At 51.2% G+C, this 70,643-nt stretch overlaps 2 protein-coding genes across 13 annotated transcripts; both read right to left on the bottom strand.

Moving 5' to 3' along the window:
- Window positions 1–41,503: 41,503 nt before the first annotated feature.
- Window positions 41,504–50,636, bottom strand: LOC128828365 (uncharacterized). 12 transcript variants are annotated; one of them, XM_054013000.1, is made up of 3 exons: window positions 46,584–50,636; window positions 44,703–45,090; window positions 41,504–44,084 (listed from the first exon to the last, which is right to left on the bottom strand). In XM_054013000.1, exon 1 carries the CDS (start codon window positions 50,043–50,045, stop codon window positions 48,561–48,563), a length of 1,485 nt encoding a protein of 494 aa, XP_053868975.1. In that variant the 5' UTR covers window positions 50,046–50,636; the 3' UTR covers window positions 41,504–44,084; window positions 44,703–45,090; window positions 46,584–48,560. The 12 variants fall into 12 exon arrangements, with proteins under 12 accessions (XP_053868975.1, XP_053868982.1, XP_053868977.1 ...); XM_054013007.1 differs by having other exon boundaries at window positions 41,504–43,850; XM_054013002.1 differs by having other exon boundaries at window positions 44,928–45,090.
- A 646-nt stretch (window positions 50,637–51,282) lies between these two features.
- On the bottom strand, window positions 51,283–63,921 carry LOC128828371 (cAMP-dependent protein kinase catalytic subunit alpha-like). The gene is made up of 7 exons (XM_054013016.1): window positions 63,898–63,921; window positions 61,042–61,124; window positions 60,164–60,290; window positions 59,825–59,920; window positions 59,585–59,707; window positions 55,282–55,446; window positions 51,283–52,897 (listed from the first exon to the last, which is right to left on the bottom strand). The coding sequence occupies exons 1-7, from the start codon at window positions 63,919–63,921 to the stop codon at window positions 52,838–52,840; spliced, it is 678 nt and encodes a 225-aa protein (XP_053868991.1). The 3' UTR covers window positions 51,283–52,837.
- Between the last annotated feature and the right edge of the window lie 6,722 nt (window positions 63,922–70,643).

Here is a 70,643-nt window from a genome sequence, read left to right as displayed (position 1 = left end):
CCAATCTGGACTGAACAATCAAGGTGGGAACTGTTTGTAGGGCAGAGACAGGAAAGGGAAATGGGAGTCACAGAAACAGGCCTGGATGGCATTCTAGAGCCATGAGCCCATTTACAGTGGTGGTCTAGAGCAGGGGTGAGCAAACTATGGCCCGGGGGCTGCATCTGGCCCTCCAGGCATTTTAATCTGGCCCTTGAGCTCCCAGCAGGCAGCGGGATCCAGGGCTTGCCCTGCTCCGTGCGGCTCCCGGAAGCAGCGGCATGTCCCCCCTCTGGCTTCTGCACATAGGGGCAGCCAGGAGGCTCCACGTGCTGCGCCCGGCCCCCGCAGCTCCCATTGGCCAGGAACCATGGCCAATGGAAGCTGCAGGGGTGGCGCCTGTGGATGGAGCAGTGTGCAGAGCCGCCTGGCTGCACCTCCGTGTAGGAGCCGCAGGGGGGAACATGCCGCTGCTTCTGGGAGTTGCTTGAGGTAAGCACCGCCCGGAGCCTGCATCACACACCCCTGCGCCTCACCTCCCGTCACAACCCTGACCCCCCTCCTGCCCTCCAAACCCCTCGGTCCCAGCCCAGAGCACCCTCCTGCACCCCCAACCCCTCATCCCTAGCTCCACCTCAGAGCCTGCACCCCCAGCTGGAGCCTTCCCCCCTTCTGCACCCCAACCCCCAATTTCATGAGCATTCATGGCTTGCCATACAGTTTCCATACCCAGATGTGCCCCTCAGGGCCAAAAAGTGTGCCCATCCCTGCTCTGAGGGTTCACAAAATGTTATAGGGGGTTCTCGGGAAAAAGTTCCCTAATGGTGGCCAGAGCTGTCCCTAGGGACCCCGAGCAGCCTGGGGCCAGCAGCCCGGAGCCCCTGGACTTCCAAGAGCTAAGCAGATCAAAGAAAGCATATCTATCACATTGAGGAGATTTAAACTTCAAAACTTCTTATAAGAAATGGAAAGAGAGGTGGAAAGTTTTTGCTGTTTTTAAAATTAAATAGGCAGCTAGTATTGTTTTTAAAATTATTATGAAGAACATGTTTAAGCTTTGTCATAACGTGTGTTGTTTGCATGGACTGCTCAAGACCTGACTACTTGTGTAGGAGGAATTCTTTGAGTTGGCTTCTTAAATACCTTCATGCTGTTTCACATCTGATACTCCTTGATGAAACATAGGCGCCTTGATACAAGCTATGAAAGTGAGATCTGGGAAGTGTGTTGCCATTTTCATAATGTAATACAAATATTGTAATGATAAATAATAAATAGTGTGTAATAAGCATGTCATCAAAACAAATTTTATATTTCCACGATCATTGTTTTTATAATTTATACTCAGGTAAAGGAGAAAATCTCTGGAAATATTCCTTTTTAGGAGGGGGTTCGCGAGACTTGACATTTTAGTGAAAGGGGTTCACAGGTTGTTAAAGTTCGGGAACCACTGCTCTAGAGCCACGGGGCGCGATGCTGCTGTGCTATGCTCTGATGGGCTCACATACTGCAGAGTTCTTGTAACGGGCCCCCATGTGCTCTGGCATTCTAGAGGCAGGGCTTCAAACAATGGAGTGTTCTACAGCCGCAACCAAAAAGCACTGCTGTGTTCTGGAAGCCTGGTCCAAACCCGGCAATATTCTACAGTCGTGGTCCAAGGCATGGAGGCATTCCAGAATAATCATCCCAAGTGCTGTGAAATTCTAGAGTTGTGTCCAGAAACACAGGGCTGGTCCAGAGCAGTCGCACCAAGCACTACGGTATTCTAGATACAATAATGTGATGGGTCTGGTGATGCCAGTCTCGCTCTGTGTTCTTGGGGAATCAGGGTACAGTATCTAGCCTGACTCATGAAAGACACCCCCACCCCCAGCCTCTGCTTAAACCAAAACCCATCAGAGGAAAAAACTTGCAGAGAGCAGTGAAGGGCATTGGGAAACACACCTAGACCCCTCCTGAAAAGGGTGACAAGATTAAGACATCTCCATTAGCATACCGAATGGAGAACAGAGAATTGCACTGAACTCTGGGACCAGAAAACGGGTGCACTGCATCCTGGGAATTTCTGCTCCAGATGTTATGCCTGCATACCCAGCTCAGGAGTTATCAGACCAATTCTAGTAAGGAATCCTTGATTGATATCCAAAATACTGAAGCAGCCTAGTTACATTGTGAGCTCCCTGGAAGAAAACACCACCTATAGCCAAGAGTGATCAGCTCCTATTGTCTAGTCTAAAGAAAACTCTTGAGTCATCAATTTACCTATAAACAAATCTAGTGTTCTCCCTTGAACCATTGTATTTTCTCTACAAAAATCCCTACTCACCCTCCAGTCAGGGTTCTGATGCTTAGATCAAACGATGCATCAGTTCCACGGGGACTCCATCTTCTCCTGACTGATCGTGCTGGGGGCTCTGCCTGTCTCCAGCACTCAGGACCCTGAGCTACCACCATCACCTGGAAACCCCGACCAGTTCAAGCTTCATGGAGTGGGTGAGATCTCCCTCTTTCTCTCTCTCTCTGTTTTCCTTTCAACCTTAGGTATTAACCTTTAATAATGTATGTTATGTTGGTTTAGCCCTCCTTGTGTAGTTATCACTATTATTCAATAAATAACTTTTATGGTTAAGTTGGTTGCTTCTCTCTCTCTCTTGCTGAACTTTACTCTTTTGTGTTTTTAGCTTCCCCCATACACTCTAGAGCAACGCTTCTTTTACCTAAGCTAAAGATCCCTTCAGCGCCCAAAATACTGTGGGGTTTGCTCATCAAGTAGGTTAGTGCCAGTACAGTTGTGATGTGAGAGTGGGGATAGAGACTTGCTGAATCTGGGATGCATAAGGGTAACAGCTTGAAAGTGCTGCTTGACCCAGTCCAGTGAGTCCAGAGACATATAAGGGGTCAGCTTGACAGTGCTGATTGACCTGGTCCTCTCAGACTTGTTCTGTTAATGTATGTATGGGTGTGGGTGTGTTCATCCAGTTCTGGGGCTGGAGAAACCCAGCCCTAGGGAAACTAGGTCCTGCAGCATAGCTCCATTGGGAGGGGACTTGCAGAAGGGAGAAGTAGAGCTCTATATGAAAACACAAGTGACACAAGCAGTACATTGATAGAATTACAGAACCCCCTCCTTTTCCCCCAGAAGAGTAACCTGAATAAATGAGCATACCCCAAAGTAACGGGCAAATCTGGTAACAAATTTGTGAAGAATGTGGGCAGCACGTGAACTAATCATGTGGTAATTGTTGAGTAGTCGCTGTGGAGTAGGGAAACTGAGGCACAGACCTGAGTAAGCTTTCTTTCTTTTCCTTTTTCAAACCAAACGTCTTTAGCAAGGTCTCTCTCTCTCATAGACTATTTGGTAACCTTCTGTTAAGAATCGTCCTTAGAATACCTGTAGAACTGTGCAATAAGGAGTTAAGAGTTCTGCCTTAAAAATAAAGGTTGTAGAAAGCGCTATTGGTTGGGATCATTAGTGAAATAAGGAAATAGAGATGGCTGAAAATGACCTTTTTGCTGCTCGCTTGAGATAGGAGAAAACTAACAGGTTAGAGAGATGGGTAATGAAGAAGGGGAAATGCCCCTGGGAAAGGTGTTTTAAGGGGGAGAATCCCCTGACTGAAGCTAGTCTGAGCTTTGAACAATATTGCACAACCTTTAAGCCACGTGGTGGTGCAAAGGATGCATCTGTTGCATGGGCATTATTTTATGCATGTCCGGACATGGTTGAAATGGTAAAGAGAGGGCGGGAACTAGAGCTTGAGAACAAGCAGTTACAACAGCGTTTAAATAAATGTGAGACAGATGGGTGTAAATTGATAGCAGAAAAGCTCAGAATGGTGACTGTACTTAGAGATATACAAGAGGAGAGGGACAAGGCATGCAGGAATACAGAACAGTATAGAAAAGAGTTTACACACACAAAAGTTCTGTTAGAAGAAGCAAGAGCAGCAACTCGCTTCTTGACAGAAGAGAACAGGGCAGCAAAGGCAGCAGCAGACCATCAGCAGTGTGAGGCAAAAATTAGTAAATTGCGTGCCCAACTTAGTGCCCATAAAGGTACGGTAGCAGCCGTAAGGTTAAGAGGGGATTGTGATTTTGGAGCCCCCTGGGAAAATAAAGATGCCCCTGATGCTGACCGCAAAAACCCATTTAACCCCGATTGGCCACACGTGCATAATGTTGCCCCTGTTTCCTCAAGGGAGGTTAAACACATAGTTGCAGGAGCCGATCTTCCCACAACAGAGCTGGTTACAGACCTAGTAAGGTGGTCTCCTAGTCAAGCCAAGGCTATTGCTGAGAGACTGGGGCCACTGAGCCGTGACACAGCCGTTGCATGGCTGGCCTGTGTTTGGCAAATGTAGTCCTCTGCTGATGGCATGGACTTAACACAATTGGCTCAGTTATGCGCCTCTCCTTGTGATGCAGATGCTCTAGACATAGGCATAGGTTCTTGGGAGCGGACTGCCACTGGACCCCAGGAATGGATGATAAGTGCTCTTAAAATATTAAATTTGTTAGTCTCTAAGGTGCCACAAGTACTCCTGTTCTTTTTCTTAAAATATTACTGCCTGCGTCTTCCCTTAAGAAACTGTATATAATGGAAGAGCAGAAACCAGGTGAGGCCCCAGAAGCTTACCTAATTTTAAAGAAAATGCTGGCAGCTCTCTCTGATTCATTACCCCAGACAGAAGAGAATGGGATTATCACCTTCCAGTATCAGGAACACGAATTATTACAGAGCACTTATGCTCAGACAAAATTGACCATGGGGACTGAGGATTTAGAACACCTAACCTAGAGTGAACTAGTTGCAAAAATCAAACAGGCAGGAGATTTGCTGCGAGAAACAGGTGTCTTAAAAAGACTACCTCAGAGCCCGTGCATGCTATCACATTTACAAAAAACGGTCCTCACTCTGCTAGGCACCCTCCCAATCTTAATTCCCCTATCTCCCACAACCCTGGGTAGCTCCGACCTAAGGAGACCCTTAGGAACATGATTTGGAAGGAGCTGGTGAATTTAAGGGAGGATATGGGAAAATATGATCGCCAGCCCCTCAACATCCTGATTAATGCTTTGTCTCCAGTCATGCGGAAAATGGAGTTAATACAGGGAGCTCCCCCACAACCCACTGCCCCAGTACAGAGTGCATCCCCCACGCCCACTCCCTGTCAAAGCCAGATCTCTGCCCCCTCTTCTGAGTGGAGGCTCTGGGAGTCTGACGATCAGTAGGGGTGCCCGGTTCCCCACGGGCCTCCCCAGCTGATCGCAAGACAGTGCGACGTATGAAGGAGACCCACTGTGGGGGCTACAGTGGGGAACTCAGGGATATTAGCCCAATTGCTAGCGGATAGGATCTCCAAAGGGAGATCCACCACTAAACAGGTTCAGCTCAACAGGTATGAGGGAGAAACTGTCTCCCATGGTTTGTCTCTTGGGAGTGCCGATTTGCCTGTTAAGGAAGCCATCCCAATCTCCCAGTGTTTGTCTGTGAACAGTCATGTGGTCTGTGACAAGGGGGAGGGAAGTTCAAACTGTTTGTCTAGTCAGAAAAGCAGTTTATCTGCTGAGGGAGAAAACGTCTCCAGTGTTCTGTCTGTGGAGCAGGCAGAAAGTACCTCTCAGTTTATGCTAAGGATTTGTCAGTTGTGCCAGATGTGGTTCTGGACTCAACTAAAACCAAGGAAGGAAGTGTTCCTAAGCCTGTGTCTGTTGGGGGTAATGACTTGCCCATGGAGGGAGCTACCCCAATCTCCAAAAGTTTGTCTGGGAACGAAGGGGAGGAAATTCCAAACCTTGTGAATGTTAAGAATGGCAGTTTATCTGTTGGGGGAGAGTTTGTCTCCAATCTTCTGTCTGAGGAGCAGACAGAATGTGCCTCTCAGCTTATGCTGATTGAGGATATGTCAGTTGTCTCAGAAGTCATTCTGGACTCAGCTGAAACCCAGAAAGATGCTCAGGAAGATGTTTCTGTAGCGCAACCCCTAGCTGAAAAGGGAAAGGACAAAATTTCTGGGGAAAATGGATTGTTGCCTAAAAGTGCTCCCGAAGGAATAAAACCTCATGCTAGCTTTTGCAAGCAGTTTGCTGCAACTGAAGGGTGTGGAAGTGGGTTGATTGAGTTAGCTCAGAATGAATCATTGCCTGTAGCAAGCAACAGTTTAGGTGCTGAGGAATTTGGTTCAGTTTCTAGCTGCCAAAGTTTCTCAGCTGTGTATGAATCCACTGACTTTGTTTTAGAAGGATCCAGGGTGGAAGCCATCCCTACTAAAACCAACACTGCCTCTGTCACTGCTAAGCAGCTCTTTACATGCACGTGGGATGGCTACAGCTCTATTGTGAATCGGGCCAGCCCCAGTGTGTGTCAGGTAGAAATCCTGAATGGGAAAAATGGGAAACCCTGGCGGAAATGTTTTCATTCTTCACAGCTCAAAGAATGGAGGGATAAACTACCTGACTCTCAAGACTGTCTTCTCCATCCTGTCGGCCACCCTTCTTGGCCAGCAAGAAGGAACGGCTTTGAGCCGTTGGAAAATATGCATCGAGTGGGCTGGTCAGTGCCTACCCTGATGTTGAGACAGGAAAAGGCCAGAAAAGTCCTTGACTTATTACGGCCACCCTCATGTAGGTCACTGCTTCATGCTCACCCTGTAATATTGGTCCCAGTCTCTTCCAGTATATATGGGTGGCGTGTGGGAAGTTTTTCTCTCTTCTCTGCCCCCTCACAGGTCCCGTACATGAGCCATGACATCTCACCGGTGCACCAGCACCCTGCTGTTCATAAGTGTCTGGAGTCTGATGCTGTCCAGGCTCTATGCTGAACCTGTGATTCCTCTGAACCTCTGGAGGTACTGGCCAGCTGGAGCCCAGGAAGTAAAATTGCTGTGCCATATACATGGATTCTATAGGAATGGGAGCAACCCCTGGCCCTGCAGTGTTGCTACCAGTTCTATGCTGTTGGCAACTCCTCGGGTTGCCCCTGGGAAAGCTTTGCCAATTGCACGCAGAGTGCCACCGGAGAGTCACTCAAATTTTGTTATGAAACTAAGACCACCCCAGACTCCATCCCATTCTTCAGTAAGCCGTTGTCTCAAACGGGACGTACACCATCAAACACACCCAGTGACAGCCTCCAGGGAGGCGGAAGGTGCATGGTAGCCCTGGTTTCCTCTGCTGTTCGGGGAACAACCATGCCCCTATGTGCCACAGGACCCTCTGTTGCTTTTTACATGCCCCTACGTGTCATCATTGTCACTGGAACTCAGACACCTCCGTTACCCGGAGATGAACTGCAGCTGTCTCTGATCACACCAGCAGACAAGAATATCACACAATTCTTCATGAACTGGGAACCACTGAACTGGCCTTTAGCTGGACATGACCTGACTCAGCAAGGTCCCCCAGACTGGGTAGTTCCATTAAAGGGCACACTTTGTGACAAGCAATTTGGTTTAAATTCTATGGCCATATTGCCATTCAGAGGCATTTCATGAGCCTGGTTGGTTCAGAGTGGAATTGGGCCAACAACAACAATTTTAAATTTCAACCCTCTGATCACAAACCTTGCTCCCCTCTGACATTTAAGAGCCCCAATTTCAGGACCACATGTGTTGAAATTGGATCAACAAGAACATTTGCTTCTTCAGACTTCTCTGAAGGAGGTTCAAATCCACTTAGGGCTTAAATATCTCTCACATTGCATCTGCATGTGCTCCCTTGATTGGAACTAGCCTTAAGGGTTGGGATGAATGGGTAACCTGGGAATAAGTCTCAATGTTCCTTCGATGTTATCCAGGAAGAGGGGTCTGTTTTTGTCTATGTTGATAAAGCATGTGTGTGTGGGGGGAGGGATAGCTCAGTGGTTTGAGCATTGGCCTGCTAAACCCAGGGTTGTGAGTTCAATCCTTGAGGCGGCCACTTAGGGATCTGGGGCAAAATCAGTACTTGGTCCTGCTAGTGAAGGCAGGGGGCTGGACTCGATGACCTTTCAAGGTCCCTTCCAGTCCTAGAATCTATGAAATCTATGTGTGTAAAGACAAGATGTACTATTGTATTAATGGACATTGGGTCCAACCCATGGGGCCTTATGTTAATCGCTGTTTCTATAATGTAACCACCATTGTAAGTTGTGATATTAAGTTTACTGTGCCTATATGGACTGTACAACATTTAAATGCCGATCCTGAGCTCTACAAGGAGGTTTCCCTCATTTCACAGTGAATGGGTCTCATTGCCACTAAGGTAAAAACACAGGCCATCACTCTTGGTGGGAGTCTTTGCTTGGGTGGAGCACCGAGCAACAGGTCCTTTAAATATCATGCTTCACCCCATTGTGGTGATCGTTGGTTTCCAAATTATACTAGCAATTGGTCTGGTTCTGCTAGTTTATTGGATACAATGACTGATGCGGTGGCTGCAATGGATGGAAGATCAGAGCCGGTACCACGGAGTCAAAATGTGATGGAGATACTCGCTCAGCGCAAGCACCCCATCAACGGGGGGACTTGATACCAGTCATCTCTGTGTTCTTGGGGAACCAGGGTGCAGTATCCAGCCTGACTCATGAAAGACCCCCCCCCCCCCCCCCCCGCAGCCTCTGCTTAAACCAAAACCCATCAGAGGAGAAAACTTGCAGAGAGCAGTGAAGGGCATTGGGAGACACACTTAGACCCTTCCTGACAAAGGTGACAAGATTAAGACATCTTCATTAGCATACAGAATGAAGAACAGAGACAACTCCCCTAGCCTCATCTGCATGAAAGATGGGACAGGGAGACTTCTCAATTTGCATACAGAATGGAGAACAGAGAACCGCATTGAACTCTGGGACCAGAAAAGCAGGGATGCACTGCATCATGGGAATCCCTGCTCCAGATGTTAATGAACCTATGCCTGCACACACACCCAGCTCAGCAGTTATCAGACCAATTCTAGTAAGGAATCCTTGATTGATATCGAAAACACTGAAGCAGCCTAGTTGCATTGTGAGCTCCCTGGAAGAAAACATCACCCATAGCCAAGAGTGATCAGCTCCTATTGTCTAGTCTAAAGAAAACCCTTGAGTCATCAGTTTACCCTTAAACAAATCTAGTGTTCTCCCTTGAACCATTGTATTTTCGCTACAAAAATCCCTACTCACCCTTCAGTCAGGGTTCTGATGCTTAGATCAAACGATGCATCAGTTCCACTGGGACTCCATCTTCTCCTAACTGATCGTGCTGGGGGTTCTGCCTGTCTCCAGCACTCAGGACCCTGAGCTACCACCATCACCTGGGAACCCCGACCAGTTCAAGCCTTGAGGAGTGGGTGAGATCCCCCTCTTACTTTCTCTCTGTTTTCCTTTCTACCTTAGGTATTAACCTTTAATAATGTATGTTATGTTGGTTTAGCCCTCCTTGTGTAGTTATCACTATTATTCAATAAATAACTTTTATGGTTAAGTTGGTTGCTTCTCTCTCTCTCTTGCTGAACTTTACTCTTTTGTGTTTTTAGCTTCCCCATTCACTCTACAGCAACGCTTCTTTTACCTAAGCTAAAGATCCCTGCAGCGCCCAAAATACTGTGGGGTTTGCTCATCAAGTAGGTTAGTGCCAGTACAGTTGTGATGTGAGAGTGGGGATAGGGACGTGCTGAATCTGGGATGCATAAAAGTAACAGCTTGAAAGTGCTGATTGACCCAGTCCATGGAGCCCAGGGGCATATAAGGAGAGGCAGCTTGAAAGTGCTGATTGACCCGATCCGCTCAGACTTGCTCTGTTAATGTATGTGTGGATGTGGGTGTGTTCATCCAGTTCTGGGGCTGGAGTAACCCAGCCTTAGGGAACCTAGGTCCTGCAGGATAGCTTCACTGGGAGGGGACTTGCAGAAGGGAGAAGTAGAGCTCCATATGAAAACACAAGTGACACAAGCAACACATTGATAGAATTACAGAAACCTCCCCATCCTCCGAAGAGTAACCCGAATAAATGCTGCTGGATTCTAGAGTCGCAGCCCACGGTAATGTGGCTTTCTAGAGCAATGATACAAAACAACATGCTTTTTCTAGACACTAGTATTCTTGAAAAAAGAAGAACAGGAGTACTTGTGGCACCTTAGAGACTAACAAATTTATTAGAGCATAAGCTTTCGTGGACTACAGCCCACTTCTTCGGATGCAAGAAGTGGGCTGTAGTCCACGAAAGCTTATGCTCTAATAAATTTGTTAGTCTCTAAGGTGCCACAAGTACTCCTGTTCTTCTTTTTGCGGATACAGACTAACACGGCTGTTACTCTGAAACTAGTATTCTTGAGTATTTGCCCCCACATCCTGCAGTGTTCTAGATTAGCTGCCTGAAACATTACAGTACACTTAGGCTGCCTGGCCCAATTGTCTCGTCGGAGCTCTGTATTGATGTACCTGGAATACAGGGGCCCAAAGGCGTTAACATAACCCAGTCCCTCTGCCACATTAAACAAGGTTTGGGCGCTGGTATCCAGAGACCTCACCCTGCTCAGTCCCTTCGCAAACACCCACTAAAAATCCTTCAAACCTCTTTGTAAAGATAAAGAAGAGAAGGGAAACCAGTGACTGTGTTTGCCATGTGAAGTATTAAGCTGGGTTTTTGTTTCCACACTAGCCCTGGTCCGTTTCCGTGGAGAGACGGTTTAGATGGAAACCCCCTTGTTTGACAGTCTCTGAAATGGTAATAACTGGGCTAAGGAGCGGTACCTATTCAGCCCAGGGCTCTGATAGACCCAGGACTAGAACCATTGGCTTCTGAGTCACAGGACAGAGTGCTGGCCCCTGGGCTGCATTGCCCCTGCTGCTTTCTAGAGCTAACCTCCAAAATGCTACGGCCGTCATCTCTGGTGTCATTTTATTGCATGTATGTATGGTGCCGGGTGATCCCTGACCACACCCCAGTGTAAACACGAACAACAAAATGCTGCTGTGTTCTAGACTCGGGCTCCAGAATGGTGCGGCATGTTCTAGATTGACACTAAAATGATGTGGGCTAGAACAATGCCAAAATATTGTTGTGATCTAGGTTCTAGAGGGCCGTTGCACCAGTAGCCTAGATCAGGGTAGGCAAACTTTTTGGCCTGAGGGCCACATCGGGGAATAGAATTTGTATGGTGGGCCATGAATGCTCACAAAATTGGGGTTGGGGTGCGGGGGGGGGGGAGGAGGAGGAGGGCTCTGGTTGGGGGTGCGGGCTCTGGGGTGGGGCTGGGGATGAGAGGTTTGGGGTGCAGGAGGGTGCTCTGGGCTGGGATTGAGGGGTTTGGAGAAGGGGAAGGGGATCAGGGCTGGGGCAGAGGGTTGGGGTGTGGGGAGAGGCTCAGGGGTGCAGGCTCCGGGCGGCGCTTACCTCAAGCGGCTCGCGGAAGCAGCAGCATGCTCCTTCTCCGGCTCCTATGAGGAGGCACGGCCAGGTGGCTCTGTGCGCTGCCCCATCTGCAGGCACCGCCCCTGTAGCTCCCATTGGAGTGCTTAGGAGCCGAAGTGGAGCCATTTGCAGCTTCCGGGAGCCGCGTGGTGCAGCCCAGACCCTGTGCCCCAGCTGGAGTGCTGGAGCGGGGCAAGCCCCAGACCCCGCTCCCCAGTGGGAGCTCGCAGACCGGCTTAAAATGGCTCGTAGGCCGGATCCAGCCCCCAGGCCATAGTTTGCCCACCCCTGGCCTAGATCAATGAGCCACGCGGTCTCCGGTGCTAGAACATGAGTCCAAAAGGTCACTGGGTTCTTAAGTAAGTGCCCCAAATGCTGCCAGGTCTGGATCACTGGTCCAAAAAGTGGAGGTGTCCTATAGCAAGGGTCCAGCACTGGCGCCCCCTAGCGACGGAGGGAGCTGCTTTAACCACAGGCAGGGTTAAAAGACAGACCCAGGCACCAACTCTCCAGGGAGATTCGGATTCTTTCTTTCCTTCATTTTTCATTCTTTTTCTTTGCCTCTTTCTTTCCCATTTCCAAGGCAAGGCACCTCCAGGGCTCCGGTCTCTGTTACACTTGGGTCAGCCCCCAGCCCTAACCTCACCCCAACCCTCCCCACTTTGCTCGAAACATCCAGGGAAATGACCAAGGATTTAAAAGCTTCCCACGCGAACAAACTCCAAGCTGATCAATGCCAGACACGCTGGCTCCTTCCCTATCTGGCAGTCCTGCAGTTGCTTCCCGCACTCTGAGCTGGGGCAGCTGGGACTGCCAGGGGTGGCCTTGGGGGGCCGGCAGGGAAGCGGAGGGGATGTCAGAGGGATCTCAGCCCCTGGGGCCCAGAGCTGATGGGAGGGGGGCTCATTCTCAGCACAGAGGGGTTTCGCTTAGCATGACTGTCCTGGGGGATCATGGGAGTTCTTGAGAGCGAGGCTGTGCGGGGGGCAGCACCATCCCCCCTTATGGTTCTATAGATTCCCCACCTGCACCCACAGATCACTGGGGGCCCCTCAGCGCTGGTATAAGGCTCAGGGCCCCAGGCTCAGGACTGAGTGAGAACCAGCTGCCCCCAGAGGCTGCTGAACATGGGCTGGGCTGGGGTTCAACCCCCCCAGGACGTCCCCCCTCAGTCACAGCCTCCGATGTCAGGCCACAGCCACGATCCAGGCCTGACCGGACCCCGAGCCATTTTCCTTTGGACCTTTATGTGCTGGTGTCACGTTATTGATTTGAACTGGGACCATATAGAACATGGTTGCAACCAAAGTCCTGTAGTGGCACCAAAAGTTGCATAAAGGGGGTCAAATGAGGTGTCTTAGACAAGGTTATGGTTTGCCGGTTATGATTATGCTGTCTATATGCGTGTAACAATTTCGTAGTTGAAGTTAGGAATATTGGTTCTATACTGTCTGTATTTCAAACTTATGCTATGCTTCTGGGAAACATCCCAGACAAGTTGGTGTTAGCTCTGCCTAGCCTGCTTGATGGCCCATTAAGGATCATCAGCTATACAACTGACCCATTGAGAGAAGGCAGATATGCCGTGCAACTCAGCAAAGTATGCAGGGACTGGCCCATGTGACTCCAGACTCCATTTTGCTGTAATTTTCCACAGTTAGGACAAAGAGATGTTCTTACACCTGGAAAAGACTATAAAAGGCTGATGCCTCGTCTCCATCTGGTCTTCAGTCCTGCTTCTTACCTCTGGAGGGACTTTGCTACGAATGGAAGCTCTACGCAAAGGACTGATGACCCATCCCAGCTGTGGATGTACTCTAGTGACTGGATTTAAACCTGCAGTTTATTTCATCATTGCTACAAGCCTGAACCAAGAACTTTGCCATTACTGTATGTAATTGAATCCATTTAACCAATTCTAGCTCTCATCTATACCTTTATCCTTTTCTGAATAAACCTTTAGATTTTAGATTCTAAAGGATTGGCAACAGCGTGATTTGTGGGTAAGATCTAATTTGTATATTGACCTGGGTCTGGGGCTTGATCCTTTGGGATCAGGAGAACCTTTTTTCTTTTAATGGGGTATTGGTTTTCGTAACCATTTGTTCCCATAACGAGTGGCACTGGTGGTGATACTGGGAAACTGGAATGTCTAAGGGAATTGCTTGTGTGACTTGTGGTTAGCCAGTGGGGTGAGCCAAAGTCCTCTTTGTCTGGCTGGTTTGGTTTGTCTTAGAGGTGGAAAAACCCCAGCCTAGGGCTGTAACTGCCCTGTTCTAAGCGATTTGTCCTGAATTGGCACTCTCAGTTGGGTCCCGCCAGAACCGCACCGTCACCAGTTAGATCGTTCGAACTTGGGCTTAGTGGCAAGAGCCTTTAACTTCCATCCCAGTGCCCCTGGCATGGGGCTGTGTTATAGGGAGCTCCTGGGGGTATAAAGGGGACACGCCCCCCCCCCAAAGGTCTTCAAGGGGTCCCAAATTCTCGTCCGAAAAGCCAGACTAGGAACCAGGTTCTGCGGTGTCAAGCAGCAGAAGTGCTGCAGCTGGTAGAGATTTTCTCCTTCACGCCAACTAGACATCACATCACAGGAGCCAGACTGGACCCTAAACCCCAAGATTTCCCAGGGGTCTGACTCGCCCCCTCCGGGGAGGTTGGGGACTTTTGAAATAGTGACCTGCCAGGGCCCCAAAAGATCAGTGTCACCCCCGTCACTTCCCCCCCGATCCCCCCAGGTCTGGGACCCAAGGCCCAGCCTCGAAAGGAGACCCACGGTCATTTGGGTTTTTGGCATCTCATTGTCCAGCTCTAAGCAACCCCCCTGGTTGCCCCCCAGCCGGAGAAAGGGAAAGTGGGGCCGACCTGGCCAGGAGGGGGTGCAGAGGGGTGGCCCCCTCCCTCGATGATGGGGGTGCAGCCAGGTGGTGGAGGTGGGCGTACAGCCCAAGTGGCCAGAAATACGTGGCTAGAACCAAATCCACCCCACAATCCCGTGTTGTTGCACAGAACAGAGGCCGGAATGAGGCTGCCCGGAATTGGGCATGGCCTGGGAAGAGGGGGCATGTGCTAGGCAGCTCCGGGGACAGCACAGAGAGAAGGACAAACAGACACGAGAGAGAGACGCAGCCTGGGATGGACAGAGGGGGGTGTCCTGGGAAGGATGAATGGACAGAAGGGGGTGGGGATGAGGCTGGACAGAGCAAGGGATGCAGTGGGGGCCGTGGATGGGACGTCTCACAGCGACGGAGCAGATGGGATCTCCCAGCCCTGAGTCCCAGGCAGGGGAACAAATCGCGAGGGGCAGGGGAGCCCCAGGTGTGCACCTGCTGACGCACAATGGGGTGGGGGGTGAGCAGGTCGGGATTGAGGGGCACTGACAGAGCTGGGGGTGTGTGGGCAGGGCTGGGCTAGCAGGGGGCTGCAGGTCAGAATTGAGGGGCACTGGTAGAACTCGGGGTGGGGGACTCCGGAAATTACCCCTGTAAAAAGCAACAGAGAGTCCTGTGGCACCTTTAAGACTAACAGATATATTGGAGCATAAGCTTTCGTGGGTGAATGCCCACTTCGTCGGATGCATGTAATGGAAATTTCCAGGGGCAGGTATAAATATGCTGGCAAGAATCAGTCTGGAGCTAACGAAGTTAGTTCAATCAGGGAGGGTGAGGTCCTCTGCTAGCAGCTGAAGTGTGAACACCAAGGGAAGAGAAATTGTTTCTGTAGTTGGCTAGCCATTCACAGTCTTTGTTTAATCCTGATCTGATGGTGTCAAATTTGCAAATGAACTGGAGCTCAGCAGTTTCTCTTTGGAGTCTGGTCCTGAAATTTTTTTGCTGTAAGATGGCTACCTTTACATCTGCTATTGTGTGGCCAGGGAGGTTGAAGTGTTCTCCTACAGGTTTTTGTATATTGCCATTCCTGATATCTGACTTGTGTCCATTTATCCTTTTACCCAGTGACTGTCCAGTCTGGCCAATGTACATAGCAGAGGGGCATTGCTGGCACATGATGGCATATATAACATATATAACATTGGTGGACGTGCAGGTGAATGAAACTGTGGCAGGTTTGTAGAAATTTTGGTGGTGCCCAGAACCCGCCCCCCACCTGCCTAAAGCTCTGGGAGGGGGGTTGGATGGGGGGAGGAGGTCTGGGGTGCAGGTCCTGGGCTGGGGATTAGGGTGCAGGAGGGGTGCAGGGTGCAGGGTCTGGGATAGAGTTTGGGTGCTGGGTGCAGGCTCCGGGCTGGGGCAGGGGGTGGTTTTGCAGGAAGGGGTGAGGGGTGCAGGCTCTGGGATGGAGTTTGTGGGTGGGAGTCGGTGCAAAGGGAGGGTGTGCAGGCTTTGGGAGGGAGTTTGAGGGCAGGAGGGGGTGTGTGGGGAGGGGAGGGAGTTTGGGAGGGAGTTTGGGGATAGGAGGGGGTGCAGAGGTGAGGTTGTGGGTCTGAGGATGGGGGTTCATGATGCAGGACGGGGCTCAGGGCTGGGGCAGAGGATTAGGGTGGTATGTTCAGCAGGGGGGTAGAGGCACAAGTGCCCCCCCTTTTGTAGGCGCTGGGGGCTGCATTAGCCCTCCCTGACAGTGCTGTTCAGTGTGTCCAGTGGCAGGCCCGGGGGTGGGGGTGTTGCGGGAACGCCTCCACATGGACCTCTCTCTAGCTAATCCCCAGCTGAGCCACCCTTTGTAGCCAATCAGGCACCGCCATTCCGCTCATACGCTTAAAATCCCTGCCCCCTTTGTGACTGCATGCCTCTTCGCTGAGTGGGGGGGGGGGGAGGAGAGCTGAAAGGGGAGGTCTGTCCACCAGACTGGGTGCCCCACCCCTCCTGACTCCTCACGCTGCTCCCTTTCTGTTTCCCTTACAATGGAGGAGTTCCTAGCCAAAGCCAAAGGAGACTTCCTCAAGAAATGGGAGAACCCCTCCCAGGTACTGTACCCCAACCCAGATCACTCCACCCCCCCCCCAATCAAGGTCTCTGTAGCCCCAGGCTGATTACTCTGCAATCACCCCCTGGATCTCTTTCCCCATCACTGAGCCACCTTGCCACACAGCCTTCGCTGAGGGTCTGGGGTTATTTTTGCTCCTGGGGGGCGGGGCTGAGTGCTCTTCTTCCCCCCCTGCCCTAATCCCCAATTTGCCCTTTGGTAACTGAAGTGCCAAGAACTCTGTAGGTTCAACTCCACTCTGCTGGGGGAGGGGGACACTAACCATGTGGGACTCAACCTGATCCAGCCTGTCTCCCCGTCCCCCATCCTCCTCCCAAGGCCCCAGCGTGGTCGTCCAGCCGAGCCCCAGATTGGCTCCCAGGGGGGTTGTGCTAACAGGGACCCTGTTCAAAGGGCCTCCATTTGCTGCCTGCGCTTGAGCGCAGTGACCCAGTTTGTCAGTGCCGGAAAAGCTTTTGGGGTCAGCCCTGGGTCTGTCCCCACTGGAAATCCCGCCCAGGGTGGTTCTGCAGCACTGTCACTTTGCTAGTCCTCCCACATACCCTGTGTCATTAACGCCATGACACAGATGGGGAAACTGAGGCCCAGAAGGGGAAAGGGACTTGGTCAAGGGTATAGGAAGTTGGTGGCGATCTTTTGACTCCTATTCTCCTGCCCTCTGACCACTACACTTCACTACACTTCACGCCCTCTCCTCACAGACCGAGGGCTAGAACCCAGGAGTCCTGACTCCCAGCCGCTCCCCCGCCTCTAACGCACCAACCCCCACTGAATGGAGCTGGGTGGGTCGCCTGTCTGGAACTGGATTTTGGTTCTGCCCAAGGAGCAGGGAATGCCTTGTCTGTGTATCATTGAAAATGTACAGTTTCAGAGTAACAGCCGTGTTAGTCTGTATCCGCAAAAAGAAGAACAGGAGTACTTGTGGCACCTTAGAGACTAACAAATTTATTAGAGCATAAGCTTTCATGGACTACAGCATATGCATATGCATCCGAAGAAGTGGGCTGTAGTCCATGAAAGCTTATGCTCTAATAAATTTGTTAGTCTCTAAGGTGCCACAAGTACTCCTGTTCTTCTTTTTATTGAAAATGTAGCAATTTCCTTTGGCGCCCTCTGGTGGTGAAATTTGACATCTACTTCTTCAAATTAATGTTCTCAAGAACAATCCGAGTGCGTTGCTAGGGGGTGCTGCGCTGCAGGCAGTTGGGGGGCTCAGTAAGGGGCGCTCTCTTGTCACAGTCAGTGCTGACCCTGGAGGGGCTGCATTTCTGGTGAGCTATTAAAACCGAAGCTCTGACCCCCTTTTGGTCATTAAAGACCCCTCCAGTCTTGCAGTGCAAATCCCACTGTCCTGGGTAGGTTCCTTCCTGATGCCCCCAGAACCAGTCTGGCCCCCCATCAGGTTTGTTTTCCCCCTTCCAGAACACAGCCAGTTTGGATCAGTTTGATCGAATCAAGACCCTGGGCACAGGCTCATTTGGGAGGGTGATGCTGGTGAAACACAAAAAGACCGGGAATCACTATGCCATGAATCATAGAATCATAGAATATCAGAGTTGGAAGGGACCTCAAGAGGTCATCCAGTCCAACCCCCTGCTCAAAGCAGGACCAATTCCCAGCTAAATCATCCCAGCCAGGGCTTTGTCAAGCCGGGCCTTAAAAACCTCCAAGGAAGGAGACTCCACCACCTCCCTAGGTAACGCATTCCAGTGTTTCACCACCCTCCTAGTGAAATAGTTTTTCCTGATATCCAACCTGGACCTCCCCCACTGCAGCTTGAGACCATTGCTCCTTGTTCTGTCATCTGCCACCACTGAGAACAGCCGAGCTCCATCCTCTTTGGAACCCCCCTTCAGGTAGTTGAAGGCTGCTATCAAATCCCCCCTCATTCTTCTCTTCTGGAGACTAAACAATCCCAGTTCTCTCAGCCTCTCCTCATAAGTCATGTGCTCCAGACCCCTAATCATTTTTGTTGCCCTCCGCTGGACTCTTTCCAATTTTTCCACATCCTTCTTGTAGTGTGGGGACCAAAACTGGACACAGTATTCCAGATGAGGCCTCACCAATGTCGAATAAAGGGGAACGATCACGTTCCTCGATCTGCTGGCAATGCCCCTACTTATACAGCCCAAAATGCCGTTAGCCTTCTTGGCAACAAGAGCACACTGTTGACTCATATCCAGCAGGCTTGCTCTGGATCCCCCGGGGCCTCCCCTCCCAGAGGGAATAATGCAACCCTGTTCTCTAGACCAGAGCGACTCTCGGCCAGTGTAAAACAGGAGGTTTATTGAGCGTCTGAACACAGCATAGGAAACTCTCAGGGCCCTCAGGTCTGGCCTCCCTCAGCACAACACATCCACATCTCGCCTGCATCCAGGTGGGCTCTGCCTGCTCTCTCTCTCCAGTCCCAAGCCCCCCTGCTTCCCACCTGGGCATCTGATATCACCTCTCCCAAGTCCCCTATGTCCTTTGTCTTCTGTCCTGGTAAACAGGGTCCCCTTCTCTCCTCTCAGCCGTCCTCTGGCCCCCTGTGGCTGGAACCGCCTGGTCAGGTGATGGGGTCGTCTCCTCACAGCCCATTGTCTTCCCACTGGCCGGAACCAGCTGTGACTCCCGAGCTGGGCCTCCTGGTCACCAGGTCACCAGTTGCTGGGGTATCCATTCTCCAGGCCATAGGCTGGGGTCCCAAGTTCTGTCGTTTGTCCACTGTAACAACAAACTCCCTCTCCCATCACCTCGTTAAAGCAGTAACACCCAGGGAAACTGAGTCCCACCTGCTCTACATGCAAACCATTGGAAAAAACCAAGGAAAAACCAAGAAACCCCCCACTTTGTCACAGTTACCAGAACAGAATACACACACTACTCATACAATGCCCATCACTCCCAATAAGGCTGATGAACTTTCCCTGCTGGCCAGTCAGGATCAGGTTGTCCTGGGACTCCAGCTTCTGTCCGGTGTCATTGGCAATGTGTTGAGGTCTCGCAGCTCTGGTCTTGGGCTGTGTCCTGGAGCTGGTTCCCAAGATCTTCCTTTTAGACCCAGTTCATATAGTGAAACTTGAGTCCTGCTTAGCTCTACTTTAACCAATCATTTTACTGAAGTATTACAAAATAATTCTCTGACCAATCCGAACATAGTGTGAAACAATTCTTTACCCAGTCGTACACCACCACTTTAGCTGATGTACACCTGGCAAAATTAGTTATGTAACAGAAACAATCAAAGAAGCAGACAGATAAACAATAGAGAAGTGGGGACCAGCAATGGAAAACAGTCAAGAAGTAGAGATTTCACACCCACACTGCTGCTAAGTGATTCCTTTGAGCATCCTAAGATCTGTTTCTTTGCCTGGTGATGCTGGGCACTATTAGGACAGGAGCCTTTTTACCAGCCCGGTATTACATTGTTCTGAAATAATTTAGATGGAATGTGAGGATGTGACATTCTGCTTCTTGGCTCCTGCTCTCCTAATCTGGCTGCAGAAAAAGGCCTCTGACCGTACAGCATGGGGTGCTCAGCCCATGCCCCGCCCGGACCCTCTCTCCAGGGCTAGCTGGAAATTGACCCTGGGCTCGAGGGCACGTGCACGGGTGCTTAGTGCTCATGTTCTCACCACCGAGCCAGGTAGGGTCTCACTAGTGGAATGGCTTTGTTGGGCTCAACGGACTTACTTCGGAGGCTGCTCTTTGACTTTGCAGCCGTGGGGAAGGATGAAGCCAGCCTAGTCAATTTCACACTCTGCTTTTGAGAAGTTTCACTTCCTGCTTCTGCTCCTTTGGGGTGTCCGACTTGGCGGCAGGTTGGGTTTCCCCTTTGATCGTAGACGTCACAGCTGGGAAATCCCTCTTGGGCCTGCCCGTCCCTGCCCCTAGACCAGAGGTATGGCGAGCGGTTGGATTTTCTAGGGCTCTAGCACTAAATACTCCAAGCAAATAAAGCTCGCGCCCTCTCATTAGTGAGTCTGTTCCCCAGCCGCGTCTGTGCAGCAACTCTCACTGCAGGTGTGTGCCTGGGACCTTCGGCACCACAGCGCAGCCCCTCTGGCCCTTGAGCTAAAGGAATAACAGCAGCAGCTGGCCGCAGTAGTAGGCTGTTATCTCCCAGACAGAGGGTGTACTGCATTGTATGCTATGTGGAAGCCAGACCAGTGCATCAGGCTCCCTTGAGGCATGTGGCGTTAGCGCCGGAAAGGGATGGGGCTAATAAAGGAGCAGGGGTGTGGTGAGCAGTTTCATCCTGGTGTCGCAGGTGCTGACGGGGGGTCAGAGTGGCTCTGTCCTTTGCACTCCGTGGCTGCTGCATTTCCTTCTAGGATAACTCCAATCTGTACATGGTGATGGAATACATCCCGGGTGGGGAGATGTTCTCCCACCTACGGCGGATCGGGAGGTTCAGGTGAGCATTGCCACAGGAGCCGATGTTGGGGACAGTGTCGCTACTGGTTAGAGCTGGGTGGCAGATTGACTCCTAGGTTGTCTCCCTTGCTCAGGGATCTAGCACTTAGAGCAGAGGGACTAGGACTCGGGACTCCTGTATTCTATTCCTGCCTCTGCCATTCACTCCTTGTGGGAAGAGGGGAGAATCACTCTGTGCCTCTGTTTCCACAACTGTAAATTTGGGATTTAGTTCAGTAGAGAACTAGACCTTTTATCCACTAGCAGCATCTGCAGCGATGCTGGCTTTGATCCTCATGCTGCAGGGTGTGACCTGTTCCCCAGCTGGGTTGGTCAAGAAGGGATTCCCCATGGGGAGGGCTGCTGAGGTCTTCTGCCAGCACTAGCCACAGTCAGTGGCCAGGGATGCCAGGGCTAGATGGAGTCAGGCTGGAAGGAGCTGGGAGTCCATGGGTGTGTGTGTTGAGGCTAGGGGGGAGATGCTGGTCTGGGAGGGGCTTGCCCCGGGTTGCCAGGCTGGATGGAGTCAGGGGTCTAGCAATGATGGGTGGGACGTGTGTGCTAGGGCTAGTGGTCTGGCTAGGGCAGATGGGGCCACCAGGCCTAGAAGTGTTGGGGCATCTTGCCTGGGGTTGCCAGGGTAGATGGAGTCTGGGATCTATAAGGAAGGTGAAGGTGAAGGGCGGCAGGGGGCCGAGGGTGCAGGGCTGGCTGAGAGGGGGCAGATCTGACCCAGGATGCCCACGTTCTCCTCCCACCTCATTGCAGTGAACCTCACACCAGTTTCTACGCTGCTCAGATCGTCCTGACCTTTGAGTATCTGCACGCGCTGGATCTCATCTACCGAGACCTGAAGCCAGAGAATCTCCTGATAGACCAGCAGTGCTACATCAAGGTGATGCTGTTGCCCCTCTCCCACTCCTTTCCTTCCCTATCCCAGTGCTAGCTCCTGGCTCCCTGCAGTGATCTTCTCCCTACCCAAGTCTCTCTCTGCTGCCATCCCCTTCCGAAAGCAAAGACACCCCCAGAAATGTAACACGGCCAGAATACATCAATCATCTGCTCCCTCCCCTTCCCCTCCTGCTGTCACAGCCTCCGGGCTGATCCAGCTTCTCCCCTCTCTGTGTTTCAGCTCCAGGTGACAGATTTTGGTTTTGCCAAGCAGGTGAAAGACTGAACCTGGACTCTGTGTGGGACCCCAGAATACCTGGCCCCAAATAAATATTGGCTATCGGGGTGAATGGGAATAGAAAAGAAAGCTGAACAAAGATAAACATGGATTATAACACTGAATCACTGTCTGGAGTTCTTCTCTAAATTTTTCTGGCTCCTCCCTCATATTAGGGAATTCCTTGACCAGATTTCTAAGATCGCCCGGTGTCCAAGGGGCATGCACTGTTACCAAATTATTCCCATTCCCAGGCAGTTGTCTTAAGGGAGCCTGGACTACTGATGACTGGCTCTAGTGACTCTGGTTAGAGATGGGGGACAAGGTGGTAGTGCTGGTGGAATCGGGAACAGCCCCTGACCCTTGAGGAAGATAGGATAGTGGTCGGGTTTCCTCTCCAGAAGGAATGTTCTCTGCCGCAGACACATTTCCTGAGGATGATCTCGGCCTTTACCTACAAGGGACGCCAATATACCTGGACTCGGTTACCTCAAGGGTATACAGAATCACCCTCCCTGTTTTCTCAGATCCTGAAAAAGGATCTGAATGATGTGGTCTTTCCAGGAAAATCTGTTCTGCGGTGATCTGGAAGCCTACTTTTGTTGTCTCCGACTCAAGGAATATTTTCAATGCACCACTGAACAGTGCACTGACCCACAGGAACCCTCCTACCAACACTACAAGAAGAAGGACTCTGCGTGGACTCCTCCTGACAGTCGAAATGACAGACTGGACCTCTACATAGAGTGGTTCCGCAGACGTGCACAGGGTGAAATTGTGGACAAACAACATCACTTGTCCCATAACCTCAGCTGTACAGAACGCAATGCCATCCACAGCCTCAGAAACAACTCTGACATTATCATCAAAGGGGCTAACAAAGAAGGTGCTGTAGTCATAATGAAAAGGTCGGATTATGATCAGGAGGCTGCCAGGCAACTCTCCAAGACCACATTCTACAGGCCACTATCCTCTGATCCCACTGAGGAATACCAAAATAAACTACACCATCTGCTCAAGAAATTCCCAGCTACAGTACGGGAACAAATCTACATGGACACACCCCCAGAACCCCGACCAGGAGTATTCTATCTGCTACCCAAGATCCATAAACCCGGAAACCCTGGACGCCCCATCATCTCAGGCATTGGCACTCTTACAGCAGGATTATCTGGCTATTTGGACTCTCTCCTCAGACCCTACGCTACTAGCACTCCCAGCTATCTTTGGGACACCACCAACTTCCTGAGGAAACTACAATGTATTGGTGTTCTTCCTGAAAACACCATCCTGGCCACCATGGATGTAGAAGCACTTTACACCAATATTCCACATGAGGATGGACTACAAGCTGTCAGGTATCAGGGGGTAGCCGTGTTAGTCTGTATCTACAAAAACAACAAAGAGTCTGGTGGCACCTTAAAGACTAACAGATTTATTTGGGCATAAGCTTTCGTGAGTAAAAACCTCACTTCTTCGGTTGCATCCGAAGAAGTGAGGTTTTTACTCACGAAAGCTTATGCCCAAATAAATCTGTTAGTCTTTAAGGTGCCACCAGACTCTTTGTTGTTTTTACAAGCTGTCAGGAACAGTATCCCTGATGAGGCTACAGCACGCCTGGTGGCTGAGCTTTGTGACTTTATCCTCACCCACAACCACTTCAGATTTGGGGACAACTTATACCTTCAAGTCAGTGGCACTGCTATAGGTACCCGCATGGCCCCACAGTATGCCAACATTTTTATGGCTGACTTAGAACAATGCTTCCTCAGCTCTTGTCCCCTAGTGCCCCTCCTCTACTTGCGCTACATTGATGACATCTTCATCATATGGACCCACGGAAAGGAGGCCCTTGAAGAATTCCACCTGGACTTCAACAATTTCCACCCCACCATCAACCTCAGCCTGGACCAGTCCACACAAGAGATCCACTTCCTGGACACTACAGTGCAAATAAGTGATGGTCACATAAACACCACCCTATACCGGAAACCTACTGACCGCTATACGTACCTACATGCCTCCAGCTTTCATCCAAGACACATCACACGATCCATTGTCTACAGCCAAGCCCTAAGATACAACCGAATTTGCTCCAACCCCTCAGATAGAGACAAACACCTACAAGATCTTTATCAAGCATTCTTAAAACTACAATACCCACCTGGGGAAGTGAGGAAACAGATTGACAGAGCAAGATGGGTACCCAGAAATCACCTACTACAGGACAAGCCCAACAAGGACAATAACAGAACACCACTGGCCATCACATACAGCCCCCAGCTAAAACCTCTCCAGCGCATTATCCACGATCTACAACCTATCCTGGAAAATGATCCCTCACTCTCACAGACCTTGGGAGGCAGGCCAGTCCTCGCTTACAGACAACCCCCCAACCTGAAGCAAATACTCACCAGCAACAACACACCACACCACAGAAACACCAACCCAGGAACCAATCCCTGTAGCAAACCTCGTTGCCTACTCTGTCCCCATAACTACTCTGGCGACACCATCAGAGGACCCAACCACATCAGCCACACCATCAAGGGCTCATTCACCTGCACATCTACTAATGTTATATATGCCATCATGTGCCAGCAATGCCCCTCTGCTATGTACATTAGCCAAACTGGACAGTCCCTCCGCAAAAGAATAAATGGACACAAATCGGACATCAGGAATGGTAACATACAAAAGCCAGTAAGTGAACACTTCAATCTCCCTGGTCATTTTATTACAGATTTAAAAGTCACTATCATTGAACAAAAAAACTTCAGAAACAGACTTCAAAGAGAAACAGCAGAACTAAAATTCATTTGCAAATTTAACACCATTAATCTGGGCTTGAATAGGGACTGGGATTGGCTGGCTCATTACAGAAGCAGCTTTTCCTCTCCTGGAATTGACACCTCCTCATCTATTATTGGGAGTGGACTACATCCACCCTGATTGAATTGGCCCTGTCAACACTGGTTCTCCACTTGCGAAGTAACTCCCTTCTCTCCATGTGTCAGTATATAATGCCTGCATCTGTAACTTTCACTCTATGCATTTGAAGAAGTGAGGTTTTTACCCACGAAAGCTTATGCCCAAATAAATCTGTTAGTCTTTAAGGTGCCACCAGACTTCTTGTTGTTTTTGTAGATACAGACTAACATGGCTACCCCCTGATACTTGTTCTCATACAATATGTGGATGATCTTTTGCTTGCGTCTCCTTCCTTTGAATCTTGTAAAACTGATACTGTGGTTCTTTTAACTGCTCTTGCTTTAAAAGGCCTCCTGGGAAAAGCTTCAGTTGTGCCAACCTAGAGTACATTACCTAGGTCATGATATTTCATCTGGCTCTCGTCATTTGTCAGATTCTCGTATTACAGTTATTCTAAAATGCCTAGGCTTGTTACTATCTCTCAAATGCGAACCTTCCTTGGCATGACTGGATATTGCAGGCAGTGGATTTTGGGTTATGCAATAATCATCAAACCACTTCAGGATTTAACTAAAACAGACACCCCTGAGCCACTCTTGTGGTCCCAGGAGGCAGAACAAGCCTTTGTAACTATTAAACAAGCTCTTGGACTCTCTGATTATGCTAAACCATTTATTCTTTTCTGTCATGAGTGCAATGGATTTGCTTTGGCTGTGTTAACACAAAAACCTGGGGATAAACACCGTCCACTTGCTTATTATAGCTCTGCGCTGGATCCAGTGGCAACTAGCTTTCCACCCTGCCTTCATGCAGTTGCTGCAACTGCCTTAGCTGTACAATTATCTGAATCCATTGTTTTGGGCTCATCCTTAACAGTCTCGGTGCCTCATGCTGTAGCAGCTCTTTTGCTCAAATCTAAGAGGCAACATTTGCCTACTTCTCGACTTACCAAGTATGAGCTTATTCTGCTATCTTTGTTTCATATTACCTTGGCCCGTTGCCCCATTCTGAACCCTGCTTCCCTGTTACCGGTGCCTCAGGATGGAGAGCCTCATGATTGTGTGTCTGTTACTTCTCTTCTTACCTGCCCAAGGGAAGATCTAACTGATGTGCCTTTGCAGACTCCTGCCCTTATTTATTTTGTGGATGGTTCCTGTTTGCAAAATTCTGAGGGAAAATTGGTTGCTGGTTATGCTGTCTGTTCTTTATATTCTGTTGTTAAAAGTGCCTTCCTTCCCTCGGTCTTTTCAGCTCAGGTGGCTGAGCTTATAGCCTTGACATGGACATGTATTTTGGCACAGGATCAAACTGTTAATATTTATACTGACTCTCTCTATGCTTTTGGAGTGGCTCATGATTATGGTATACTTTGGAAATACAGAGGGTTTCTCACATCCTCTGGTTCCCCTATTAAGAATAGTCAGTATGTATCTGCTCTTTTGGATTCCTTTTTGTTGCCAAAAGCTGTTGCTATTGTCAAATGCCTTGCTCATTGAACCCCTCATGATGAAGTTACTCGTGGAAATGCTTTGGCTGATTCACGGGCCAAGGATGCGGCCCTTTCTACCCCTCAGGCTGAGTGTGCTTTTGCTTTAATTGAGCAACCTTCACTGGCTTCCCTTGCTAGGATCCAGGAGATGGCGCCAGAGACCGAAAAGTCTTGGAGTGTTGCTGGGTGCACTTTACACCCTGATTACCTTTGGCGTTTCCGGGACGGCCACCCTGTTGCGCCGAGAGTGCTTCTGCCCTATCTTGCTCATGTGCAACATAGGGTGGTGCATGTGAGCAAAGGGGGGATGCTTACTGCAGTTGGAGGCGATTGGTATGCACCGGGTTTTCCTTCTGTGGCCCAGCACTACTGCCAACAATGTACAATCTGCCAGCAACACAATGTTGGTAAAGCTGTTAAAACCACACAAGCAGCCCATCCCCCTCCGTGGGGGCCTTTTGTAAATATTCAGATGTTGTAATTATGAATATGTATTAGTATTAGTTGATGTTTTTTTCAAGCTGGGTTAAGGCCTTCCCCTGCAGGAGGGCAGATGCTAAGTCTGTTGTGAAAATTTTTCTCAAAGACTTTGTACCAAGGTTTGGTATACCTGTGTGTATCAACAGTGACTGTGGCACTCATTTTACTGGACAGATTGTGTTGAATCTGCAAGGCTGCACATAATTCTTTTACAATCTCCACTGCCCTCGCCATCCACAATCTGCTGGGACAGTGGAATGTCACAATGGGATTCTGAAAAACAAACTGGCTAAGATTTGTGCAGAGACAAACCTCAAATGGCAGATGCCTTGCTGTTAGCCTTGATGAGCATGAGGGCCACTCCCAACCGAAAGACTGGATTTAGCCCACAGGAGATTTTGACAGGGTGCCCGATGCGATTTTAGTGGCGCCCCCACTGGCCCTTGCTCAGATGGACATTCATTTGATGGATGATATAATGCTTAATTACTGTCAGGCACTAATGAAATGTGTTAAGTCTCTTTAGTTGCAGGTGAGAGAAGCATTACTCAAGAACCCTGAGCAGCCCTGTCACTCCTTAGAATTAGGAGATTGGGTCTACATACAGATCCACCAGTGAAAGACTGCTTTGGCTCCATGCTGGAAAGGCCCTTCCCAGGTCCGGCTGACCACCAACACCGCTGTGAAGTGCCAAGGACTGACTGCTTGGATCCATGCTTCTCACTGCAAAAAGACCCCCCCGCCTCAAAATGATTCTACACCAATTGCTGATCAGCCTGTTTCTCCTTCTGGTACTTCTTTTCCTCCTCCTGAACGGCGGGAGAAAAGGACAAGGTGAAGTGCTAGTAACCTTTCCCTTGTCCACCGATGAAATCATCATGTCTTCAGCATTTGCTAAAGAAACCAGAGCTCTGCAGGGTGATGTGCTGGTAACCTCTCCCCGTATGATTCTGAACTACGACGGTTCCAGGAAAGAAGAAAAAGAAACGCTCGCTCCGCTGAACCTGCCAAGGCCCAGGAGTTCCTGACTACAAAGGACATTAAGAAGTGGCCCTGGTGGAAAAGATGGAGTATTAGACACTGGCAAGGAGGAAGTTGTGGACTTTTTGCTTGGGAATGTGGTACTACTTGGTATTCGGGGTTTCTTCCGGGGGCTGCACAGTGCGCTGTTGGACAAGTACCCTGGGAATGTACTGCTCTCCCTAATTGGCTTTCAGATGAAGAATATCAAAAGCGCCTTATTGCCACAACCACTACCCCTGCCATTACCTCCATTCCCACTACCACTCCTGTAACATACCCAGATACAGACAATACTATCTATTCTGATGAAACCCAATGGCCAAGGCCTTCACATGTTAGTGTGGCCTTCACAATATCTAAGTATTGTTCGGAAAATTTATTTTTTAAGGTTCAGGACATGTCATATGAGCGAACAATTGAATGGAGAACAAATGGATCAGTAGAAATAGAAGTATATAACATTACCACAATTGAGCCTAGGGAATCTGAACTTAAGATGGATGGGTTTTATGAAGGGCTTGATATGATGGCCATTCCAGGGGGTTGTAGTGTATTAGGAGAAAGGGGCCCTTATTCTTATTTAGTTACCCAATTAGTAAATATTGAGACTCCTCCTCAGAGAGTGTGTTCTGCCACCGGAAACTTTATTTAGAATCATAGAATATCAGGGTTGGAAGGGACCTCAGGAGGTCAACTAGTCCAACCCCCTGCTCAAAGCAGGACCAATTCCCAACTAAATCATCTCAGCCAGGGCGTTGTCAAGCCGGGCCTTAAAAACCTCCAAGGAAGGAGATTCCACCACCTCCCTCCTAGTGAAATAGTGTTTCCTAATATCCAACCTAGACCTCCCCCACTGCAACTTGAGATCATTGCTCCTTGTTCTGTCATCTGCCACCACTGAGAACAGCCGAGCTCCATCCTCTTTGGAACCCCCCTTCAGGTAGTTGAAAGCAGCTATCAAATCCCCCCTCATTCTTCTCTTTTGGAGACTAAACAATCCCAGTTCCCTCAGCCTCTCCTCATAAGTCATGTGCTCCAGCCCCCTAATCATTTTTGTTGCCCTCCGCTGGACTCTTTCCAATTTTTCCACATCCTTCTTGTAGTGTGGGGCCCAAAACTGGACACAGTACTCCAGATGAGGCCTCACCAATGTCGAATAAAGGGGAACGATCACGTTCCTCGATCTGCTGGCAATACCCCTACTTATACAGCCCAAAATGCCGTTAGCCTTCTTGGCAACGAGAGCACACTGTTGACTCATATCCAGCTTCTGGTCCACTCTAACCCCTAGTTCCTTTTTTGCAGAACTGCTACCTAGCCATTCGGTCCCTAGTCTGTCGCAGTGCATGGGATTCTTCCGTCCTAAGTGCAGGACTCTGCACTTGTCCTTGTTGAACCTCATCAGGCTTTTTTTGGCCCAATCCTCTAATTTGTCTAGGTCCCTCTGTATCCGATCCCTACCCTCAAGTGTATCTACCACGCCTCCCAGTTTAGTGTCATCTGCAAACTTGCTGAGAGTGCAGTCCACGCCATTCTCCAGGTCATTAATAAAGATATTAAACAAAACCGGCCACAGGACCAACCCTTGGGGCACTCCGCTTGAAACCAGCTGCCAACTAGACATGGAGCCGTTGATCACTACTTTTTGAGCTCGACAATCTAGCCAGGTTTCTATCTACCTTACAGTCCATTCATCCAGCCCATACTACTTTAACTTGGTGGCAAGAATACTGTGGGAGACCGTATCAAAAGCTTTGCTAAAGTCAAGGAATAACACATCCACTGCTTTCCCCTCATCCACAGACCCAGTTATCTCATCATAGAAGGCAACTAGGTTAGTCAGGCATGACTTGCCCTTGGTGAATCCATGCTGACTGTTCCTGATCACTTTCCTCTCCTCTAAGTGTTTCATAATTGATTCCTTGAAGACCTGCTCCATGATTTTTCCAGGGACTGAGGTGAGGCTGACTGGCCTGTAGTTCTCCGGATCCTCCTTCTTCCCTTTTTTAAAGATGGGCACTACATTAGCCTTTTTCCAGTCATCCGGGACCTCCCCTGATTGCCATGAGTTTTTAAAGATGATGGCCAATGGCTCTCAATCACATCCGCCAAATCCTTTAGCACCCTCGGATGCAGTGCATCCGGCCCCATGGATTTGTGTTCATCCAGTTTTTCTAAATAGTCCCGAACCACTTCTTTCTCCACGGAGGGCTGGTCACCTCCTCCCCATACTGTGCTGAGATGATCCTGATAACTAATAATCTAACGTGTACTATATTACAGTATACCCCTTCCTAATGTTAATGCCTCTCAAAAGTACCTGAGAATATTTAAACAACAGATGTGGTATAATGCTGTCCCCAAGAGAGATGTACTAGGATATCGAATAACAATAATTAATGCCACATTAGGGACTGTGAAATTCACCCTGCCCCTATCCAGTTTTCAAATTACTTCCATGGATCCCAATTGTTCCAGGGGAGCTGCTATCCGGCTAGAACAGCAAAGAGCATGGGTCTCCCCTAGGAAGAAAAGAGATTTAGCGGGACACTTATGGGATGGTGCCAATAGTGCAGCGGCAATTTGGAATGTTTTTAAGGGCCAACAACATAATGAAAAATTAGGGCAACTAGAAAAGGCCGCTGGTCTTATTACTGGAGCACAGCTGACCCTGGTGCAAGCTGGAGTTAGTGAATTATATGTTATTTCCGCTCTTAGTTCGATGACCCAGGAGCTGTTGACAGACATGGTATTGAACATCACTGAGGCAGGAAAGGAATTGCAGTGGGATCTAGCATGTTCAGAGATTCAGGATTTCCTGAATGACCAGCTGATGGCCATTTGGAGTGATCTTGAGCATCAGGGATGGCCTACTGCCCTTACTAGTGCTTCAGGAGTGCTATCTGACTTGTGGCCATGGAGACATACTTGGAGGTTTTCAGGATGGATGTGCGAGTACTAACAGTGTTCCTTCCACGCATACGGGCCGGTCGGAGGGGTGTGGGCTCCCACATAACGAATCCTGCCAGGCCCGTGGGGTGGATGCATGTAGGATTGGATAATTCATGATGACATCTGGGAGATTAGACCACCTGGTATGCCTAGCCGATTAGTTGTTAGTGCTCCTGGAATAACACCTGATATTTGGATTGGAATAGGGAATCAGTGGACATATTGGCCCTTAGAACTCCCACAGCTTCAATGTGTAAGAAAATTGAAGCAAGGGGATGTTGTCACAGTGTTTGACAAAGTTTGTTGGGAAGGTATGGGGCAAGGAACTACCCTGACAGGACAGTTACTTTTCCAAGCTAATGATAGATGTGTATATGTTAAGGCCACCACTTTGCTAGATGTGCATTTCAATCTCACTACGATCGTAGGAAATCACATTATTTATTGGCCTGCAGACAAAGCCCTACAATTAGACCTTAGGTATCAAATTTCTTTTAATTGCACCATTTTAATACCCGACCGATTCCAAAATTTGCGTTCACTCCTACCAGAGGTTCGGAAAATTTCTGACGTACAGGGTCAAATCCATGTGCATCAGAATATATATCAAATTGAACAATGTGCTTTTCATATAGTCTATAGAGTGTCTACTTTGTGTAAGAATTATGATGTCATGTGCTATGTAACTAAGGCAATGACTCAAGTCCAGCATATTATTACAATGGGGACATTAATGCTTATATTGTTTTTGTTTAGTTTAGTGATGTGATGTTGTAAGAAATGTAATAAAGAAAATACCTTTCATGTTCATACTAATCATGCATTATTGTTATATCCAGCTAAGATGTATGGGGCTGATCCTCATCCTTTTGATCTAGAAACAGAGATACAAGGTCTAATGAAACTGGAAGTGTAAGAATGGTAGTTGTGCTACAAAAAGCACAAAACGGGGGAGTGTGGAAGCAGAAAAGAAAGAGGGTTTAAGTGTAGCCATTTTAATTTGTTAGAAACAGAGCAACTGTTATGCTAAGTCTTAGCCTAATATCGTGGGACATGTAGAAGCAGGGCTCACGTCAGAAGTGAGTGGAGAAAACAGCAGCGCAGAGTCAGTGTGACCTAGCCTTGAGATAACAATGTTTTGAGAAGTAAAATTGAGAAAATGCTGGATTAGACAGGATATAATATAAACAAAATGTAGATGTTTCCAATTAATGCATACCACAAAAGAGTATAAATGCTTTTGTGTTATTGCTTGTATTTCGGAGAAACTGAGGCAGAGATGCTCTCTGTCAGCTGTATTCTTCCCTTGCAATTGCTCGAATAAAGCTGCCTCTGATTTTGTTGCTTCCAACCTGAGAGTGAAGGGTCTTTCTTCCACACAGCTGTCTGGGACTTGGGCCCTGTGATCCTGTGTCTCACCAGAAGGGTGTGTGTCCCCCTCCCTCCCCCGGGCTCAGGCTCCCTGGCTCATTTGAGCCTGTGTGTGACTAACCAAGCCACAGCCAAGAGAGCGAATGCGAGTTGCTTGCATCAGAGGCTGTGGTGGCCCATCTGCTGGGAGCCAGAATGAACTGCAGCAAGGGGACCCCTGAAGCAGCAGAATGGGGGGCAGCGGGTAAGAGTTCAATTGCTACCAGCAGCACCCCCTAGGAGAGAAAGGCTCCTGTGTCCCATTCCCACCCCCCACCAGACGGGCACCCCCTAGAGGAGAAAGGCTTCGTGCTGTATTCCCCACCCCTCCGAGCCAGCCTTGCTTAGCTGCGCCCCCTCTGGATGGACCCAGGGGTTACTTCGCCCAGACCCTGAGCCCCGGGTTATTGGGGGGGGGCATGGAAGCACCCCATGTCCTCCCCCATCCCCTAAAGGGTCGACCAAGCCTCCACCACTGCCGCTCTGCAGCGCCACCAAAGCCAGCAGCAAGCGGGGACATGGGCCCAGCTCCCCCATGTGGGAAGTGGGGTGATGGGGACCAGCTCAGCCCCCTCGGCAGGGCTGGTTGTTTGCTTGTGGGGGCTGGAGTTGAATCTAGAACAGCAGGCTGCGTGTGAACACAAGGAGAAGTTCATTAGTGAGGAAGCATCATATCATTTAGCTCTTCCACTTGTTGGGATAATTAAAAGTAAGAAATACAAAATGGAGTCTGTGACATGCGACTTCAGGATTCAATCCTTGTTTACCTCAGGGACACTGACTCAGAACTAGCCCCAACTGGTTAGAACTGGATTTTCCCACCTTTGGGCTCCGGACATTCCATCTGTTTTCCCGCCCAAATCCCTGAAGGTTCTATTACCTCAGATTTACCTCAGACGTGTTTGGCATGGCCATTTGGAACAGTCCACTTTTCCCTGCCTTGACATCAATGACTCCTGTGCAAATGAGGCTGCTTTCCATCTGAGCGGCAGCCTGTGCGCGAGGGCTTCTCTTCCATTTTGTATTTGTGGTTTTCTTCCCCTTCCCTATTAATTGTATTTTTATCCCTAATACATATCCCTTTGTTTTTACCTCACTTACCTGTCTCCTCTTCATTTTACACCACACCATCCCTGGGGTATTGGTCCACTGGGTGATCAGATACCAGAGTGGGCCGTATCTGCATTTCTGAGTAAAAGGGGTATCCATTTTCTTTCCCTCTACCACACCTGATTTATTTTAAGGGTTACCTTTTTCCCCCTTTGAGGCAACATTTGCGGCAACCGCAGCAGATCCACATGGGATTAGCTACCCCATTTGGGTCCTATGAGCTAGCTGTCTGGGTTTATTTTAGATTTCAGTGAACAGTGACTACGGTCCGTTTGACTTGGGGTGGGAGTATTGGGTATGTCTGGTATATCTGTTGTTCTCTGTTCCCCTTCCCCCCACAGCCCTTGGTCTGAGACGGTGGGATTTATCCTACCGATTAAAAATCCTGCTACCGGTGACAAGGGCCTCGGGGACGCCTGGGCCCCAACCAGAGAAGCAGGTAGTGAATGCTAGTGGGCCCTACGCTAGCAGCGTCACTAGTGCCTGTACGTTAAAGGCAGGCACCGGGTGGTATCGAGATACCACCTTTCTTTTCCGGCAAGCGGTAATTAGTAGGGATGGTTGCGGCTGGGAGCATTTCTGCCCATTTTGTAGGTGGCCCTGCGTTTACGCAGCTACCGCCCGTCTGAAGGATTTGCGGCCTGTGATAAAGCCAAGAGTACCATATCCCGCCCATTTTGAAACCGCCTCTGTCATTCCCTCTGTCATACCCCAGAGTGGTAATCCACTTCCTTTGGGTCCCTACCCGTTTTCCCTTAATTTTTCATTACAGTTGGGTAAGCAACCGTTTGGTGCCATGGCTCGCGTATTCAGTCTTCAGGGATGGACAAAGCAGACTAATAAACATTCGTTGGCGTACGCGATTGAGTTATTTGGAAAGAATAAGAACCCATGGGGAATTGGGTCGTTTGCAGGCATAGACTCCTTGGAAAAATTCTCTACCTTGTGGGCATGGTATTCCACCAGTAAACCAGCCCCGAACAAGAAGGCCTGTAAGTGTGCCTTGATCTACGGCTTAGCCATTGTCAGCCAAGAGTTAAATGTTCAAGTGCAGCTGCTGAAAAAGCAGGCATCAACTGCACGTGTATCAAAGGTGGGGGAGGGATAGCTCAGTGGCTTGAGCATTGGCCTGCTAAACCCAGGGTTGTGAGTTCAATTCTTGAGTGGGGAACTGGGGCAAAAATCTGTTTGGGGATTGGTCCTGCTTTGAGCAAGGGGTTGGGCTAGATGACCTCCTGAGGTCCCTTCCAACCCTGATATTCTATGATTAAGCAAGCAGCAAAATGCAAGCTGCTGAGAAATACGCAGCAGAAGCTGCAATTACCAACTTAAAGCTGCAGGCCTCCCAACTAGAACAGCAGCTAAGGATCCTGCATGCAAAGACTGCTGCTGTTGAAACAGCAGCTGAGGTGAAAGCCAAGGAGCTGCAAGACACACAAGCAGCCATTCGGCAGCTACTAAAGGAGGCCCAGAAGGTTAAAGAAGGGCCTATTAATCAATGCCAAATTGAGCAGCTGCAAGGGCAGTTGGAATTGTCTAGAGGTCTGGTTAATGCTATTGAGTCAAACCCACTGGCAGCTTTTACCAGTACCACATCTGATGGGTCAGATCTCAAACTATAACCCACCACCAGAAAAGGAGGAGGGAAGAAGCCTTCAGCCCCCTATGAACAAGGAGAAAGGGACTCTCTACCTTATGCTCCTTTAGCTCCTATTGTAACTACAGTCACCACGTATGATGGACAAGGGCCCCCAGTAATTAAACATGAGAGCAAAGCCTTAACCCCAGAACAGATAAGAGCCGTGGGCAAGCATGTAATAAAGACACTAAATGGGCTAGCTAAAATATCCATCACTCCTAATATAACCCAGGAAGATACGGTATCCCTGCTAAGGGAATGCATGCCCACTGATGATTGTTGCCATTTGTCGCTATTACTGAAGTACAAGATAATCCAGCTAATTTGTATTTGTCTGGGTTAAAAGTGTATTGGCCTTATGAGAATGTTATCGATAAAGAATTTTCTGAAAGACAGGCCCGGATGAAAGGCCTGAAAGATATTTCTTAAGAAAGAAAGTATTGTATTGGTTATCTGGTTTAGGAAAGAACGTAGACGGTGTGATAAACTATGACACGCCTGAACTACGGGATATGTATATTCAGGACCTAGCGTCTTCCCAAAGACGATGCAGGATCGGCTCTGCTTACACATGGAGAAAGTAAGACGAAGGTGAAGTGACTTGCCTAGATTTTGAAGAGAACTCAGGAGTCGGAACTCCTTGTCCCCCCTGCTCTGTCCCACTAGATCCAGAGCTGGGGATAGAACCCAGGGGTCCTGAATTTCCCCCCTTGCCTTCAGCACTGCTCATCACAGCTGAGAAATGGCTACTGCCTTCCCTGACACTACAGTGCTCCCCGTGGAGCCCCCTGCATCACACCAGGCTCTTCTCCTTGGCATCTTCACAGGGCTGGCAGGGTCCTTCCCGTGGCAAACAAGCTCTCTGCAGCCTCATCATAGTGTCAACCCAGGAGGCATCTACCATGTGGCCATGTCTTTTTGCCCGGAGCAGCTTACCCTGCTGAGCACTTTGCTGTGCTGGTTGCAGGCCTTAGCCTGTAGGGGGCGCTTTGGGATCAGAAATTTGCAAATAGGGAAACCTGCTGGAGCCTCAGCGTTGGGCTCCCCTGAGGCAGCCGCCTCTGGGATTGGCAAGTGGAACTTTCACCCCCCGATCACCCATAGAGTGATGCCCAGGGAGCTGATCTCCCAGCATGTGTCTGCTCCTGCCATCGGCTGGCTCCCACCGAGAGATTCCCCGGGGAGAAGGCCATTTCCTCTTGCAAGTTAATTATTAAATGTGCCTGGGACAGGGCCGGTGCCACCCTTACATATTTTGATTTTAAAAAGACACCTGTCCAAGGTTCTAGACCGTACTACGCCATCAACACTACAGCTTCAAACCCAGTAGCATTACATGATCGGTCCAGCCAGAACTAAGCCCTGCAGCTCCCTTCTGCCCTTTCATCTAGGAAGCAAACCCTCAGCCCTCGCCCTGCTGGGGTTGCCACTGGTCCAGGTTTCCCCATTTTTTGAAGTCACTTTCCTGGGAAATCGGTCCAGTATGCAGGGCCAGCTGGCCAGTTTTATGAGCTCAGAGTCATACCGGGTGTCCCATTTCTTGTACCTCAGAGGTGGCCACCCTACTCCCTAGACCCTCTCATCTGGGGGGAGAGGGGGTGTCTCACTTTTCCAGATGGTCATTGGGGTGGGGGTGGGGAGTACGTGCCACAGTCTTGGTGACATAGAAGAGAACTCCCTGCTAGCCACCCCCTTCCTGATAGTTTGGGGACACTACTGCCAGCAGCTGGGGCAGTATGGAGTGGGGGAGGACCGCACAGGAAGGCTGGTTTCAGGCCATGGAGGGTTTTATAGGCCATAAGGAACACTGTAAACATCAGCTGGAGATCTTAGGAGCTTAGATGTGGGAGCAGATCTGGCACAAAGTGACTCTAATTTCTAGGATCATCTGAGCCTTTCATTAAGAATTGAGCAGGGTGTGTGGGGGAAGCTTCGTTCCTAGCGAAGTGTGTTCTGGGCACACGTGGGGGACGTGGGTGAGCCTTGGGGCCCTCGAGGGGAGTTGGTCTGCATCCCTGCAGGGTTTGATGAATGTTGGAGGAGGCTGGGGTGTAGGGAGGTCTGCGCTGCCTGCATTGTCCCTGTTCTGGGGTTAAATGGGGACCTTCCGCAGCTCTCGATGGGGCATCTGTATGTAATGGAAAACCCGCCAGGCTCGCTGCTGGGCTGTGTGCTGGCAGAATGGGGAGGGTGCTCTGGCTCAGACCCGTCGAGGGGCTGTCGCAGCGACAGAGTTCATTTGGCCAAGCTCAAGTGCGAGCAGTCCCGCTGCAGTCAAACACGCGAGTTTCTGCATCCTCGCTTGTGTGCATCGCTAGGATTCCTGGGAGCACCTCCCGTGGCTCTTAGAGCTGCAGTAAACTGAGCCGCTGGATGGATTTTCCCAGTGACTTGTGGGAGAGCTTGTCTGTCCTCTCTGGCCACCTGGAGGGGAGGAGGGAAGCATGGGAAGCCGTTGGAGGACTAGTGGCACTCGAGGGTGGTTGGCCTGTGTCTATCCTACCGAGCAGTTGTCTTAGCAGCTGACAAGTTGGGCTAACTCGCGCTGTAGCCCATAGCCTCTCTCGGGCCAGCTGACTTGTGGGTGGACTGGAGGTGACTCGAGTTACGGGCTGCACCTGAGTTAACTGTGCAGTGAAAACCAGCCTGAGCATGTATCTAAGCTCTCCCCATCTTGGAGCAGTTGCTTTCAGCTGGGCAAACTGGGCCATATTGGGCATAGATCAAAGATGCTTGCATTGAGCAACAATGCAAGGGCAGTGGGTGCTTGTCTCCTCCCCTTTGGCTGCCTGAGGGTGCGGCTGAGCTGGGAGTCGCTCTGCCTGGGGTGCCAATTGGACAATCTGCCCCCTGGGTGTAGTGCGGGATTAGTATGTAAACGGCTGCCCACCCTACTCGGGCTCTGCTGGGATGAATTAGGGTCTGTGTGAGCCTTGAGGCGGTTGCTGGCATTGGGCAAACTGAGCCACCAGGGCCTCTGACCTCTCGGGACATGCCTGAGTGAGTCCCAGGAGGAATCAAACCGTGGACCCCTCCCCTTTGCCTGCACTGCACCTTCCCCCTGCACCTCTCGCTTCCTCGCTGTGAGCTGCTGACCTGGGTCCCCTGTAGCAGCTACAGTGTAACAGGGAATGGGAGGGAGTAGGCTTAGGAATTTAGGACAGGAAGTGAAGATGAAGGAACCCCAGTTGAATTGTTGTGGGTATTTCAGGGAGGCAGAATGGAATCATGCCAGGGGCTTTTTCAGACCTCAGGAGTAAAATAGGTACGTAGCAGAGGTGCATTAAGTCTTGTTGATGGATAGGGAGATAAAATTAAGGATGTTAAAATGACTAAGAGCTGCTGAGCTGCTTTTGCTGTCGAAGAAGAAATGAGGGGATAAAAAATGTATGGACAATAAGGAAGTGCGTTATCTTTCTGTCTAAGGTCCTTATCTGGCTCTGGTTATTATAGTATCCGAGTGCCTCCCAACTGGTAATATATTTATCCTCCAACCCTCCTGGTCAGGCCAGGAAATGCCATCATCCCCTCTGTAGCATGGGGAAATTGAGGCACAGACTAAGTGACTGCCCGAGGTTAGTCTGGGGCAGAGCAGGGAATTGAGCCAGAATCACCCAAGTCCCAGGCTAGTGCTCTAACCATTGCACCAGCATCCCTCTATGATGCAAAAGATGTGGTTAAATAAAACTTGAGGGGTAAGTGGATGCTAGAGAGAGAAATTGGCCAGCTTGGGTGAAACACTCGGTTCTTGGAGGGAGTTTGTTTGGAAAGCAGGGGAAGAATGCCAGCCTGGCATGGATCTTCCTGAGGCAGAGAGCAGCGATTGCCCTCTGGCAAACCCGCATCACATGAGATTGCTGCTGCTGTCTCTCTGACAGCAATGGCCTGTCCATCCGCAGGACAAACACAAACACACCGTCTGGAGGGAGAGGAAAGGATTTTTTGACACTACATGTTGCCCCTGCCCCGAACTGTGAGGTTTGTGTGGCTTCCAAGGGGTGTCTGCTTGCCCCCTCGTATCGCTGTGATTTTCATCTGCTTTAAATCTGTCGCCCTCCCAGCCCTGTGCCGGGGCAGATCCCCTGGCCTCGGCCCTCCAGCCCCCATGGGGCCAAGCCCTTATGCCCACCCCACATTGGCTCCCCTGGGCTGCCCACGCCCATCTATGGAGTCCCAGAGGGCTCAGATCCTGGGTGGCACCCACCCTCGTCCCCCTGCTACTGCTCCCTGGTGGGGTCAGTCTGCCCCACGCTTGCAAGAATGCCGGGGACCCTGGCTGAGAGCGAATGCCTCTCTCACCCCCTGCAGTGGCAGGCACAGGGCCCGAGTGGATTGGCCCTGCCGAGGAGCCGTAGGCCAAGCACGGAGGAGGCCACAGGTTGGGCCAGCAAGATGGAGGATGGAGGTGAGCCGGGGTGGGGGTGAAGGTCCTGGGGTTTTTGGGGAATAGGACACATATGAGGACACAGGGCCTTTCCCTTCTAGGGGGTGTTGGTTATTCCATCGCCCCGGGCCTGTTCTGCCCCATAGGATATGGGTCACTTCCATCACTCGGACCCTGTGGTGGAGGGTCAGGGTGTGTTTTTATATGCCTGTGCTGTGCTGTGTTATAGTGGAGAAGGCTGGTCAGAGGAGGGCACATAGCACTTGGAGCAGGAGATGGGGAAGTTCAAGATGATCCTTAAATCCTGTGCCAGGCAGTTCCACCATCTTGGATGGGCCCCCAAAGACATTGTCTCTCTCTCACAGACAAGCTTCACCTGGGTGGTAGAAAGTGCCATGGGACTGGAGGAGTGGGGCTGTCAGCCACAATCCCCATCCCAGAGCTTTCGGCTCTAGGGGTCCTGGGCCCATGTCCAAAAAGGGAACAAATTATTGGTGTTGGGCCAAGTGAATTAGAGGCTGGTGGTGCAGAGAAGATTCCTCCATCGCTGTCTGGGGCTGCCCCCAGTTCATGTAATTGATTAGCAGAGCCTCACAAGTCTTCCTTGACCTCCAGAAGAAGGCAGAATGGCTGATCTCCCCTCCCAAGGCATTAATCTGGTGTGGATGCTGCCAGGGAAGAACAGTGGGGGAGGGGTGTCGCAGGTCAGGGCAACCTCCCCTGTATTTGCCCCTCATGGTCCAGCCAGGGAAACCACTTAGGCTTCTGGTTCCCAGTCATCACCTCTCTTGGGTGGAGACCTGCGTCTCTCTCCTCCCTGCCCGGGGGATTTCCAGGCTGCACAGCTCCCTGCCTACACTGCGAGTTCCCCAGCAAGTCAGACTCCCTCAGCTGGCCTGCTTTGCCCTCCTTCCTCAGAGGCTACAAACAGCCCAGTCTCCCACGGGTATAAGGTACCACACAGTTGTTAGCAAGCACATGGATTCTTAAGGTATAAGCATTGCAGGGAAACCCTCTTAAAACCCAGCAAAGAACCAACACGCCTGCTAATAAGCTTTCCAGAGATCACCCCGCTTCCAGCCAGGTAACTGACAGGTCCTCGGTTTCTCCTTGGGGATCAGCTTCCAGCGGCTGAGGTTTTGCATGATCAGAGGTGTTACATTTGCATACACATCCCCTAGAGATTTCCTGGGAAACGTACTTAATTTTAAAAGGCCCCATAGTTTCAGATGGTCCCTCAAACAGATAACACTGGTCTACAATTTTTGAGAAGTCATCTGCTTCAGAGATAAAATGTGCTATTTATTATGTATTGTGATGTGCTGAATTCAAATATGACAATTAAAACAACAGATTGGCTACTGTTTCTAAGATATTTAAGTTTTTACATTTTATGTCTATGTATATTGTGTAGATAGAGTTTTAATCATAAATTGTAAACCTAGGTCTTTTCATGTGTTTATGGTTGCTTTACATGATAATATTTCACCTGTCCTGTTTATGTAACACTTTAAAAAATCAGCAAAAGGGTTGTATAAATAAAATGTATTATGAAACAAAAGGCAAAAAACTATTATGTACATAGTTTAGTCCTATTCAGTGTCTACTCGGCGCTTCTTGGCTTGTCTCTTGTATTCATTAAATGGAGCATCTCTTGTCACTGTCCAGCAATAGTCTGCAAGCATTGATGGGCTCCATCTGCACGGATAACGTTTCTCCATTGTTGCAATGTCCTGGTGACAATCAATTGTCGGAGAAAAACAGAGTTCTCACTATTTGTTTAGGTATAGCAAGTCAGATGCTTTATTAACTCTCACAATTGCGCAGAGGGAGAGAGCTAAGCAGGTCTCTCAACAGGTAAACAATTACAGCAAGCATTTATACCTTTTGTTACAGACAATAATGAGCAACAGTTGCATTTTGTTTATACATAGGCCATCTTGATATCTCATTTCCTCACTTGTTTTGACTCTTGCCAACATACAATATTTTCTATACCTTATCTACACAAGGTCTTCTACACCTTATCTATACCAGGTCATAATGACTTCTTACACAGTTCTTTCTCACCCGCCTCACACAATCCTCGCTTCTACAAATCTCGCGTTATCAGGGTTACAGTTAGCCTGACTCTTGCTAACGAACTGTCATGTATTGCATCCCCTTCCTGTCAGTTCTTTCTCTGCTTCCACAACCCCCCCTTTTGTACTACTAGTACAACAAACATTTTCAAATCTCTATTTGCATTAAATCTCGGAATTCAGATTCTACATCAGATGCTTCAACCTTAGGGGTTTTGATTGGATGTAATGACAATGCATGATGAGCATGGACATGAAAGGTATTACTATTATTACGTCCTTTACAACAACAATAACATACTCCTGCACAACACAAGCAATAACATTCCCATAGCGATAATATGATGGGGTTGTTGTACAATCTTAGTCATATAACACAATACATCATACTTAGTACATAAGGTGGATACTCTATAAGCTGTCTGAAAGGCATACTTTTTAACTTGATACATATTTTGAAGCATGTGAATTTGCCCTTGTACTTCAGAGATTTTCTGAACCTCTGGTAACAGTGAAAGCAAATTTTGAAATCGATCAGATACCAAACTAGTCCAATTAAAGGGTATCTGGAACCTAAGGACTACTTGCAAAATTCTATCTGCAGGCCAGTAAATAATATGATTGCCTGCAGTGGTAATGAGATTAAAATGTATGTCTTGCAATGTGGTGGCTTTAACATACACACAGCTATCATTAGCTTAAAAAAATAAGTGTCCTGTTAGGGTAGTTCCTTGTCCCCTACCCTCCCAGCAAACGTAGTCATGAAGAGTAACAACTTCTCCTGGCTTCAGTTTATGGATACACTGAAGCTGTGGGGGTTGTAACGGCCAAAATGTCCATTGACTCCCTAACCCCATCCAAATGTCAGATGTAATCCCAGGAGCACTGACTAAAAATCGATTGGGCATACAGGAGGTCTAATTTCCCAGATGTCTCGGTGAATTACCCAATCCCACATGCATCCTCCCCATGGACCCGGCAGGATTCGGTATGTGGGAGCCCACACCCCCTGAACCGGTCCATATGCTTGGAAGGAGCACTGAGAACGTCCACACTTCCACCCAGAAAGTTTCCAAGTATGTCTCCATGGCCACAGATCAGATGGTACTCCTGATGTGTCTGTAAGGGCAGTGGACCAAGTCTGGTGCTCTAGATCATTCCGAATGGCCATTAGCTGGTCATTCAAGAAATCCTGAATCTCTGAGCATGCTAGATCCCACTGCAATGCCTTCCCAGCCTCAGTGATATTCAATACCATCTCTGTCAGCAACTTCTGGGTCATTGAACTAAGGGCGGAAATAACATGTAACTCATCAACTCCAGCCTGTACCTGAGTTAGTTGTGCTCCAGAAACAAGGCCAATGGCCTTCTCTAGTTGCCCCAATTTCTCATCATGTTCTTGGTTCTTAAAAATATTCCAAACTGCTGCTGCATTATTGGCCCCATCCCAAAGGGATCCGGTCAAGTCTCTCTTCTTTCTAGAGGAAATAACCCAAGCCCTCTGTTGTGCTAATCTAATGGCAGCCCCCTGTGAGCAATTATAAATTCTTGGGTTCACTGGTAGTGATATCATATACTTTTATCTCCACTGATCCATTCAATTGTTCGCTTATATGGGATATCCTGAACCTTAAAAATATATTTTTTCAAACAATATTTAAATAAATCACTAAAGTGTGAAGGCCTTAGTCATTGGTTTTATCAAATATATGGCATTGTCTGTATTTGGATGTGTTACAGGGGTAATAGTGTAATGGAGGAGATGGCAGGGGCAATGGCAACAAGGTGCCTTCGGTACTTATCATTTAAAATCCAATTAGGGAGGGCAATACATGCTGAAGGACTTATCCAAAACACAGGGTGCAGCCTGTAGAATAAACCCCAAAATCCAATCAATACCACGTTCCCAAGCATGGGTCCCACAAGTTTCTTCCTGCCAGTGTATAATTCTTTGTTTCTTCACCAGGGTCAGTTCTTAACGTCTCTTGTAGTCAGGAATCCCTGGACTTTGTGGTTTCAGTGAAGCAAGTGTTCCTTCTTCTCTTTTCCTGAAACAGTGTGGTTTAGCATCATACAGGGGAGAGGTTACTAGCACATCACCCTGTAATGGTTTTGCTTCTTCTAGAAAAATCCAGAGGCACAGTAGGTCTGTCAATGGACAAGGGAGAGGTTACTAGCACTTCACCTTGTCTTTTTTTTTTTTTTTTTTCCTGCTGTCCAGAAGACACAGCAGAGCTAGAAGGAGAAATAGGCTGATCATCAGTCGGAGAGTCCTCCCGAGGTGGAGGGGTCTTTTTACAGTGAGAAGCATGGGTCCAGGCAGGTAGTCCTTGGCACTTCACAGTGGTGGTGGTGGTGGTTAACAGGACTTGGAAAGGGCCTTTCCAGTGTGGAGCCAAAGCAGTCTTTCGTTGATGGACTTTACGTAGACTCAGTCTCCTTGTTTCAATGAATGGCAGGGCTGCTAGGGTCTTTGGGTAGCACTTCTTTTATCTGTGAGAAAAGAAACCTAACACATTTCATTAATGCCTGGCAGTGTTTTGCAGATCTCATAGTTGCTTGGGCACATTCAGGCCCCCCTTTTCTTGGCTATCAGCCAAGTCTTAGCTGTGGGCAGTGTCCTTGGATGGTGCCAGCATCTTATCTTTGGACTGAGCTTGCTAGCTATTTTTCCTCAGTTAACTCGTTCTGTTCTTTTTCCTTCTCCCCTTCTTGGCTTCTTTTAACCTACAAAGGAAACTTCCACTTTTCACTCATACACCTTTTCCCAACAATGAACACATACACATTGCCATTATACAGTACATTAGTCTTATTATTCAATGTATGCCATGTACACCCTTCCAGTAAAAGAACTTTATTACAGAGCTTTGGAGCAACAAACCAGGACAAGCACACCCACTTTTGAGGAGTCCACTCGGTACAACCTCAGGTGTCCAATAGCTTTCCTTCCTCCCCAGCCCTCTAGCTAGAAATCTGAAGTAGCCAGAAGGATCCCATGGGCAATATGGGGAGTGGGTTAACCTTCCATGTCCTTGCTTCCAAAGACTGTTGGTATGCAAATTTTAACAACAATTTTTTTCAATTAAAAAAAAATCTGGCCAATGAAGTTTCTTTTTCTTACTTAAGCAACTGTATTAGACTTTAGTATATCACATTTTCCTGATTTATCCAAACACTTTTTGTATTCCAAGTTGAATAAAAACAAGTATCTGCTTTTTGATTTAACCCTTCTATTTAATTTTGAACTAGACTGTCTTATGAAAATATTAAACCCAACAATTCTGGCCACAAGACAAACACCACAAGACAGGACAAAGAACACAAAAATAATTCCTATTGTACCAGTAAATGCATGGTACATTGAATGCTGTTCAGCTGGCATCCGTTTTCTCTGATGATCTGAAAGACAAAAGAACAGAGGTCTACCCCTTCTGGGTAGTCAGTCATTGCTTAAAATATTTCCTTTATATACACACATACTCTTGTTGATTTTAGACAAAACAGAGGAATTACCCCATATTTCCTTGTATTTGTTTCATAGGCAGCCCAGGTTTCAGTGGCTTCTACCTTATTAGTTAGAAAATTGCATTAATACAGATGCTTTCTGGCTTGCTTCCAGATCCAAAGCTATCCACAGCTTAAAAATTCTTATGTAAAAAGGGACACAATTAACTTTCCCAGACTTTGATTGCCTTTTACTTCTAACTCCTGCTTTCAAACACCCAGTGATCTGAAAGAGACAACACAACCTATATTGGTAGGTTTGCATTTCTTTTACCTCTGCTACAATATACACTGCACATGTTCTGGGGAAAATGCACATCCTCTTCACAATTCAATTTCCACAACACTAGCCACATCAATTTCTACACAAGGTGTAACTGTTTCTTTTGTGCTTACAAAATCTCCATGCACCCCTAGTAAAGTGACAGCTCGACCACACAGAGCCAGGGGCACTGTCCTTCTCTCTCTTTTTACCAGATCTTTTATCTTCTATTTTGTTACCCAAAAACAAATTCAAATCTTTATTCTTTCCTGAACACTGGGTAAAAGCCATTTACTTAACATATAATTCAAAGGGCTATCCTTAGAGGGTTTTACCAGAGACCCACCCATCTGCCTGCTGATACTCTAACAGAGAATTACACAGAGAACAGAGGGAATTATGGCCTAATAGGATCCTATTACAGGAATTTCTACTAATACTGACCGCTACAGGGGACGGGACAGAATGATTCCAATTCGACCTCAGAGCTTCATTGCACGCGATGGCTTCCACTCTGAGGAATTACAAATGAGAGGCTCAGTTCCGTCCACACACCTAACACCTAAATGTATAAGACAGAAATTCATTAACCGGAGTCGCCAGTAACTGTCACCAAAATATCGGGTCCACCTAGCTGAGAGCCAATAACAGCCAGACAGGGATAAGGAAGAGTTGCTTTATTCAGCAGAAGAAAGGAGAGCCTTGCACCTTGGTACAAAGACTCTGTCTTACACACATTTTACCATTTCAATTATTATCCTGGGGATTTGAAATCCCCCATGCTTATAATTACTTACTCCTTTCCTTCCACTATGCCCTCAAAGTTTCCAACCTGTTCTCCAATCTCTCTATCTATTGCCTGCCCGCTTGGGCCCGATCCTGCTTTTCTCGCTGAACTGTCCCTTCCATGGGCACCAGCTTTTTCACTACCAATTTAGATAGGAGGGTGGGCTTCTCAACTAGCCCCCACCCTTCCTGGTCTCTTCTCTTAAACATTCTTACTCACAAGGCTACCCGAGTCCTCCCTCGTGAGGCTTGCCACTTGGGCAAAACGCATGGCCCATTGGCGTTTAACGATTCAATTTTCTCTTGTGGCAAACACACTGCTCTTACAGCATATGCAAACACAAATGGTTAAATTCTGACAAGTCCCTGAAGGACCGGTACTTGCTTAGCCAGTGCTTCCTTTTCTGCCTGGAAGTCCTGTCTCAAGGCTTGCAACTTGCCCTGGGCGTAGGTTTGAGTTGCTGCCTGGTTCATGATTAATTGCTCAATTCTAGTTATCAAGTACACAACTCTTCCCTTTTCTCCAACTTCTCTGTTGCGCAGTCCTGCTACGACTGGGGTAGATCCACCTGACACCCTTCCCGGTCAGCCGGGGTGGAAAGAGGAATGCTAAATCTCTCTCCGGTTCTCAGACTTACTGCGGCTGAGAGTAGGCACACTTTCATACTCACACACGTACGTCCAGACTGGCCACGTCTGTGTATAACGTTCAGAGAAGGTGCTGTGCAATCTCCAACTTGCTTCCTCTCTTGGGAGGGCAGTTCTTTTACACCCTGAGGTCTCCTGGGGCGTCTTTTCAGTGATTCCAGTCCAGGCCGGCTGCCTGTGGCTTCTTCAGCTTCCCCAAACCACGCCAGCTCCAGGGTCGCAAAGGCAGACTGTTGGATCTCACTGGACAGTTAAGCTTTGCAAATGTAATCTCAGCACTGTAACTTGTATTGCCTTTGGTTTGACTATGTCTATATTTTTTCACAGTCAGCTGGGGCCGAAAACAGTTTTTCTTTGTACTTAGCCTGGTCTGCATTGATTCTTGACCTTGAACGCAGATTAACTTTCTCTTTATCTCTGGACCAAGCTGAATTTCAAATTAACCCCTTCCTTTCCTCAATAGACAAATTGCTCCCATTGTGTGTCAGAGGCTTTTTGGTGTTTAAAAGCTCCTCTGAGATGTATGATCTTATCTAGATTGAAGGTACCTTCTAGTGGGTATTGTTTAGATGAATTTTCACGCGTGTAATGATTTCAATTCTCTAAATACCTGCAGGTTTTAGTACCATAATGTACGTACATGAAATAAGCTGGGGTACCCTTAGTGGGTGAGAGGGAATCCTTAGACTGTCCCCCACCCATTTTCCAATCACACACACAGGGAGGAGGATGCCCTGTCCGCGCTAGCGGCACATAAACTAAGGATCTCTCCCTACAGGGTATTCACACAGGAGAGACTAACGAGGATGGCCACGACCCTCCTACACCTCCTTTCAGCAAAGAGCATCGGCTAGTCTCCGAGAGATGGCGCCGCTTACTCTGTTGCATCCAGTGAGATGATCAGACTGTCAGTGGCTCACACGGAGAGGAAAAGGGGAGGGAAGATGGGTTCACACACTCCTAGACCCAGGTAGCCTCCTCGCCGGACGATGCCAGCCCGAGTTAGCCCACCGTGGGTCGGATCTCCTAAAAGATCCTCTAGTTACCGGGCTTGCATTAGAGTAGTTCTGGTCACGAGCCAAAAGACTTCGCAGAGTACTCTGGGCGTCTTCCGGTAACACTCAATTCACACTGGTGTACACACACACACACACACACACACACACACCAAGGCCTTATTCCAGGTACTATTCCCAAGTACCTCGATGCATCACTCGAGGCGGTAAAAACCCCTCCTGAGGCGGTAACAACCCCTCAACACAGGTGCAAACCCTATGCACCTAGCATATGCATACAGGGGGCGGCAACAATTCCCCTAAGCCGCTCAGCATCTGACCTTGCTGCACAGTCAATAAGTTCGGATGGCGTGAGCCCAACAGGGACAGACGACCCCACGGACAGTCCTCCTCTGACACCCCAATAGAGATTTCAAAAGGTCTCCTACCTCTATTGTGGCGCCATGGGGTTCAAAGGGGAACGATCCGTAGCAGCTGCCGGTGCCTCTGCGGGCGTTGCCATCCCGGACGAGCCCCCAAATTGTCGGAGAAAAACAGAGTTCTCACTATTTGTTTAGGTATAGCAAGTCAGATGCTTTATTAACTCTCACAATTGCGCAGAAGGAGAGAGCTAAGCAGGTCTCTCAACAGGTAAACAATTACAGCAAGCATTTATACCTTTTGTTACAGACAATAATGAGCAACAGTTGCATTTTGTTTATACATAGGCCATCTTGATATCTCATTTCCTCACTTGTTTTGACTCTTGCCAACATACAATATTTTCTATACCTTATCTACACAAGGTCTTCTACACCTTATCTATACCAGGTCATAATGACTTCTTACACAGTTCTTTCTCACCCGCCTCACACAATCCTCGCTTCTACAAATCTCGCGTTATCAGGGTTACAGTTAGCCTGACTCTTGCTAACGAACTGTCATGTATTGCATCCCCTTCCTGTCAGTTCTTTCTCTGCTTCCACAGCTTGCTGTGCTCATCGCTCACTGCTCCGCAGTTCGGTGGAAAAAAAATCTAGATGAGAGTGCAAAAAATGTATCTTTAGTGACATGTTGCAACCAAGGCTTTTGTATGCCTTGAGGAGGTTTTCCACCAACAACCTGTAGTTGTCTGCCTTGTTGTTTCCGAGAAAATTTATTGACACTAACTGGAAGGCTTTCCATGCCATCTTTTCCTTGCCATGCACGAATCTGAGGACCAACAAGGACACCTTCCTTTATCTTAGCTTCACTTAACCTTGGAAATTTTCCATGGAGGTACTTGAAAACTGCTTGTGTTTTGTCAATGGCCTTGACAAAGTTCTTCATCAGACCCAGCTTGATGTGTAAGGGTGGTAACAAAATCTTCCTTGATTCAACAAGTGGTGGATGCTGAACACTTTTCCTCCCAGGCTCCAATGACTGTCGGAGTGGCCAATCTTTCTTGATGTAATGGGAATCTCTTTTACGACTATCCCATTCACAGAGAAAACAGCAGTACTTTGTGTATCCAGTCTGCAGACCAAGCAAGAGAGCAACAGCCTTCAAATCGCCACAAAGCTGCCACTGATGTTGGTCATAGTTTATGCACCTCAAAAGTTGTTGCATGTTGTCATAGGTTTCCTTCATATGGACTGCATGACCAACTGGAATTGATGGCAAAACATTGCCATTATGCAGTAAAACAGCTTTAAGACTCGTCTTCGATGAATCAATGAACAGTCTCCACTCATCTGGATCGTGAACGATGTTGAGGGCTGCCATCACACCATCGATGTTGTTGCAGGCTACAAGATCATCTTCCATGAAGAAGAATGGGACAAGATTCTTTTGACGGTCATGGAACATGGAAACCCTAACATCACCTGCCAGGAGATTCCACTGCTGTAGTCTGGAGCCCAACAGCTCTGCCTTACTCTTGGGTAGTTCCAAATCCCTGACAAGGTCATTCAGTTCACCTTGTGTTATGAGGTGTGGTTCAGAGGAGGAGGATGGGAGAAAATGTGGGTCCTGTGACATTGATGGTTCAGGACCAGAAGTTTCATCCTCTTCCTCTTCTGACTCAAGTGAGAATGATTCTGGTGCATCAGGAACCGGCAGTCCTTCTCCGTGGGGTACTGGGCATATAGCTGATGGAATGTTTGGATAATGCACAGTCCACTTTTTCTTCTTTGACACACCTTTCCCAACTAGAGGCACCATACAGAAATAACAATTGCTGGTATGATCTGTTGGCTCTCTCCAAATCATTGGCACTGCAAAAGGCATAGATTTCCTTTTCCTGTTCAACCACTGGCGAAGATTAGTTGCACAAGTGTTGCCGCATATGTGTGGGGCCCACCTCTTGTCCTGATCTCCAATTTTGCAGCCAAAATAAAGGTGATGGGCTTTCTTAACCATAGTGGTTATACTGCGCTTTTGTGATGCAAAAGTCACTTCACCATAAACATAGCAGAAGTTATCTGCACTGTTCACACAAGTACGAGGCATCTCTGCTCACTTTGGCTAAACAGAAATGTGTCCCTTTGCAAAATCAAACACAAATAAGAGAGCATGACACTGTATGATTTCTAGAGCTGATATAGGGCAATTTGTTCAGCAGAGTGATGTAAGCTTCGTTATGATTGCATCATCCATGACTTCTAGGAATAACATGATGCAATTCATATCATGGATGACGCAATACCAGCTTCAGATTGCATCATTCATTGTTTTGCCTAAAAAGCAAGTACTGTCCAAACCCAGTCATAGATTTATTCATAGATCCAGTCAATTATGTATTTGAGTCATTTCTGGTTTAAATTGAGATCCCTTCCCTTTATAACTCACTTATCCTCTGCCATTCCCAAGTCAAGAGTCGTATATACTGACCCAATAGCATATCTTGAAAACTAGAGCCAATCAACAATTTTAAGCATCATTTTCGTTCTCAGTGACCCAGAATTAGTAAAGTTTGACTACATTTATTTCAGAAGCATTTTGGCTGTAGAGCAGTGTAACCCTTCCCTGGGTTTCCATCGGAGATGTCGTATACAGTCCCACAATAAAACATAATTGCCTGCCTTTCTAATGCAATGAACTCCTAAGCTTCTGTAAAGTATGGCCAGGATAGTGCAGGTAATTTTCTTATCTGTCCCATGTCCATGCAAGGATCCCCCTTCCCCCCCCCCCATCCCCCGGGGCTGGGCTTGATGGCGGGAGACAGTGGCTGGTGAGCCAAGCCTGTTTCTATGAATAATCTGGAGAGGGTAGGAGACAAAGTGAAAGTCGGTCAGACAAACTGAGTCGCGGCTCCTGCGTGTGGCTGGGGGAAACAGATGTGAATTCAGCCCCCCTCTGTGGGGCTCCATGGGAGATGGGGTGTGGGTGTGACGATACAGTTCTGCCAGGACCCAACTGAGAGTGCCAATTCAGGACAAATTGCTAAAACAGGGCAGTTACAGCCCAAGGCTGGGGTTTCTTCACCTCTAAGGCAAACCAAACCAGCCAGACAAAGAGGACTTTGGTTTCACCCCACTGGCTAACCACAAGTCGCACAAACAATTCCCTTAGACACTCCAGTTTTCCAGTATCAGCACCAGTGCCACTCGTTATGGGGACAAATGGTTATGAAAACCAATATCCCAATATACACAAAAAATGTTCTCTCGATCCCAAAGGACCAAGCCCCAGACCCAGGTCAATATACAACTCAGATCTTTCCCACAAATCACGCTGTTGCCAATCCCTTAGAATCTAAAATCTAAAGGTTTATTCATAAAAGGAAAAAGATATAGATGAGAGTTAGAATTGGTTAAATGGAATCAATTACATACGGTAATGGCAAAGTTCTTGGTTCAGGCTTGCAGCAGCGATAGAATAAACTGCAGGTTCAAATCAAGTCTCTGGAATACATCCCCAGCTGGGATGGGTCCTCAGTCCTTTGTTCAGAGCTTCAGTTTGTAGCAAAGTCCCTCCAGAGGTAAGAAGCAGGATTGAAGACAAAATGGAGATGAGGCATCAGCCTTATATAGTCTTTTCCAGGTGTAAGAACACCTCTTTGTTCTTACTGTGGAAAATTACAGCAAAATGGAGTCTCGAGTTACATGGGCCAGTTCCTGCATACTTTGCTGAGTCTGAAGGCATATTTGCCTTCTCTTAATGGGTCCATTGTATAGCTGATGGCCCTTAATGGGCCATCAAGCAGGCTAGGCAGAGCTAATCCCAGCTTATCTGGGATGTCACCCAGAAGCACAGCATAAGTTTGCCATACAGACAGTATAGAGCCAATATTCATAACTTTAACTACAACACTGATACACACATATAGACAGCATAATCATAACCAGTAAACCATAACCTTGTCTTAGACATCCCATTTGACCCTCTTTATACAAGATTTGGGTGCCACTATAGGATCTTGGTTGCAACAATGATCTATATGGTCCCAGTTTATGTCAATAACGTCACAGTGGGGATGAGAGGGTGAAGGGGATGTGGGCAGTGGTAGTTAGCCAGCAAATAGCTGGACCCCAGAACCCTTTCAGGGCTGCCCTGCCCTATCCTGTGGGATCAAGGGAATCCCCGTAATCTTGGTCTCCTTCCCTCGGGCAGTGAATCAGTCACGTCTGTAGGATGTTGTCCTGCTTCGCTGGTACATTTCAGACCCTCGCCTGGCCTATTTCTCAGCCTTTTCATTAAGGCAGGGACTGGACTGGAGCGTGGTGGTGCCGGGTTTCCACAGAAGTGTTGCTATTTAGTGATTCAAGTAGGGGGCTGGGAGCCAGGGCTCCTGGGGTTCTCTCCCCAGCTCTGGGAAGGGAGTGGGTTGTAGTGGTGAGAGTGGGGCGGCAGGGTGTTGACTCCTGAGTTATGCATCCATGACCCCAAGAACCGCAGCACCCAGATCTGGATCTAGGGTTTTAGCTTGTCCCCTCCCTGGCGTCTGAGCACCAGTGATCGCCGGGGAAGGAAATTAACTTTATACACCTTCGGTGTGGGGGAGACGTGCCTGTGATTGTGGGGGCAGGGGTGAGCTCTGGGTTCAAAGCCACCCCCTGCTGCTGCTCTGTTCTTGGCCTTGCTGTTGCAGCCATTCAAATCCCGTGAGCATCTCATGCGCTATAAAGAGCTGCGGGACTTCTCCCTGTCAAGCAGCAGGAAGCAGCGAAGATATAAGGGACTCTCGGTACCAAATATCCCTCCAGATGCTGCAGATTGCTCCAATCCCCCTCCCTCCTCCCATGGTTCTGGGATCTGGCAGCAAGGACAGAGAGTCTGGCTGGCGAAGGAAGGACACCTGGTCATTTTAACACCTTTGTGGGCAAAGCCCAACTGGGGTTTGCGACTTTCATGGCTGCTTTCTGCAGAGAGAGAGAGAGAGAGAGAGAGAGAGAGTGTGTGTGTGTGTGTGTGTGTGTGTAGCACCCCCTTGTGGGCTGTTGGTGTCATTGGTGGGTGCTGCCTGCATGGTTGAGAGAAGGCTACACACAGTCCTCTGTCCTTTGAGCTAAGGGGGAAATCTCCTCCCACTTCATCCCCTTTGCTGGCAGCAGTAGTAGATCTTGTATCCTCCCATTAGAGCAACATGATCCAAGCCTCTTAACGTCATTTGACTGGAGGGTTGTACGAGTGTCTCCTTGTGGGGTTCAGGTTGTATGTTGCGGGGCGTGGAACAGGTACCCCCGAGTGGCATATTCAGGGGGAGGGTAGAGGCACAAGTGCGCCCCTTTAGTAGGCACTGGGGGCTGCATTAGCTCTCCCTGACGGGGCTGTTCAGTGTGTCGAGGGGCAGGCCCGGCAGTGGGAGTGTTGCGGGAGCGCCCCCATGTGGACCTCTCTCTAGCCAATCCCCAGCTGAGCCACCCTTTGTGGCCAATCAGGCACTGCCATCCCGCTGCTATGCTTAAAATCCCCGACCCCTTTTGTGACTGTATGCCTCTTCGCTGAGCCGAGGGCGGGGGGTGGGTGTGTGTGAAAGGGGAGCTCTGTCACTGGGCTGGATGCCCATCCCTCCTGACTCCTCACGCTGCTCCCTCTCTGTTTCCCTTACAATGAAGGAGTTCCTAGCCAAAGCCAAAGAAGATTTCCTCAAGAAATGGGAGAACCCCTCCCAGGTACTGTGCTCCCAACCCAGATCACCTTCTCCCCCCGACCCCCCACCCCAAAATCAAGGCCTCTGCAGCCCCAGGCTGATTACTCTGCAATCACCCCTCTGGATCTCTTTCCCCATCACTGAGCCACCTTGCCACACAGCCTCCGCTGAGGGTCTGGGGTTATTTTTGCTCCTGGGGGGCGGGACTGAGTGTTCCTCTTCCCCCCGACCCCAATCCACCAATCTGACCTCTCGTAACTGGAGGGCCAAGAACAATGGAGGTTCAACTCCTCTCTGCTGGGGGAGAGGGACACTAACCATGTGGGACTCCTCCTGATCCAGCCTGTCTCCCCCTCCCCAATCCTCCTCCCAAGGCTCCAGCGTGGTCATCCAGCCCAGCCCCAGATTGAGTCCCAGGGGGGTATTGCTAACAGGGACCCTGTTCAAAGGGCCTCCATTTGCTGCCCTGTGCTTTGGCACAGTGCCTCAGTTTGTAGGTGCTGGGAAAGCTTTTGGGGTCAGCCCTGGGTCTGTCCCCACTGGAAATCCTGCCGGGGTGATTCTGGGTAATTCCTGAGGCAGAACTGCTGGTCCCTCTGCAGCACTGTCACTTTGCTAGTCCTCCCGCACACCCATGGCACAGATGGGGAAACTGAGGCCCAGAGGGGAAAGGGACTTGGACAAGGACATAGGAAGCTGGTGGCAGAACTAGGATGTGATCTTTTGACTCCTAGTCTCCTGCCGTCTGACCACTACACTTCACTCCCTCTCCTCACAGACCGAGGGCTAGAACCCAGGAGTCCTGACTCCCAGCCCTTCCCCCGCTTTTAACCCACCAGCCCCCACTGAATGGAGCTGGGCGGGTCGCCTGTCTGGAACTGGATTTTGATTCTGCCCAAGGAACAGGGAATCCCTTGTCTGTGTCTCATTCAAAATGTAGTGGTTACCTTTCGTGCCCTCTGGTGATGAAAGAGCCCAGAATCAGGGCCCCCAGCACTTGCAATTGTTCAAAAATAAAGCTGCCTCTGGCTTGTTGCTTCAAACTCAGAGTAAGCACTCATTTTTCTCCAACAATTTGGTGCCGTGACTCGGCTGCCAAACACCCAGTCGGAACAGCCCCCAGCACTCTTAAGGGATATAGGATCGGATCCCTTAACAACCAGGTGAGGGACGCAGAATCAGCGCCTCCTCAAGCCCCCTTTCATCTCACCCCCTCCTCTCACTTTGCAATCAGGGAAGGGCAGGGGGTCATGAGCCCCTTGGATCCTGGTAAGTGCCCCCACTTGCATTATCAGTAGGGGTTTTAATCAGGACCTTCAGCACAGCCCTCTCCCATCTGAGATGGAGGAATAATGCCATTAGCTGGCAGCAGCAGTAGGAGACTGTTATCCTCGGGTGGGGACAGGACCATGCTTTTGCCACCATGTTACAAACAGGTGACTGAGGGCTCCCTACTTTAAACCAATGCTGGCTGAACATATCTCCCCCTAGTGGTGCGACCCAGCCACAACACCCTACTACAGAGTCTCAGTAATCAATGTGCTCCTAGAGGCCTGGGCACTGATGATCCCAGGTTCAATTCCTGCTGATGGAGGCTGCATGCATGTGGAAGTTACCCAGGCTCTCCTCTGCCTGCCGCCACTGCCCTCCTACCTTCCTCTGGTAGATGGCGATCCAGTCGGTGGTAGCAAACCACTTGTGGTTCTTGATGTCGTTGACCCTGTTCTTGAGGTTGCCAAAGCGTTTGGTGAGGTCCACCTGCAGCAGGTTCCGGAGCAGGTCCCTCAGCTCCGAGCTGAAGTGACCCGGGAACCAGACCTGGGGTGGGGAGGAGAGACAGAGGTCTGGCTTTTACCTGCCCTGCCCTCAGGGCCAGCTTTAGCAAGAGCGGGGCCCGATTCCTGGGGGCGGTGCTTGCTGCAAGCCCCGCCCCCAGGAATCGAGCCGCACTCTGGCCGTGTGCGCCAGGCTTGGGTCCGGCCCAGAGCCCCTTGGTGGCCGGAGCCGAGCCGCGGGGGCCGGGCGCCGGACACGAAGCCGCGCCACGGGGGCCGGAGCCGAAGCCGCGCCACGGGGGCCGGGTCAGGCCGGGCCGGGGGCTGGAGCCAAAGCCGTGCCGCGGGGGCTGGGCCGGGCGTTGGGGCTGGAGCCAAAGCCGCGCCACAGGGGCTGGCGCCGAAGCCGTGCCGCGGGGGCCAGGCCGGGCCGGGGGGCTGGCGCCAAAGCCGCGCGGGCCAGGTCGGGCCGGGGGGCTGGCGCCGAAGCCGCGCCGCGGGGGCCAGGCCGGGCCGGGGGGCTGGCGCCGAAGCCGCGCCGCGGGGGCCGGACCCAAAGCCGCGCTGCGGGGGCCGGGCGACTTGCAAACCACTTGTGGTTCTTGATGTCGTTGACCCCGTTCTTGAGGTTGCCAAAGCGTTTGGTGAGGTCCACCTGCAGCAGGTTCCGGAGCAGGTCCCTCAGCTCCGAGCTGAAGTGACCCGGGAACCAGACCTGGGGTGGGGAGAGACAGAGGTCTGGCTTTTACCTGCCCTGCCCTCAGGGCCGGCTTTAGCAAGAGTGGGGCCCGATTCCTGGGGGCGGAGCTTGCTGCAAGCCCCGCCCCCAGGAATCGAGCCGCACTCCGGTCATGTGCGCCGGGCTTGGGTCCGGCCCAGAGCCCCTTGGCGGCCGGAGCCGAGCCGGGTCGGGGGCTGGAGCCGAAGCCGCGCCGCGGGGGCCGGGCCGGGGGGGCCGGCCCCAAAGCCGCGCCGCGGGGGCCGGGCCGGGGGCCGGAGCCGAAGCCGCGCCGCGGGGGCCGGGCCGGGGGGGCCGGAGCCGAAGCCGCGCCGCGGGGGCCGGGCCGGGGGGGCCGGAGCCGAAGCCGCGCCGCGGGGGCCGGGCCGGGGGGGCCGGAGCCGAAGCCGCGCCGCGGGGGCCGGGCCGGGGGGGCCGGAGCCGAAGCCGCGCCGCGGGGGCCGGAGCCGAAGCCGCGCCGCGGGGGCCGGGCCGGGGGGGCCGGAGCCGAAGCCGCGCCGCGGGGGCCGGGCCGGGGGGGCCGGAGCCGAAGCCGCGCCGCGGGGGCCGGGCCGGGGGGGCCGGAGCCGAAGCCGCGCCGCGGGGGCCGGGCCGGGGGGGCCGGAGCCGAAGCCGCGCCGCGGGGGCCGGGCCGGGGGGGCCGGAGCCGAAGCCGCGCCGCGGGGGCCGGGCCGGGGGGGCCGGAGCCGAAGCCGCGCCGCGGGGGCCGGGCCGGGGGGGCCGGAGCCGAAGCCGCGCCGCGGGGGCCGGAGCCGAAGCCGCGCCGCGGGGGCCGGGCCGGGGGGGCCGGAGCCGAAGCCGCGCCGCGGGGGCCGGGCCGGGGGGGCCGGAGCCGAAGCCGCGCCGCGGGGGCCGGGCCGGGGGGGCCGGAGCCGAAGCCGCGCCGCGGGGGCCGGGCCGGGGGGGCCGGAGCCGAAGCCGCGCCGCGGGGGCCGGGCCGGGGGGGGCCGGAGCCGAAGCCGCGCCGCGGGGGCCGGGCCGGGGGGGGCCGGAGCCGAAGCCGCGCCGCGGGGGCCGGGCCGGGGGGGGCCGGAGCCGAAGCCGCGCCGCGGGGGCCGGGCCGGGGGGGGCCGGAGCCGAAGCCGCGCCGCGGGGGCCGGGCCGGGGGGGGCCGGAGCCGAAGCCGCGCCGCGGGGGCCGGGCCGGGGGGGGCCGGAGCCGAAGCCGCGCCGCGGGGGCCGGGCCGGGGGGGGCCGGAGCCGAAGCCGCGCCGCGGGGGCCGGGCCGGGGGGGGCCGGAGCCGAAGCCGCGCCGCGGGGGCCGGGCCGGGGGGGGCCGGAGCCGAAGCCGCGCCGCGGGGGCCGGGCCGGGGGGGGCCGGAGCCGAAGCCGCGCCGCGGGGGCCGGGCCGGGGGGGGCCGGAGCCGAAGCCGCGCCGCGGGGGCCGGGCCGGGGGGGGCCGGAGCCGAAGCCGCGCCGCGGGGGCCGGGCCGGGGGGGGCCGGAGCCGAAGCCGCGCCGCGGGGGCCGGGCCGGGGGGGGCCGGAGCCGAAGCCGCGCCGCGGGGGCCGGGCCGGGGGGCTGGAGCCGAAGCCGCGCCGCGGGGGCCGGGCCGGGGGGCTGGAGCCGAAGCCGCGCCGCGGGGGCCGGGCCGGGGGGGCTGGAGCCGAAGCCGCGCCGCGGGGGCCGGGCCGGGGGGGCTGGAGCCGAAGCCGCGCCGCGGGGGCCGGGCCGGGGGGGCTGGAGCCGAAGCCGCGCCGCGGGGGCCGGGCCGGGGGGGCTGGAGCCGAAGCCGCGCCGCGGGGGCCGGGCCGGGGGGGCTGGAGCCGAAGCCGCGCCGCGGGGGCCGGGCCGGGGGGCTGGAGCCGAAGCCGCGCCGCGGGGGCCGGACCGGACCGGGGGGCTGGAGACGAAGCCGCGCCGCGGGGGCCGAGCTAGGCGGCCGGAGCCACGCCGCGGGGGCCGGGGCGGGGCCGGACCCGAAGCCACGCCGCGGGCCAGAACTGGAGCCGGACTAGGCCATGCCTCCCCAGAGTGCTCCTCGTGCCCCTCACCACCCCGGGTTATCTAGTGCTGCTTACCCGCCCTTGCTTCTTTTCAGACTTCCCGCGAACCTCTGATTGGCGGGAAGCAGGGGCGGGGGAGGAGCAGGGGGCGGAGCGATCAGGGGAGGGGAGGAGGGGGAAGTGAGCTGGGGGCAGGGTGGAGAGCTGCGGCGCGGGGCCCTCTTGGCGTGGGGCCCAATTCAGCTGAATCGGCTTAAAGCCAGCCCTGCCTGCCCTCGTGGCTAGATTCACAGATACACCTAATAATGTACAGCCCCTAATACGGTGGGATGGGGGCTGATCCTGGGCTATGCCTAGGCACTGAGACACTACCATAATACACCTAGTAATACTGGGAGCATAAGCTTTCGTGGGTAAGAACCTCACTTCTTCAGACGCTTGCATCTGAAGAAGTGAGGTTCTTACCCAAGAAAGCTTATGCTCCCAGTACTTCTGTTAGTCTCAAAGGTGCCACAGGACCCTCTGTTGCTTTTTACAGATTCAGACTAACACGGCTACCCCTCTGATACTTGACACCTAGTAATGTACATCACCTAGCACAATGGGGTCCTGACCCATGACTGGGGCTTGTAGGCACTATCGTAAAACACCTAATAATAAATAACAAGCCCTTTAAAACCACTCCAGGACAATGAGTAGAGAAGAAGTGTGTGGGGGGCGTTACTGAGAACTGACACAGGAGCTGAAATGCTTATTTAGCAGCAGCCCTGCCCCCCCAGCTCTTATTGAGCATTTTTCCTCCACAGATCTCAAAGCAGGGATGCCACATCAGTATCCTCATTTTACATAAGGGGAAACTGAGGCACGGGGAGACGTGACCTGCCCACGGTCAATCAACAGGCTGGTAGGAGAACCGGGAACAGAACCCAGGCCTGTTAAGTTCCCCACTAGCTTTAAAGCTGACCGTGTCCAACACGAGTGCTTGGAGATCCTTGGTGAAAAGGCGCTGGGGTGGGCAGAGGAATATTATGGGCTCTTGGTTTCTATGGCGATGAGTGCTCTACCAGTGCCTGGAGATGACTAACGTGTTTAAGGAATGTTTAGTTTTGCAACGTAACAGGGTTGTGGAGGGTTTTGCAATTCAAAACAGTGTATAAGAAAACCAAAGGCACCTGTTCCAGGAGTCCCCATGAGAGTTACAAGAAGCACAATGGTGGTGGGGTGGGGGATGGAGTCCATGAGCTGGAGAACAGGGGTACGTGGCAAGGGAGGGCCTATGTGTTGGGGTGCAGGGGGAATAGGGTACATGACAGGGAGGATGCCCAGGTGTTGGGGATTGCGGGAGCATGGGAGGGAATTGCGGGAGCTGCGTCAGCGGCGCAGTATGTGAGCATCTCTCTGATCGGATGCTGAGACTTGGCACCCCCCTTTACCTGGCGAACCCCTTTTCCCCCTCCCCCCAAAATCACACAAGTGTCCCCTCCCCCAGCCCAAATACCTTGCCAGAGACGATCGTCTCATAGATCTGAATGGGCTGGTTTGCGAAGAACGGGGGGTAACCAGCCACCATCTCGTAGATGAGGATGCCGAGGGCCCACCAGTCCACAGCCTTGTTATAACCCTGCCCAGGGAAAGCAGGCCAGGGTCACGCTCCAAACATTTGGGGGGTGGGGGGAAACCACCTGGTGGCCAGGGATCAGCTAGAGATCAGGCAGCGGACAGGCCCTCCCCAGCTCACCTTGCCGAGGATGATCTCGGGGGCCACGTATTCCAGGGTCCCACACAGAATCCAGGTTCGGCCTTTCACCCGCTTGGCAAAACCAAAATCCGTCACCTGGAGCCAAAACACAGAGAGGGGAGAAGCTGGATCAGCCCAGAAGCTGTGACAGCAGGAGGGGAAGAGGAGGGAGCAGATGATTGATGTATTCTGTCCGAGTTACGTTTCTGGGGGTGTCTTGGCTTTGGGAAGGGGATGGCAGGAGAGAGATACCTGGGCACGGAGGAGATCACGGCAGGGAGCCAGGAGCCAGCGCTGGGATGGGGAAGGGAAGGAGTGGGAGAGGGGTGGCAGCATCACCTTGATGTAGCCCTGCTGGTCTATCAGGAAATTCTCTGGCTTCAGGTTTCGGTAGATGAGATCCAGCGAGTGCAGATACTCACAGGTCAGGACGATCTGAGCATCGTAGAACCGGGCGTGAGGTTCACTGCAATGAGGTGGGAGGAGAACGTGGGCATCGCGGGCCAGATCCGCCCCCTTTCAGCCAGCCCAGCACCCTCGGCCCCCTACTGCCCCCACCTTCACCTTCCTTATAGATCCCCAGGCAAGATGCCCCAACCCTTCTAGGCCTGGTGGCCCCATCTGCCCAAGCCAGACCACTAGCCCTAGCACACACATCCCAGCCCCATTGCTAGACCCCTGACTCCATCCAGCCTGGCAACCCAGGGCAAGCCCCTCCCAGACCGGCATCCCCCTCCTAGCCCCAACACACACACCCATGGACCCCCAGCTCCTTCCAGCCTGACTCCATCTAGCCCTGGCATCCCTGCCACTGACTGTGGCTAATGATGGCAGAAGACTTCAGCAGCCCTCCCCATGGGGAATCCCTTCCTGACCATCCCAGCTGGGGATCAGGTCACGCCCTGCAACATGAGGATCAAAGCCGTCGTCGCTGCAGATGCTGCTAGTGGATAAAAGATCTAGTTCTCTACTGAACTAAATCCCAAATTCACAGCTGTGGAAACTGTGGCACAGAGTGATTCTCCCCACTTCCCACAAGGAGTGAATGGCAGAGGCAGGTATAGGACGCAGGAGTCCCGACTCCCAGTCCCTCTCCTCTAAGTGCTTGATCCCACTGTCCTCCCTGAGCCAGGGATACAACCCAGGAGTCTAACTGCCACCCAGCTGTAACCAGTAGCGACACTGTCCCCAACATCGGCTCCCATGGCAATGCTCACCTGAACCTCCCGATCCGCCTTAGGTGGGAGAACATCTCCCCGCCCGGGGTGTATTCCATCACCATGTACAGATTGGAGTTATCCTAGAAGGAAATGCAGCAGGCACGGAGTGCAAAGGACGGAGCCACTCTGACCCCCCGTCAGTGCCTGTGACACCGGGATGAAACTGCTCCCCACACCCCTGCTCCTTTATTAGCCCCATCCCTTTCCAGGCGCTAACCCCACATGTCTCAAGGGAGCCTGATGCACTGGCTGGGCTTTGCCATAGCACTGAATGCAGTGCACCCGCTGTCTGGGAGAGAACAGCCTACTACTGCCGCCAACTGCTGCTGTTACTCCTTTAGCTCAAGGGCCAGAGGGGTTGCGCTGTGGTGCCGAAGATCCCAGGCACATACCTGCAGTGGGAGTTGCTGCACAGATGCGGCTGGGGAATAGACTCACTAATGAGAGGGCGCAAGCTTTATTTGCTTGGAGTATTTAGCGCTAGAGCCCTAGAAAATCCAACCCCTCCCCACACCTCTGGTCTACGGGCAGGGACGGGCAGGCCCAAGAGGGATTTCCAGCTGTGACATCTACGATCAAAGGGGAAACCCAACCTGCCACCAGGTCAGACACCCCAAAGGAGCAGAAGCAGGAAGTGAAACTACTCAAAAGCAGAGTGTGAAATTGACTAGGCTGGCTTCATCCTTCCCCGCGGCTGCAAAGTCAAAGAGCAGCCTCCAAAGTAAGTCCGCTGAGCCCAACAAAGCCATTCCGCTAGTGAGACCCTACCTGGCTCGGTGGTGAGAACGTGAGCACTAAGAACCTGTGCACACGCCAGCGGAGACCACTGCCCCTGCCTCTGAGCCCAGGGTCAATTTCCAGCTAGCCCTGGAGAGAGGGTCCAGGCGGGACATGGGCTGAGCACCCCATGCTGTATGGTCGGAGGCCTTTTTCTGCAGCCAGATTAGGAGAGCAGGAGCCAAGAAGAAGATTGTCACATCCTCACATTCCATCTAAATTATATCAGAACAATGTAATACCGGGCTGGTAAGAAGGCGATTCTGTCCTGCTAGTGCCCACCGTCACCAGGCAAAGAAACTGATCTTAAGGGGGTTACAGAAACTTTGTTTGATAGCAGCTGTCTGGCAAGGAATCACTCATCAGCCGTGTGGGTGCGAAATCTCTACTTTATTGTTTTGCCTTGCTGGTCCCCACTTCTCTAGTGTTTGTCTGGTTTCTGTCCCGTTCTTTGCTTGTTTCTGTCTGTTACATAACTAATTTCACAAGGTATACATCAAATAAGGTGGTGGGGTATGACTGGGAAAAGAATTGTTTCACACTATGTTCGGATTGGTCAGAGAATTATTTTGTAATACTTCAGTAAAATGATTGGTTAAGGTAGAGCTAAGCAGGACTCAAGTTTCACTATATAAATTGGGGTCCAAAAGGAAGTTCTGGGGAACCAACTCCAGGACACAGCCCAGCATCAGCACTGCCAGACCTCAACACCCTGCCAATGACACCATGCAGAACCTGGAGCCCCAGGATGAGCTGATCCTAACTGGCCAGCAGGGAAAGTTCGTCTGCCTTATTGGGAGCGATGGGCATTGTACGAGTAGCGTGTGTATTCTGTTCTGGTAACTGTGACGAAGTGGGGGGTTTTTCTTGGGTTTTTCAATGGTTTGCATGTAGAGGGGGTGGGACTCAGTTTCCCTGGGTGTTACTGGTTTAAGGAGGTGATGGGAGAAGGAGTTTGTTGTTACAGAGGACCAGCAACAGAACTTGGAACCCCAGCCTATGGCCTGGAGAATTGATACCCCAGCGACTGGTGACCAGGAGGCCCAGCTCGGGAGTCACAGCTGGTTCTGGCCAGTGGGAAGACAATGGGCTGTGAAGAGAGGACCCCGGTGACCTGAACAGGTGGTTCCAGCCAGAGAACAGCTGAGAGGAGAGGAGGCCCAGGGGACCCTGTTTACCAGGACAGAAGACAAATGACAGAGGCGGAACTTGGGGGACATGGTATCAGATGCCCAGCTGGGAAGAAGGGGGGCTCGGGTCTGGAGAGAGCAGGCAGAGCCCACCTGGATGCAGGTAAGACTTGGATGTGCTGTGCTGAGGGAGGGCAGGCCCAAGGGCCCTGAGAGTTTCCTATGCTGTGTTCAGACGCTCAATAAACCTCCTGTTTTACGCTGGCTGAGAGTCACTCCCGTCTAGAGAACAGGGTTGCATTATTCCCTCTGGGAGTGGAGGCCCTGGGGGACCAGAGCAAGTGGACTCCCTCAGGCGGCCCACAGTGAGAGACAGGTGTGCTAAGGCTCAGAGAGGTGCGGTTCCAGGAGGCCGAGGGGCTTAACCCCCGAAAGAGACTGGACCTCCGAGAAGGGCTGTCACACTGAAGGGGATTCCCCCAGGGACTGCACAGGACGAAGAGTGGGCATGACCTGTGAGTCCGTGACAGTAACTGTTAATAAACAGAGGTTAAGGATATTTCTGTGTGAGGCTCTTTCACTGGGAAAAGACCCTGCAAACCCGCAGAGTGTGAGGTGACGCCCTGAGCCCACAGAAGGGTGAGACTAGGTGCCTAAATTAAGAGGGTTACGGCTTGAGTCCCAGGAGCAGGCTGAGCTCTGGGTTCAAAGCAACCCCTGCTGCTGCTCTGTGCTTGGCCTTGCTGCTGCAGCCATTCAAATCCCGTGGGCATCTCTTGCTCTATTAAGAGCTGCGGGACTTGTCAAAAGCTTTGCTAAAGTCAAGGAATAACACATCCACTGCTTTCCCCTCATCCACAGACCCAGTTATCTTCTCATAGAAGGCAATTAGGTTAGTCAGGCATGACTTGCCCTTGCTGAATCCATGCTGACTGTTCCTGATCACTTTCCTCTCCTCTAAGTGTTTCATAATTGATTCCTTGAAGACCTGCTCCATGATTTTTCCAGGGACTGAGGTGAGGCTGACTGGCCTGTAGCTCCCTGGATCTTCCTTCTTCCCTTTTTTAAAGATGGGCACTACATTAGCCTTGTTCCAGTCATCCGGGACCTCCCCCGATCGCCATGAGTTTTCAAAGATAATGGCCAATGGCTCCGCAATCACATCCGCCAACTCCTTTAGCACCCTCGGATGCAGCGCATCCGGCCCCATGGACTTGTGCTCATCCAGCTTTTCTAAATAGTCCCGAATCACTTCTTTCTCCACAGAGGGCTGGTCACCTCCTCCCCATACTGTGTTGCCCAGTCCAGCAGTCTGGAAGCTGACCTTGTTTGTGAAGACAGAGGCAAAAAAAGCATTGAGTACTTCAGTTTTTTCCACATCCTCTGTCACTAGGTTGCCTCCCTCATTCAGTAAAGGGCCCACACTTTCCTTGACTTTCTTCTTGTTGCTAACATACCTGAAGAAACCCAGGGCCGGTGCAACCATTTAGGCAAACTAGGTGGCCGCCTAGGGCGCCTAGTGATTGGGGGCGCCTAAAAGCCGATCCACATGTTGCTCAGGCACGAGCAATATTCAGAGCCAGAGGCCCAGCTCCAGCAATACTTGGGGCCATGTGTCCCCCCCGGCCCCACCTGCAGCCCCCCCACACCTTCCCCGAGTGTCCTCTGGCCCCGACTTGCTGCCCCCGCCCCCCAGTCTCTGTCCAGGAGCAGAGCCTGTCTGTCTTTGTCTCCTCCATGCTGCTTCCCTGCAACAACTGCTGCCGCAGGGTCCTAGTGCCCCCTTTCTCCACTGCCAGGGCAGACTGACTCTGAGCCTGCCCTTCCCCCTCAGACCCTTTCATTTTCCAATGGGACCCTCTAGCAGCACAGTGGACCCCCCTGCCTGCAGTTACTGCTCCTGCCCCATGCTGGGCAAGGAGGCACCCCCATCCCTCACCCCCAGTGAGGCTACAGTCAGGGGCAACAGCAGGGGAGGAGGCACACACAGCGCCCCACCATGGGGGAGGCGAGGGAGATTCCAGGACCTGAGAGGGACCCTAGGAGCACATGCAGTGACAGTGGTGGGAGTGAGTGTGCTGCTGGGGGGGGCAGGAAAGGGGGGCTCATGCCCCAGAGCTTGCTGCTGCTGGCAGGGAAAGAGCTGGGGGGAGTCCTCCTCTCTGGCTCCTGTCCGAGAGCAGCCTGCCTGTACCCCAAACTCATCCCCAGCTCTGCCCCACCCCAGAGCCCACACCCCGAGCCAGGAGCTTTCACCCTCCACTGCACCCTCAACCCTCTGCCCAAGCCCTGAGCCCCTCCAGCACCCCAAACACCTTATCCCCAGTCCCAGCCAGAGCCCTCTCCCCGCACACTCCTACTCTCGCCCTGAGCCCCTCCCACACCCCAAATCTCCCATTCCCAGCCCCAGACAGAGTAATACATTTTTCAAGTCAATACAGCCATGCGATTCACGCTAGCTGCGCCTCTGGCCCATTGATTTGGTGAAAGCACTGTCTGAACTTTTTATGTTGTTTTATATCCGTTTTCCATGAGGAACTTGGGCTCCAATCCTGCAAGGACACAGGGGCGTAACTCTCCTCCCATGAGTAACGCTCTCCATGTGGCATAAGGGTTTGCAGAGTCAGGGCTGCGGGCAGTGCCACGCTGGATTGCCCAGTATACCACTGTGCACGTGCCAGTTGCCTATCTCCCAGCTGGCTCAGAGGCAGGTGCAGTAACCCCTTAGTGACTTTCTCTGAGGGTATGTCTACACTACGAAATTAGGTCGAATTAATAGAAGCCGGTTTTATAGAAATCGGTTGTATACAGCTGATTGTGTGTGTCCCCACATAAAATGCTCTAAGTGCTCTAGTCGGCGGACTGTGTCCACAGTACCGAGGCTAGCGTCGACTTCCGGAGCATTGCACTATGGGTAGCTATCCCACAGTTCCCGCAGTCTCCGCTGCCCATTGGAATTCTGGGTTGAGATCCCAATGCCCGGATGATGCAAAACAGTGTCACGGGAGGTTCTGGGTACATGTCGTCAGGCCCCTCCCCCTCCGTCAGAGCAACGGCAGACAATAGATTCACGCCTTTTTACCTGGGTTACCTGTGCAGACAACATACCACGGCAAGCATGGAGCCCGCTCAGCTCATCGTCACCATATGTCATCTGGGTGCCGGCAGACGTGGGACTGCATTGCTACACAGCAGCAGCAGCTAACTGCCTTTTGGCGGTAGACGGTGCAGCATGACTGGTAGCCTTCATCGGCGATCTGGGTGCTGGCAGCCATAGGGCTGCATTGCACCAGCCCCTTGCCTTTTGCCTTTTGGCAGTAGATGGTGTATTACGACTGGTAACCGTCCTATTACAAGTTGAATCATCGCACATTAGCAGAGTCTTCCCTGAGCAGCAGATCGTGCAATAGGCCTGAAGGCCATCGTAGTACACTAACTGCCAAGCGCCCAGAAGATGCCGAGGACTGTCAGTCATGCTGCACCGTCATCTTAAGATGTAAAAAATAGATTTGTTCTGTATTCATTTGCTTCCCCTCCCTCCGTGAAATCAACGGCCTGCTAAACCCAGGGTTTTCAGTTTAATCTTTGGGGGGACCATTCTGTGTGACAGTTGTTTGTGTTTCTCCCTGATGCACAGCCACCTTTCTTGATTTTAATTCCCTGTACCTGTACGCCATGTCGTCACTCGGCCCTCCCTCCTTCTCCTGGTCCGGCAGATACTAGTTTCGCGCCTTTTTTCAGACCAGGCGCCATAGCTAGCACTGGGATCTTGGAGCCCGCTCAGATCACCGCGGCAATTATGAGCACTATGAACAGCATGCGCATTGTCCTGGAGTATATGCAGAGCCAGAACATGCCAAGGCGAAACCCGGACCAGCCGAGGAGGTGATTGCAGCACGGCGAAGAGAGTGATGAGGAAATTGACATGGACATAGACCTCTCACAAGGCACAGGCCCCAGCAATGTGGAAATCATGGTGTTACTGGGGCAGGTTCATGGCGTGGAACGCCAATTCTGGGCCCGGGAAACAAGCACAGACTGGTGGGACCGCATCGTGCTGCAGGTGTGGGACGATTCCCAGTGGCTGCGAAACTTTCGCATGCGTAAGGGCACTTTCATGGAACTTTGTGACTTGCTTTCACCTGCCCTGAAGCGCCAGAATACCAGGATGAGAGCAGCCCTCACAGTTGAGAAGCGAGTGGCGATAGCCCTGTGGAAGCTTGCAACGCCAGACAGCTACCGGTCAGTCGGGAATCAATTTGGAGTGGGCAAATGTACTGTGGGGGCTGCTGTGATCCAAGTTGCCAGGGCAATGAAAGACCTGGTGATATCAAGGGTAGTGACTCTGGGCAACGTGCAGGCAATAGTGGATGGTTTTGCTGAAATGGGATTCCCAAACTGTGGTGGGGCCATAGACGGAACCCATATCCCTATCTTGTCACCGGAGCACCAAGCCACTGAGTACATAAACCGCAAGGGGTATTTTCAATGCTGCTGCAAGCCCTGGTGGATCACAAGGGACGTTTCACCAACATCAACGTGGGATGGCCAGGAAAGGTACATGATGCTCGTGTCTTCAGGCACTCTGCTCTGTTTCGAAAGCTGGAGGAAGGGACTTTCTTCCCGGACCAGAAAGTAACCGTTGGGGATGTTGAAATGCCTATCGTGATCCTTGGGGACCCAGCCTACCCCTTAATGCCATGGCTCATGAAGCCGTACACAGGCAGCCTGGACAGTAGTCAGGACCTGTTTAACTATAGGCTAAGCAAGTGCCGAATGGTGGTGGAATGTGCATTTGGACGTTTAAAAGCGCGCTGGCGCAGCTTACTGACTCGCTCAGACCTCAGTGAAAAGAATATCCCCATTGTTATTGCTGCTTGCTGTGCGCTCCACAATATCTGTGAGAGTAAGGGGGAGACATTTATGGCGGGGTGGGAGGTTGAGGCAACTCGCCTGGCCGCTGATTACGCGCAGCCAGAGACCAGGGCGGTTAGAGGGGCACAGCAGGGCGCGGTGCGCATCAGAGAAGCTTTGAAAACGAGTTTTGTGACTGGCCAGGCTACGGTGTGAAACTTCTGTTTGTTTCTCCTTGATGAACCCTCCAACCTCCCCCCCCCCGGTTCACTCTACTTCCCTGTAAACCAACCACCCCACCCTCCCCTCCCCACTTCGAGCACCGATGGCAGAGGCAATAAAGTCATTGTTATTTCACATTCATGCATTCTTTATTAATTCCTCACACAAGTAGGGGGATAATTGCCAAAGTAGCCTGGGATGGGTGGGGGAGGAGGGATGGAAAAGGACACACTGCATTTTAAAACTTTAACTCTTATTGAAGGCCAGCCTTCTGATGCTTGGGTAATCATCTGGGGTGGAGTGACTGGGTGGCCGGAGGCCCCCGCACCGTGTTCTTGGGCGTCTGGGTGAGGAGGTTATGGAACTTGGGGAGGAGGGCTGTTGGTTACACAGGGGCTGTAGCGGCGGTCTCTGCTCCTGCTGTCTTTCCTGCAGCTCAACCATACGCTGGAGCATATCCGTTTGATGCTCCAGCAGACAGAGCATCGACTCTTGCCTTCTGTCTGCAAGCTGATGCCACCTATCATCTTCAGCCCGCCACTTGCTCTTTTCATCCCGCCATTCAGCCCGCCACCTCTCCTCTCGTTCATATTGTGCTTTTCTCATGTCTGACATTGACTGCCTCCACGCATTCTGCTGTGCTCTATCAGCGTGGGAGGACATCTGGAGCTCCGTGAACATATCGTCCCGCGTCCTCCGTTTTCTCTTTCTAATGTTCACTAGCCTCTGCAAAGGAGAAACATTTGCAGTTGGTGGAGGAGAAGGGAGAGGTGGTTAAAAAAGACACATTTTAGAGAACAATGGGTACACTCTTTCGTTACAAGGTCGCATTTTTCCTCTTATAGTGAGGGCCTGCCAGTTTGGTATGAGAGATCACTCACGCAGTGCCAGGCAACAGATTTTGGCTTGCAGGCAGCCATGGTAAGCCACAGTCTTTTGGCTTTTTTAACCTTCTTAACATGTGGGAATGGTTTCAAACAGCAGAGCCCTCATTTCCCATATCAAGGATGAATTGGGTTGGCCATTTAAAATGGGTTTTCAATGTAAAAGGAGGGGCTGCGGTTTCCGGGTTAACATGCAGCACAAACCCAAGTAAACCACCCCCCCCACACACACACGATTCTCTGGGATGATCACTTCACCCCTCCCCCCACCGCGTGGTTAACAGCGGGGAACATTTCTGTTCAGAAGAGCAGGAACGGGCACCTCTGAATGTCCCCTTAATAAAATCACCCCATTTCAACCAGGTGACTGTGAATGATATCACTCTCCTGAGGATAACAAAGAGAGATAAGGAATGGATGTTGTCTGCATGCCAGCAAACACCGGGACCATACGCTGCCATGCTTTGTTATGTAATGATTCCAAACTATGTGCTACTCGCCTGGCGTGGTAAAGTGTCCTACCATGGCGGACGGGATAAGGCAGCCCTCCCCAGAAACCTTTTGCAAAGGCTTTGGGAATACATGAAGGAGAGCTTTCTGGAGATGTCCCTGGAGGATTTCTGCTCCACCCCCATACACGTTAACAGACTTTTCCAGTAGCTGTACTGGCCGCGATTGCCAGGGCAAATTAATCATTAATCATTAAACACGCTTGCTTTTAAACCATGTGTAATATTTACAAAGGTACACTCACCAGAGGTCTCCTGTGTGCCCTCAGGGTCTTGGGTGAGTTCGGGGGTTACTGGTTCCAGGTCCAGGATGACAAACATATCCTGGCTGTTGGGGAAACCGGTTTCTCCGCTTCCTTGCTGCTGTGAGCTACCTACATTACCTCCATCCTCATCTTCCTCATTCCCCGAACCCTCTTCCCTGTGTGTTTCTCCGTTGACGGAGTCATAGCACACGGTTGGGGTAGTGGTGGCTGCACCCCCTAGAATGTCATGCAGCTCCACGTAGAAGCGGCAAGTTTGCGGCTCTGCCCCGGACCTTCTGTTTGCTTCTCTGGCTTTGTGGTAGGCTTGCCGTAGCTCCTTAATTTTCATGTGGCACTACTGTGTGTCCCTGTTATGGCCTCGGTCCTTCATGGCCTTGGAGACCTTTTCTAATACTTTGCCATTTCTTTTACTGCTACGGAGTTCAGCTAGCACTGATTCATCTTCCCATATGGCGAGCAGATCCCGTACCTCCCGTTCGGTCCATGCTGGAGCTCTTTTGCGATCCTGGGACTCCATCATGGTTACCTGTGCTGATTAGCTCTGCGTGGTTACCTGTGCTCTCCACGCTGGGCAAACAGGAAATGAAATTCAAACGTTCGCGGGGCTTTTCCTGTCTACCTGGTCAGTGCATCTGAGTTGAGAGTGCTGTCCAGAGCGGTCACAATGAAGCACTGTGGGATAGCTCCCGGAGGCCAATAACGTCGAATTCCATCCACACTACCCCAATTCCGACCCACAAAGGCCAATTTTATCGCTAATCCCCTCGTCGAAGGTGGTGTAAAGAAACTGGTTTAAAGGGCCCTTTAAGTCGAAAGAAAGGGCTTCGTCATGTGAACGTGTCCAGGCTTAATTCGATTTAACGCTGCTAAAGTCGACCTAAACCCATAGTGTAGACCAGGCCTGAGTCTAGCCTCTGCCAGGCTGGGATTAGGGGGTTCCTGTGTCAATTGATATGC

Source organism: Malaclemys terrapin, chromosome 23, assembly GCF_027887155.1.
Source record: "Malaclemys terrapin pileata isolate rMalTer1 chromosome 23, rMalTer1.hap1, whole genome shotgun sequence".
NCBI lineage: Eukaryota > Metazoa > Chordata > Testudines > Emydidae > Malaclemys > Malaclemys terrapin.
The sequence above is the reverse complement of the archived record's forward strand: the minus strand, read 5'-3'. Positions and strand labels throughout refer to the sequence as shown.

Coding starts and splice junctions, on each gene's coding strand:
- LOC128828371 (XM_054013016.1), bottom strand. CDS start 63,921: ATGAAACACTTAGAGGAGAGGAAA. Junction 59,921..60,163: donor ACCAGCAGGGCTACATCAAG/GTGATGCTGCCA, acceptor TTTTGGCTCCAG/GTGACGGATTTTGGTTTTGC. Junction 55,447..59,584: donor AGACGATCGTCTCTGGCAAG/GTATTTGGGCTG, acceptor TCCCCACCCCAG/GTCTGGTTCCCGGGTCACTT.
- LOC128828365 (XM_054013000.1), bottom strand. CDS start 50,045: ATGCCTCGTACTTGTGTGAACAGTGCAGATAACTTCTGCTATGTTTAT.